The 72089-nt window shown below is 37.8% G+C and overlaps 4 protein-coding genes across 6 annotated transcripts; all 4 read left to right on the top strand.

Moving 5' to 3' along the window:
* Positions 1-15678: 15678 nt before the first annotated feature.
* On the top strand, positions 15679-25145 carry LOC148721214 (uncharacterized). Its single transcript, XM_088734763.1, has 10 exons — positions 15679-15829; positions 19139-19450; positions 19982-20131; positions 20458-20580; positions 20926-21048; positions 21510-21632; positions 22491-22619; positions 22792-22914; positions 23132-23254; positions 23673-25145. The coding sequence occupies exons 1-10, from the start codon at positions 15766-15768 to the stop codon at positions 23978-23980; spliced, it is 1578 nt and encodes a 525-aa protein (XP_088590889.1). The 5' UTR covers positions 15679-15765; the 3' UTR covers positions 23981-25145.
* Positions 25146-39385: 14240 nt separating this feature from the next.
* On the top strand, positions 39386-43614 carry LOC148721213 (uncharacterized). The gene is made up of 3 exons (XM_088734800.1): positions 39386-39506; positions 42255-42511; positions 43008-43614. The coding sequence occupies exons 1-3, from the start codon at positions 39443-39445 to the stop codon at positions 43149-43151; spliced, it is 465 nt and encodes a 154-aa protein (XP_088590926.1). The 5' UTR covers positions 39386-39442; the 3' UTR covers positions 43152-43614.
* Positions 43615-43682: 68 nt separating this feature from the next.
* On the top strand, positions 43683-48019 carry LOC148721212 (uncharacterized). Its single transcript, XM_088734797.1, has 2 exons — positions 43683-44468; positions 45257-48019. The coding sequence occupies exons 1-2, from the start codon at positions 44171-44173 to the stop codon at positions 45574-45576; spliced, it is 618 nt and encodes a 205-aa protein (XP_088590923.1). The 5' UTR covers positions 43683-44170; the 3' UTR covers positions 45577-48019.
* A 4004-nt stretch (positions 48020-52023) lies between these two features.
* On the top strand, positions 52024-65627 carry LOC148721211 (uncharacterized). 3 transcript variants are annotated; one of them, XM_088734775.1, is made up of 8 exons: positions 52024-52482; positions 61569-61825; positions 62312-62432; positions 62668-62790; positions 63198-63317; positions 63535-63657; positions 64159-64449; positions 64930-65627. In XM_088734775.1, exons 1-8 carry the CDS (start codon positions 52419-52421, stop codon positions 65043-65045), a joined length of 1215 nt encoding a protein of 404 aa, XP_088590901.1. In that variant the 5' UTR covers positions 52024-52418; the 3' UTR covers positions 65046-65627. The 3 variants fall into 3 exon arrangements, with proteins under 3 accessions (XP_088590901.1, XP_088590903.1, XP_088590900.1); XM_088734774.1 differs by lacking the exon at positions 52024-52482 and adding an exon at positions 58556-58709; XM_088734777.1 differs by lacking the exon at positions 52024-52482 and adding an exon at positions 58555-58709 and having other exon boundaries at positions 64159-65627.
* The last annotated feature ends 6462 nt before the right edge of the window (positions 65628-72089 follow it).

Below are 72089 nucleotides of genomic sequence, written 5' to 3'. Positions count from 1 at the left end.
AGGCTTATTCAGACGCATTTTTTAGCTTGTGGCTTAAATAATTCAAAAACTAACCCGGTGACCCCGTGTTTTTTTTCAGTGATTGCTTTTGGCACTTGAAAAGGAAAATGCACAAGGATTTTCAAAAAATTCTACGGAGCGGAATTTCAGAAAATCTAGAAAAAAGGCAGTTTCACACATCGCAAATTTCCTTCCGCAGAATTTTCTATTTTTTTTTTTTGATGATTCCTTTCGACGTTATTATCATATTGGAACAATAAAAAGAAGGGGTCACCGGACTTGTTTTCATGCCATAGCTTTCGTGCGTTTACCAATTTCCACGCGCGTTCTAGCGCATTTAAAAATCTGGATTCTATAAGATCGGCATTTGCTCATGATCTGTTATAGCTACGGCTGAAAATTGCGTGTGCTCGCGCGGGCGCCTACGATCTGATGTTTACATATTCGCCTTTACTGCTAAGAAATCATTAAACAGCTGTCAAAGACAGCCTCCCGGGCTCATCTTAAAAATCCTTCACACGACTTCTGGCTACATCATATTATTTTCCATGAAGTTTCAAAGTCTTCTTTCACTTAAGGTAGATTATCTTTCGCTTGAGTTGTTCTTTTTTCGCCGTCGCAAGATTTCAAATCGGTTGAATATTTCTTTTAGATATGAAGTGAAGCAACCTTTACTTCTCCAAAAATCGTCTTCTTTATCTTAGTTTCTTTCTCCTGCATCCACAGTGGCCACTCAACACATCAAATACACGCTCTTAGGTAAACTTCTCACAAAAGTAGAAAAAATTCCACACGCCGCCATCTTTGTTTTGAATTTTCATCTTTTGATCTCGCGCTTCTTTCGCACGTTTCTCTCTCGCGCGTCACGCAAGAGTGACCTGTTCCCCGCGCGAGGAAACTGGTATGAGCCACCTTAAACTAAAACGTAATGTTACGAGGCCGCGCGTGCAACTAAATTAAAGGTCGCGCGCTGCTCTATTGCGTCAGTTACAATCTCCACAGAATGCTTTATTTCCTATCGCCCGACAGACCAATTATTGAGAAAAGTGAAAAAAAAAAATCCATGGTTACTTTCTGTCCTCGGGCAAATTCGCAAAATCTGACTAAATTTACGTTCTTTTCATTGCCTAAACGACCGACTCGCTTTCATGAGAGGGGAGGAATAAGAAATTTTTACGAGGATTGTTTAAGCCGACTTTGATACTTAAAATACAATACAGAATTGTTTGCAGTAGTGTGTTCGTTCCTCAAAATATATCTTATTGAATTGTTATCTCCTTCAGTCTTTGAATGTGTAGTTTTTCAAAATTAAAGCGTATTGTTACCTCTTTAATTTATTTCAAGCAGGACTTTATCGAAAACCACATTACCTTGGTACCTTGGATAACACCGCAAATACAGCACTTGACGAATAAACGTTTTAAAATGCTTAAAATGGCACAACGTCTGGGTAATCCAAATCTGTGGGCTGAGTATCGGGAGTTGCAGAATAGAGTGACAAGGGAAGTGAGGCTATCTAAGAGCAGACACTACTTGGAATTGTTCAATGAAGTGAAGGATTGTAAATCCTAGTGGAGACTGGTAAAAAATGCGACAAACGGCAAATCCATTGCCCCGATATTAGGAATAAGGAATGCGGATGGAAAAGTTGTCACTTCTGATCTGGACAAAGCGAACATACTTAATGAGCATTTCTCAACTATAGGTGAGAAACTGGCCAACGAATTTCCGAATACCAACTTGACTCAAAGTAACGTTCATGTATCTACCGTAGCGCCTTGTGTTATGAACATAAATTTATCGCATGAGGTTATTGTTAGTTCGACGGCCAAGTTGAGAGCCGATAAAGGCTCTGGGCCCGACAGAGTTGCTCCAAAACTTTTAAAGTTTGCTGGTGACTCAATTATTCCATCTTTGTTCTCTGTTTTTATCAAATAAGCGCCACCTGCAACAGTGTTCCGGCTACTTGGAGGGCTGCAAACATCTCAGCTCTCTATAAAAGTGACGATGAAACTGTCAAGCATAATTATAGGACTATTTCGCTATTAAGTGTACCAGGAAAACTGATGGAGTCTATAGTGGCGTCAACTATTACCATGTATGTCACTGAACAAGGACTTGGGAACCCTCACCAATGGGCGTATAAAAAAGGTCATTCCACCGAGCTGTTGTTAGTGAAGATAACGGATGACTGGAGCCAAGCGATCAACAAGAAACATGTTGTAGGCGTGGCTTTTGTAGACTATCGTAAGGCGTTTGACGCGATTCCCCAGTCCATTCTGCTCCGAAACTTCAAAGTCTTGGTGTAGCTGGGGACGTATGGTGTTGGATAAGGGATTACCTCTCTGGAAGAACGTAAGTAACGACGATTAATGGGCGTCAATCTCAAGCTATGCAAGTTACTTTTGGTGTACCTCAAGGGTCGGTGCTGGGCCCTACCCTGTTTTCCATCTTTTGTAATGATCTGCCCAATATCACTGAGGGAATAGATGGTGACCAATACTCATGGTCTTAAAATAAGTGAGGAGAATTGGCTACCTTTCTATACCAAGAGACTGTGAGGTGCTCACCTCATAGTCTCTTGCCTATACTCAAGAAAGGGATAGATATTCTAGTCTTCTCGGATAAGGAGGAATAAACCGTAGGCCCCGTCTCCTGCAGGGGGGGTAGGAGACGTTAATTTCCCACGCACGAGGTTACTGTGTGGTGGATGTCCTCCCCTGGGTGGGATGGGTGGGTCTTGGCCCTGAAAAGCCCCTATGGGGAGTGGTCAATTAACCTATGTATGATACAATAAAATATATGAAGTTCATATATTTTGAACTGCGGTATTAGATACGTATGATGCACGATCCTCGTAGTAGATAGCGCTATTTAAGCAATAGCGAAAATCAGACCTGAAAAAAATCAGGCCTGTACGGGACTCGAACCACTGAACTTAACGGCCTGCTCCCAGTTGGCTTGTTAGCTCAATTGGTAGAGCGCTGCACTAGTATCGCAGAGGTCAGTGGTTCGAGTCCCGTACAGGCCTGATTTTTTTCTGGTCTGATTTTCGCTATTGCTTAAATAGCGCTATCTACTGCGAGGATCGTGCATCATACGTAACCTATGTATGTATGTATGTATGTATGTATGTATGTGATCCACAGCTTCACATGTACGCAGACGACACCACCGTCTATGTCTAGGCACCGACCTATGATCTGATAGCTTTCAAGTTGAATGAAGTCCCAGCAAGGCTATATACATGGTATTGCGAGAACTGTCTCACTCCACATCCCACCAAGACGGAATACATGCTGCTTGGTGGACGCGGAAAATTAACTGGGCCAAACAAGCTATTAAGATGGAGGATTATGTTATCGAGGAGGTTGTTTCTACAAGATGCCTAGGTGTTCAGATAGACAATGCTCTTAAATGGGATCATCATGTATCGGAATTAGCGACGTCATTTACGCAGAAGTTGAATTTACTTAAATCCTTGTATTTCCTGCCTAAACAGGCGAGAACTGATTTTTATTTTAAGGTTATTTTGCCGTTTGTGACATTTGGTATGTTAGTTTGGGGCTCCTGTAGTCGAGTGTTTTTCTCAACCTTTGAATCTATACATGTTAGAACGGAGAAAATAATATTGGATTGGTGTACACCAAGCAAGGAGGTTCTTGCCACAGTAAAATGGAATACCTTAGAGATTATGTACTAGAAACGATTATTAATCTGAGCGCATCAGGCTTATTATCAACTTTTACCTTGTCCTATGAACTGTCGTTTTGAAAAGTATGTAAGTAGTTACGACCTCAGGAGGAAAATGACATTTAAGTTACCTAGACCTAAGACCGATATGGTCAAGAAATCATGCTCATACAAGTCTATTACTCGGTGGAACGCTCTGGAAAATCAAATGGGATCAATTTAAGACGTTGACGCTTTTAAAAAGTCACTCAATTTTTAAGCCACCTATATTATAATGATTTACTATGAAGAATTTTTATTGTTGTAAATATGTAGAAATCTTGCATTAGTCTTCTTGTAATTAGTTAGGAATTTAGTCTTATTGTTTGTACACGACCACATCAGCTTTTGCTGAATTTTGTATCGTGTTTAAATAAACGCTGTTGTTGTTGTTGTTGTTGTTGATATTTGTGATGGACTTCCTGTTAAAATATTTTCATTATTGAAACTAAGACTTTGACAGCTGTTTTCACGAGTTACCACAAGATCAGAGAAAAAATTTTCTAAAAGAAGCAAAAAAACAGTTATGAACGTTTTTCTGTGGAACGATAATCGGTACGAGCGGTCGATTAAAATTGAGCAATATTTAAACATCGCGAATCAACATGTATTAAAATTCGCTTCAGTTTTCAGTTTGTTCTTTCTCTTTTCTTCAACCTGTTCATAGTTCTAAAAATACAAAGATAAGCAGCTCAATGTTAGCTGCATAATTTATGAATCAATACCGTGGTTGTTTTCAACTTTCGAGGAGCTACATAGTATATTTTGGAGCCTGAGATCTTGAAAAAGAAAAAACCAAGAAAAAGTATATGAAGTGAAGGGAAATAATATTTTCTGTTAGAAAAATACCGTGTGCCCTTCAGGGAAGCCTTTGGATACACTAAAGCATGACTGGCACTTGAAGGTTTTTAAAATGCGTGTAAGGGACAGGAAGATTGATTAAACATTAAAGTACTGAAGGTCAAGTATTCCAGAAACATTTCTAGAACTTTCTCGTGACCTTTAAATAGAGAGGAATAATGAACACGTTATTGGGGAATAATCAGCCTAAATCTTACAGTGAGTCTCTAACTGATATAGCTCTGGTGGTAACTACTTGAACCTAAATACAAATGAATAAATACATAATTGATTTTCCCCGAAGGAGCCTTCTCGAAGAAAACAGTCTACAATGATTAACTATCAACTACTAATTACGATACACGATCTAGAACCATAATATTTAAAATACGCTCAATCAAAACGCTCTTTAGATTCAGAATAGTTCCTTATAATGCGACACGGAGGCTAGAATCATGGATGACTATGTGCTTATGAGGTTCTTTCATCCTCAGTTTATAATCTCAAGAGAAAACGTAACTGACTCCGACGAAACTCCAGACGGCCCCCTGGGGTGTGAAATACAGAGTGGCTGAATGATGCACAAAAAGTTTATCCTAGACACAATTTCAAGTTCAGCTGGCTGTTGGTGGACTGCGCTTAAAAAGAGATCCTCACAAATTTGCAGAGGGCCACGTAAAGTCAGTTCAACAAACACCCTACTCCACCAGGTATGCTTATATGCTCAAACCGCTAGCCGTGAACATTTACAAACTATAACCGATATAGAAGCTAACCACAAAATTTACCTATTCACCATATTTCACTCTGGAAGTGTCATAATTTAGACTGTTATGTGTCTTATCTTGTGGCTAATGCGGGAAACACTGAGAATATACTCCATATCGACCAAAAAGCAGCCGAGACTAGCTATGCTATTTGTGGGTAGTGGTTGATTATGTTAAGTTAAGTTTAACGCCATTAGAATAAACATCATAAACATCATTAACATCAAGCAGCAGCAATCTGAAATTACCTTTGTTGCTTGACTTTGATGGTAAAATATGGCTCTTAAGGAAACGTGGTAAGAAACTTCACAGAAATCTCAAAATGATGACCTCTCAGCTAACTTGCAGAAGAGTAACTCCCTCATGTTTAGCGGATAAGGCAGCAAAAAAAGAAAATAGGCCTCTTTTTCTTAATTGTTAGTTCACTTATATTTATATACAAGCTTTTATATTTAACTTTTTCTTCAGTTTAGTGGATTACAAGTAGCTCATTCAAGAAGTTGATACATTTTGCAACCAATTTTTTTTGGCAATAAGATTGCAAACGGTTTAAATTTTAGCCTAAATGAAAGTTTGCTCCAAAAAATAGGCATGTCTACAATGCTTTCCATGCAAGTTTTCTTTCACTGCAAAGCAGCTGTCCATGAACACTGTCGACTTTTCGATGCCTCACAATGAACAAGACGACTATTGGTAGAGCTTTGTATATACAAAAAAGTCGAGAGGCTTATTGGAACTCAATTGAAATAGCTCTGCTTGACAAAACTTTTCTGCAGTTTCGCAATAAAATGTTTAATACTCGTGGGCAACTATAAAGCCAGCAGGTCTCTAAACTTTGAGCTGAAACATCATAAAACTTAGCCGTTTGAAACAATTTGGCTGTGAATTTGTTCAAATTTCACAAAATCTAAATAGCAAAAATGGTGGATTCCGAGTTTAATTAACACAAAGTATTCACAATAGTTAATATTCTTTTAAATCTATGCTTCCTTCAAGGTATGAGTCGTCTGAGCTCTTTTCACCCTGACGTTTCCTACGCGCGCTCATTATGTCTTGATGTGTAATTGATTTGGACGAAGAACATTTCGTTTTATCTAGTGAATAATTACTAACATTACCAGTTTTGTTAACTTTGTGTCGATGTTTTTATTAAGATACGTATGACAAGGCATTGACTACTTTCATAAATGGCTGCCTGATTGATATTCTTTTGTTTAAATTTAAATTAGCCTTTCTGGCCTCGTTCTCCAGTTCAAAATTCAAAAGAAGGCATTATCTCAAGCGAGGCTAGTGAGGCTAATTTGAATTTAAACAAAAGAATATCAATCCGGCAGCCATTTATGAAAGTGGTGTATAGCTTTGAGTTTTTATGTCTTTGCTCAAGGTGATAAACTAATTTTACCGCAAGACATGAAGAAGAAAGAACAGAACGAAAAAAAAAAAGCAACTACTCCAAAATTTATTTTATCCCTTATTTAAGACGGACTAATGGACATTTAACTAAGGGTGATGTCGGTAAGTCTTATGCGTTAAGTTGTTTTAATTTGGCACCACTGAAGAGATCACGTGCAAGTTATTAAAAACTGTCCTGTTTAATTTGCCGCATAAGTGGTTTGTTTTCAAGCTACTAATTGAGCCCTGAAAGAAGGATTGAACTCACTCTGATAAAAAACACTCTGTAGAGGTATTTATCTTATACGCTATGTGGTTCTTCAAGTTAGTCTTTGTAAGGTTGGATGTATTAGTTTTTTGAAAAAAGAATATGAGTCGCAAAGGGTATTAGTAGCTTTTTTCTTTCCACTATGAAAAGTTTTCATAACAAAAGGCGATCTGGTGGTCAGTCAGTATCCTGATTACGAAAACTGTCTGATTAAGAAAAACGCTTGAGGTTATTAATCAAACAACTGGAAAAATTTATTTAGGAAAAACAGACAGGAGCCCAGAAAATTCTATGAGCAGATTATTATTATTTTTTTATTTATTTACTTAATGATTCACCCGAAGGTGGGTGTAAATACAATAGGACTCTAAGTCCCCTCCAAGATATTTACGCCCTTAATCCCAACCCCTAAATTAGATTTAAAATCCCAACCCAACGCATTAAGAAAAAGAACAAACATATAGTACATAATTTACAACTGACTGCGGAATTAACAAGGACAAACTGTAAAAGCATTAACTTTACGACATTTAGGACAAATCAACTTAAAGGTACGAACATTATCTCCATTTGATTTAACCTAAGAAAATAGAGAGATTTGAGCTTAGTTTTAAAACAAGACAACGAAGTTTCAGCTTTGACATGATCGGGAACAGCATTCCAAATATTAGAAAGTCTTACAAAAAATGAATCCCTAAAAAGTGAATTTCGAAAGTATGGTGTTGCTAGGTAAATTCCCGATGCACCACGGCGTGATTTGCTATTACAAAATTTAACATAGTTTTCTATGTTAAGTCTAACGATCCCTAGTTAACAAATGGTAAACACCACAGCGTACACTATTGAGTTATGGATACACGCGGGAGGTTGCTAAGCACGAAAGAAACGTAAGAGTCGCTCGAGGCGATAGCCGAGAGCGACTCTAGCTTCTTGAGTGCTTAGCAAACCTCCCAAGTGCATCCATAACTCAATAGTGTACGGTGTGGTGTTTACCATTTGTTTTATAACATAACATTGATACATTGTAGCTAAAGAGTTCCCTTTTATTTAACAAATCTTACGTGACCAGAAAAAACAAGCGCGCGCGGAAAAATAGTCTTTGCATTTGCTCACGTCAGCAGCGTACACCCATGGGCAAATGGGGGACGTTAAATTGACCAGTCAGAGCGCGCGCCTTACTTTGGTTATGTTATAATTTACATTTAAGAAAGAAAAGCAGGTCTAAATATTCAAGCCAATAGTTAATGGGCAGTAAATTAAGATCAATTAGACGGTGTTGATAGCTCATGTTCTTGTTTTTGCAAATTAATTTAGTAGCTCGTCTTTGAGTTCTTTCAATTAATAGAAGGTTCTTAATTACAGACTGTGGGGCCCAAACCTGTGAAGCGAATCTAAAATGCGATCTTATCAAAGAAGAGTATAATAAAGTTAAAGTTTTTTCATTTTGAATTGTATGACAATGTCTCTTGATAAATCCCAAAAGTTTGTTAGCTTTAGAGACAGTCTGAATTATATGTTCGTTCCATGTGAGGTGCTTAGTGACTGTAAGCCCAAGGTCCCATTCTTTGGTGACAAGCTTTAGCTCGGTATTGTTTAGGTTATATATACGTTGTAAGCTAGTTTTCTTTCGGCTTATTCTCAGATTGTGACACTGTATAGGCTGGAAGTACAGTTCGCTTAAGGATGACCAGTTGCACAGGAGGTTTAAATCATCTTGGAAGTCACAGATATCAGATGCAGCTTTGTTGGTTTTGAAACATTTCGAGTCATCAGCATACATGGCTAGAGACGAGGACTTTAGAACATTCGGCATGTCATTTACAAACATCAAAAATAGTACGGGGCCTAAAATTGAGCCCTGTGGAACTCTAGACTTAACTATACTCCAGGTTGAAAAACTGCCATTTACGACAACACGCTGTTGTCGCCCGGTGAGATAACTCGAAAACCAGTCCAGCAGTGAACCGTCAATTCCAAACTTGCGAAGCTTTGACAAAAGTTTCGCATGACACACGGAGTCAGAGGCTTTAGAAAAATCTATTTCAACTTTAAATCTTTCAAATCTATTTCAACTTTCATAAAAGGCGTTGTCCAAACAATGATTAGAATAAGGAAAACCGACTATTTAGACGTTGTTTCACCTTAAAGGTGTTTAGATTACGTCCAGGCACCGACTAGAGAACAAAAGCAAGTTAGATCCCCAGACATGTAACACCCTAACACTCTGTTTACTAAACTACTACGCTAGGAACACTTAAAAGAGTACACCTATCGACGTAATATGCCGCGTCGAGAAATTTGGCGTCGTGGGGCTCGATAAACCTTTAAGAGGAGTACGATCAAAAACTGGAAGCTGTTACATGCGACAAACATTTGGCCAATTCTAACTTTAACTATACAAAGCTCTGTTTTTCTGTTTTATGGCAGTTTGAAATCATTTGTGGGAATAAATTAATTTAACGCCGAGCGATCTCTCTCAATACTAATTCTCTGTCTTGAAGAAATGCCATTGCAAACCAAAAAGAGGTATGCCTTTTAAACTGTGAATCTTTAAAACAACTCAAAAACCTGAAAGGGCTGAAAACAGACTCGTTATTCAGTGCACAACTGCCAACTCCACAAGTTTTCTCAGTTTTGAGATTAATTCTTGCGTTTTTGACAATTCCCAAATGAAGTAAGCCATGAGCCTGACTTTTCGAAACTCTTTATTTCAAAACCTACATAGAGCGTCGCTCAAATTAATCACGCAGAAGCTAATATGGTAAAGACTGTATACTAGCTCTTCTTTCGCTCAAAGAATGCGAAGAGAATTCAATTCTACTGACAGCAAAGAAATGTGATTGGAATCGACTAACCTAAGACACTATGCCGTTCGTAAAAAAGACAACATCATCAAAAACAGTTTCCTTGAAGAGATTGACTTTGTTTCGAAAACTCTCCTATTACTCGCGCATGAACGGGGGAGAAGTTTATCCACTGAGATGTACTTCATTAGCATCAAGAATTAAAGGCAATATGGTAAAGAAATGACAGAAAAATTTTCCATTTGGTTCCTATTTCGCTATTCATTGTTTCTCTCAACAAAAGCGCCACAAATTTTGCTGCGAAATGGGTTGCTGGCGGCATCTCTACTTAATCAATTTTTCGTCCGCTCCTTCATCCAAAACTTTTCAGACCTTTAAATTTTCCAAATTCTAGCTCATAACTTCCCAAAACTCTGCTCAAATTCTATCACTGTGCTTTTCCTTGCGCCCCATTTCACAAATTTCGAGTGAAAATTTCTTTTCACTAACACAGAACTGCAAGTAAACTGAGATAATTTTCTTCATTACGCATTTTCTTCATTGTTTATCTTGAAGGCTGCATGACAATTTTTTTTTGTTTTGTTTTTTTTCTGCGTTGTCTTTTAAAAAGGAGGATTACAGAACAAGGGAGGGGGGTAGTTCTGTTGCTCTAATTATCCACTGTTCTTAGTCAGCCCTTATATAAAAGCTCGTTAATTGATGCCGTAATATCCAGACCCAGCTATGATTATCGTTTTTAAGCTAGGAACAATGCAGTGGATATTTCGTTATTTTCTTGTCTGTGTTTCGTTCACCAACCTTGTGACTCCTGAGGATCAATGCAAGACAGAAATTAACATTCGTAGCATGGCTCTCAGAGGTTTCGTTTTGAAGAGAATGGCGGTGGCAGCCCCTCATAGCTGTGATATTTTTATGTGAAAGGGAAATTACCTGCCAAAGCTATAATTTCAACAGAAAAGAAAAGATGCGTGAATTAAACAACCGCACAAAGGAAGCAAGACCTGAGAATTTCCGCTCAGACCCAGCTTGGTTTTATATTCGCCGCTTGAACGGAAGAGACAAGTGCTCGGCCAATAACATTAAATAATAATTATCAATCGAGTTGTAAGAACACTGTTCTCTCGATAAGTTTAGAGACAAATCGAAGATTTGAGACCGGACGAAAGTTATTAAAGGTTCAGTATCAGCATTAGGTTTCTTGCGGCGAAGTCTGATCATAGCTGACTTGAGATCTTTGGGCATCTTACTAGACGTGAGTGACAAATTGACAATATTCTTTAAAATAGGAACTAGTATATTACTAAATTTCTCTGAGCATGTAATCTCTATTTGTAAAAAATCCAGCCAGAGAATTGGTGTTTTAATGAGACTACGTAATTTAATTCCTATGAAATCTAAGTTAATATTATTCAAAAGCGCGATATTACCATTCCTCACGTACTGTCACCTAGTGTGGCATTTTTGTAAAGCGAGTGACACTCGAAAGCTTGAAAGACTACAAGAAAGAGGACTTAGAGCGGTTTTCAAGGATAAAAATTCTAGTTATGAACAACTATTAGAGAAGGCAGATCTGCCAACACTACTAACTAGTCGCTTACAGGATCTGTGCATACTTATGTATAAAGCAAGGCATAAACTGTGCCCTGCATATATAAGTAACATCTTTAAAAAACCAAATAGTAATTACAATCTGCGGCAAGTAGATTTCTCTATACCTAGGTATGAGACAGTCACCTATGGCAAGCACTCTATTAGATATTTAGGGCCTAAGCTATGGACAAAACTACCCAAGAGTATCAGGGACGTCACAACCCTAACGTCGTTTAAAAGCAAGATACGCCAACTCAATATAAGTGAACTTTTAGATGATGGCTGCGCAGGCTGTAGCCTTTGTTCATTTTGACTTCTGTGTGTTTTTACTATAAATCTCTTAATAAGTTAACTATAGATATTTTATCTACTACTGTATTTAGTTTGTATATTCTCCCCTAACTGGTGTCCCCAAATTAGTAGGGGATTTGTTCCCTGGCTAGACGGTTTTTGACACTTCTAATAAAGTTTCTACTACTACTATATGGAAGCATTTTCGCATAATTTTTTCCGGTAGAGGATCTAGAGAGCAGGACTTTATAGTGCTCTTCTTGATCAAATCCAAGATGCTATTGTCATCTACTTGCTCAAATGAAGACAGTCTTGTGGAGTACTGTATGCTTACCTCATGAGCTAGAGATGTTGGTGAAATCATTTCCTGATGTTGATCTGCAATTTGCGAGTGAATACGCTCAATCTTTGACTTAAAAAAGTCTGATACTGTGTAACCGGATTAAGTTTATGTTTCCCGTTTGCTTTCCCGGCCGATGAACTAGTGTTCACTTTAATTTAGCACAGCTTAACCATGTTTGGTTTTTCCACAAACTGACAGGTTTCAAAAAACAGGATAATCGTGCAATTTAGAAAGCTTTTCGTTAATTTTTTTTGGGGACACTTCTAAGATGCTTTTATAAATTTGTGAGTGAATCGTTCGTCGAAGTTCTAATATTGCGTTTTATTTCCCCTACATGCTCGAGCAAGTCTTGCTCGTGTTGTTGTCTGTTTGTTTAATTTTTGTCTTCTACTTTGTTGAGTTGAGGTCAAAATAAAAACTGCCAAGGAAATGCTGTACTTTTCTGAATATTTTGACCACTATCAGCGGTTACTTAAGTAAAACATCATTCGATGATACTCTTTTTGTTGGCACCGAAATCGGCGAACAGTCTTAGGATTCACGGACTAAATGAGGAAAATAGATGGAACGACGCCAAGGTTACGATTAAAAGCTGTCAGTTGTAAGATTCAAGCAAGAATTTCTGATAAATAGAAAAGGACCCAATTGATGTTCTTTTGTAATTGTCAGTAAACCGAGTCCTTTAGTTAAATTACTGACTAAACAGTTTATTTGTGCCTTAATATCACTACTACATCACTTGCACCCGTGTTACTGCTAATCGGTAATTTTCGCGCTGATTCAGCTCGTCCAGAAAACAAATGCACTATTTTTAGCTGTTATTTTTGCTGAGTCGGTGCCTGACAGGTTACTGACTTAACGATAATTCGCTTTAGCTGAGTTCAGACACGTAACTCTTGGAACTTTATTTCGAAACTTTGTCACACGTATTCATTACTGCATTGTAACCAGCAAAATAATGTTCGAAAAGAGACACGCGTTTGCGCAACAGTTTAAGTGGTTTTCGAATTGAAGGTAGTCAGTTTTTGTTCTATTATATCGACAGGCGCAGCTACTAGTTTATAAACTAGATTTGATTTAAAGTTGATTTCAAGCTAAGGATTAGCACAGTTACCTATCGTTTAGTAAGTCTTTTATGAGAGTTCTTACAAATTAACAGAGGTGAAAACGATTACCATAGGCCAGGGCCTTTCGTTGTGAAAATTTGAAAGAGCGCCAGATTTTTCCCAAAGATTTGGATCCTGCATCCTCGAACCTTTTTTCTTTGTACGATTCCGTGAGCTAAAGCAAGCCCATAGAGTTGTTGGTTTGCATGCACAGTTTGAGCACAGCCGAAGCTAGTCGGTAGTCAGTGGAGACAATTTCCAGCGGAAAAGAAGTGATAACTCTTTCGCAATAAAAGATTTTCATTTTCATTGAAAAGTTCTGAATGAAGATGTGAAGAAAAGCCTGAACGGGTCATTTCATATAACAAAATTAATATTCAATTTCTCTTTGGATAATGTAAATTTGTTTGTCCGGTTTTTTTTTATCTGCTGATAACGAGTGATAGCTTGTGAATCATCTTGTACTTCCTTCACTCTCTTATTATTCAGAAACGGAAGCTGAAAGGGTGCTGAGGTGAATGGTGAGGGGGGAGGGGGGGGGGGCGTTAGTCACGCCCTGATGTACGAATGACACTAACCCACATCATTGAAAATTTGGCCTCACCAAACAATCAAGAATATCTCTGATAATTTCCTCGCTAGAAACAACACCAAAAACTCGGAACATCGACGTGTTTTGGTAGAAACGGTCATCTTAATTTTACGCTCAGGTGAAGGCGAACGAGGAGTGTGTAAATAGATGGTAAAAAGTGTTATTAATTGCCTCATATTTAGCTCTCGGACGGACATGATGGTGCCAGAATATAAAAAAAGCACATGTATTTTGTTTCTTCGTTAATTGAAATCAGTCGAAGGTCATTAATATACACTGCAGAAGTACGATCGAGTTTCACCAACCAACTAGTTCCCAGAGAAACTAATTAACTTGTGACAACGAATGAGCACTTCATAATTATACAGGAAGTGGTGTATTTGAACAAAAATTAAACTTCAGCTGTCTCGTGTGCAAATTTGAAAAAACTCATACTGATAGCTGTTCGCTAGAATTATAACGAGCGTTATTCCTGAGAACATGCTCTGTGTATTTTACTGCTTCGTTCTCGCCGTTTTGGCTTCCCTGATACCAAAAGGACAAGGCGAGATTTTCCTATCGTTATATATGTCTTATCAGATCGGTCTAGGAAGTCTTTCGAGTTTACTAAACATCAAGTTGCTTTTTAATTTCCTTTTTCGACGTAACCAAGTCTTGAAAGTCATTTTGCAACACATTTTTTTGAAAATGAAAAGATTTCAAACAAACAAAATTTTCGGGAACATGATTTTTGGAGAAGCCAACATTAGAAGAAAAAAAACTGACTCCACGAGGAAGTCCGTAAACCGAGTTTTAATTTCGACTTTTCGATTACGCATAATATATGAAATGACTTCTGGCAGACTGTCTTCGCATTTAGAAAAAAATTTGAGAGGTTTACTTGAGCCCAACTGAAATGGTTCGGCAGGATGAAATTAAAAATTTACACAGCAGCGAAAATCGTCAAGCGACGCAATTTAGTCTTTATTTATCACAAAAAGAGAAATAACGTACGTTTCGTTATCTGATGTAAGAAAGCCTGTTTGTTCGAGGACTTTGTGTATTTTTGTGAGCTGGTAGATGAAAGGAATTGTCATTAAAGATCTACCACAGAAAGAATTTTTCAAATTAGCTAGAGGGACACTTTCACTTCAATCAACCTAAAAAGGTGATTTTCGACAGAAACATTTGTTGATAAAGAGTTTTGTGTAATCATGACGGAGGCTGATGACAATATAATAGAGTCAATGAGCCCTTTAGGGTGTTTTATAGTGCGCGGCCAAGTTTCACACTGCACGTGATCCCTGAGATCACGTGACTTACAACCCACTTATCATAACACAAACAGAAGCCTTGTAGTTTTAGAAATTTGAATTGATTTTACCTATCGTTTAGTAGGTCTTTTACGAGAGTTCTTACAAATTCAATTTTTTATCTGCTGATACTGAGTGTTAGCTTGCGAATCACCTCCCACCCCCCTTTACGCTCCCATGAATTAAAAAACGGAAACTGAAAGGGTGCTGAGGGTGAGGGGGGAGGGGGGAGGGGGAGGGCGTTAGTCACGCATGTACGAATGACACTAACCCACATAAACATTTGGCCTCACCAAACAATCAAGGATATCTTTGATAATTTCCTCGTTAGAATCAATGCCAAAAATTCGAAACATCAACGTGTTTTGGTTAAAGCGGTCATCTTAATTTTACACTCAAGTGAGGGTGGACGAGGAGCGTGTAAACAGTTGATAAAATTAAAATTGCCTCATACGTTGCTCTCGGACAGACACGATGGAGCCAGAATAGAAAAAATGCATCTATTATCTTCCTTCATTAATTGAAATTGAAGGCCGTTAATGTGCACTACATAAGTACGATCGAGTTTCACCAACCAACTAGTTCCCAGAGAAACGAATTAACTTGTGACAACGAATGAGCACGTCATAATTAAACAGGAGGTGGCGTATTTAAACAAAAATTCAACTTCAGCTGTCTCGTGTGCAAAGTTGAAAAAACTCACAATAGACAGTTCGCTAAAATTATAAAGAGCGTTATTTCTGGCAACATGCTCTTTGTATTCTACTGCTTCGTTCTCACGGTTTTGGCTTCCCTGATACCAGAAGGACAAGGTGAGATTTTCCTATCTTTATATATGTCTTAACAGATAGTCTAAGAAGTCTTTCAAAGTTTACTAAACATCGAATTACTTTTTAATGTCCTTTTTCGTCATAAACAAGTCTTGAAAGTCATTTTGCAACACACTTTTTGAAAATGAAGCAAGTACAAACACAAAATGTTTTGGGAACATGATTTTTGGAGTAGCCAACAGTAGAAGGAAAAAACTGACTCTACGAAGAAGTCCGTGAACCGAGTTTTAATTTCGACTCATCGATCACGCATAATATATGCGATGACTTCTGGCAGACTGTCTTGGCACTGAAAAATTTTTGAGAGGTTTACGTGAGCCCAACTGAAATGGTTCGGCAGGACCAAATTAAAAATTTACACAGCAGCGAAAATCGTCAAGCAACGCAATTTAGTCTTTTTATTCATCACAAAAAGAGAAATAACGTACGTTTCGTTATCTAATGTAAGAAAGCCCGGCTGTTTGGCGCAATTTAACGTTAAGTTGATCTAAAGGCTGATAAAGCACAGATCGAGGACTTTCTGTATTTTTGTGAGCTGGTAGATGAAAGGAATTGGTCATTAAAGATCTTAGCCTACCACAGAAAGAATTTTTCAAATTAGCTAGAGGGACACTTTCACTTTACTCAACCTAAACAGGTGATTTTCGACAAAAAAGTTTGTTGATTAAGAGTTTTGTGTCATCATATCGGAGACTCATGACAATAGAGTCAATGAGCCCCTTAGGTGTTTTATAGTGCGCGGCCCAGTACGATTGTGTGATAATGAAGATATTTCCCCAAACTCGCAACAAATTAAACGAATGACCGCCTTTGTATTCCAAGGTAAGATCGAAAATTTTTAAACAGTTGCGTCGGAACATCTTGTTCATCTTAAAATATCTCATATTTGGAACTTAAATATGATCTTCACATATAGGATTTTCATATGTTCTCAAATATTGATTTTCAACTTAGATGGAAATAAAATATATTTGATTATACTCCAGAACACAAGTTGATGGTTTTGTAGGCAAAAATCTTTAAACAGGTGGACTCTAGATTTATCAAAAACGATTATTGTTCAGTTTACCTAGTTTAAGCTTGTAACAGGAATATTTGTCGGTATTAGAATTAGAGTGGACAATTTTTATGATAATCAGAAAAGATTATGGCGTCATGCGATATGATTTACAACATAAGTTCCAAATAGGTTCTTGAGGAAGGAAAGAAAGCTTGGTGAAAATTCTGTTTGATGGAAAACCATGGACATATTCACCACTGAGGATGAGTTTTTGAAAAGGAATTAATCATTAATTGATGCAGACATGCTTTTTTGTCTGCGAACTCCACAATCAACACTTAACTTTGAGTCCGCGTTTTCACTTAGTGAGTAAATTTGACAAAAAAGCAAACTTGTTGTTACAGCTCAGCCTGCCATCAACATCGATCAGGATATTTTAGTGATCCATCAAAAAATTAAATTTTGGTAAACAGAAGTTGAAGAGCATAGTGTGAAAATGCCAACTTTACCCTTTGCTCGGTAAAAGAATATTATATCCTAAAAATAGATAAACTTAAGTGACCTTTAGGGGCATAAAATAAATTTTACATTTCTTTTGGGAATTTTTGGATTTTTTGACCAGAATGCCCCCTTAAGATACGTATGACAAGGCATAGCTCTGGCTTTTTATGTCTTTGCTCAAAGTGAAAAACTGATTTTACCACAAGAAAGACAAAAGAAAACACAACAGAACAAAAAATGCAACTACTCCAAAATATATTTTATCCCTTGTTTAAAACGGACCAATGGACATTTGCCTGAGGGTGATGGCAGCAAGTCTCATGCGTTCAGTAGTTTTAACTTGGCACCACTGAAGAGATCACATGCCAGTTATTACAAACGATCATGTATAACTTCCCGCATAAATGGTTCGTTTTCTATCTACTAAGTAAGGATTATTTACCAACGTGATCTTTAATTGAGCCGACAGTAGGAATGAATTCACTTTGCAAAAAAACACCATGTAGGGATGATTATCTTCCACGCTATTCAATTCTCTAGTCTTTGTTAGGTTGGGTGCATCAGTTTTTGAAAAACGAATATGGGTCGCAGGGGGCATTAATTAGCTTTTTTCGCTCCACAAAAACATTTTTCATAACAAAAGGCAATCTTGTAGATAGTTATTATTACGAAAAATGTCTGATTGAGAAAAACGCTTGAGGTTATCAATCAAACAGCTGAAAAAATGTTTATTTAGGAAAAACATGTCCTCAATTTAGCACATACAGAAGCCCACAATATTCTTTGAGCAGATTATTTCAGCTTTCACAAAAGCCGTTGTCCAAGCAATGTTTAAAATATGAAAACTGACTATTTAAACGTTGTTTCACCTTAAAGATGGTTAGATTACGTCCAAACACCGACTAGAGAAGACTAGCGAGTTAGACCCCTTCATAGGTAACACCCTCACACTCTGTTTACCAGACTACTACGCCAGAAACACTGAAAGGAGTACACCCATCGACGTAATATACCGCCTCGACAAATTCGGCGTCCTAGGGATCGATAAAACCTTTTAAGAGGAAAACTGGAAGCCGTTACATGCGACGGACTTTTTGCCAACTCCAAACTTTAACTATTATTACAAAACTCTGTTGTTCTATTTTAAGGTAGGTTGAATCATTTATGGGAATAAATTAATTCAACGCTCAGTGATCTTACTCGATACTAATTCTCTGTCTTGAAGTAATGCCATTGCGAACCAAAAAAGAGGGATGCTTTTGAAACTGTGGGCCTTTAAAACAACGCCAAAACCTGAAAAGGTTAAAAACAGACTCAGTGCACAGACGCAAACTACGCAAGTTTTCTTTTTATGATTAATTCTTACGTTTTTAATGTTTCCCAAATCAAGTTGGCCATAAGTTTGACTTTCCAGACCTTTAAAAGCAGCATAAATTTGCCAAATTCTAGCTCATAATTTCTCAAAACTCTTTTCATCCTATCACGGTGCTTTTCCCTGCGCCCCATTTCACAAATTTCGAATGTAAATTTCTTTTCACTGACACAGAACTGCCAGTAAAATGAGATAATTTTCTTCATAATTTATCTTGAAGGCTGATTGAAAAAAAATTTTTCCTTTGTTTCTTTGTTTGTTTTTTTTAGTTATGTATTTTAAAAAAGAGGATTACAGAAGGGTAGGCAGGGGGAGATCCTGTTACTCTAACTATCCATTGTTCTTAGTCAGTCTTAATATAAAAGTTCGTATATTGATGTCGTAATACCAAGATCAACCAATGATTTTCGTTTTTCAGGAAAAATGCGGTGGATATCTCGCTATTTTCTTGTCTGTGTTTCGTTCACCAACCTTGTAATCGCTAAGGATCAATGCAGGACAGAAATTAACATTCATGGCATGGCTCTCAGAGGTTTCGTTTTCAAGAGAATGGTGGTGGCAGCTCCTCATATCTGTGATATTTTATGTGAAAGGGAGATTACTTGCCAAGGCTATAATTTCAACAGAAAAGAACAGATCTGTGAATTAAACAACCGCACAAAGGAAGCAAGACCTGAGAATTTCCAGTCAGACCCAGCATGGTTTTATATTCGCCGCTTAAACGGAAGAGGTAAGTACTCGGCCAAGAACATTAATTACATGTAAACAATAATCATCAATACTTTGTACATATTCTCGACTCTGCAAACAGCCCGCGTCTTTTAATCTCCCGCGCTCAGCGATATTAATTTCGGTATCATCTCTTAATCATAATGATGAAATGATCTACTTCTTTGCCTTTTTCTTCGTAGTTTAACTTTTAGTTAACTTCTTACACAAAACAGCTTTGATGCATATGTAAAATTTTTCCAATAATTATTGATAGATTTATTTATTTAAAATGTCACAGGAAGCTCAGGGTCAGGGAAGATGAAAACAAAAACAACTGAAAGCTCTAAACAGAGTGAAAAAAGTGAGGAGGTCCTGCCTCTCAAGAGAAGGGTGCTTCACAAAGCGTTTGATTGAATACGATCAAATGGAGAAATTTAAGTGAAGAAATTCAAATAAATGGGTCGCACTCTAGTTATCTCGTGCTTTTAACTCTCCCTTTTCGACTTGTGCACCATTTGTACAACATTTTTGAAACTTTTACCCATACCAGCTCCCTTGGGTTCGATTCCTGAGTTACCGGCACGTTCATGCCAGGAAATAAAAGCAAGCGAAGGGAAAGCCATTGCAAGCAACAAATACTGGCTGGATCTATCTGGCACTGGGAAGGCAGTTCTGGTTTACTGTGATATGTATTTGGAAGGTAAAGTATAACTAAATTGTCTATTCTTGTCCTTGGTTGCTTCAAAATATAAAATCGCACCAGCCCTTAAAACAAAGCATTATGCAGTTTTGTTTCTGTATCCAAAAAAATACCCAAATGGGCAAAAATACACACAAAAAGACAAACGTTGACCAAACCACATTTTGATCTAACTTTTAAGGTAAGCATTGTGTATTTTGTTTAGAAACAATAGAATCCTGTTATGTTATATGGCAGTGATTGTCAATTTAGCCGTACAAGATAAGGTTATTTCTCTACTAAAGTAAATGTATATGAGATTTTTTTCTGTTTCACTCAACAACTAGACCATGATGAATGCATCAGTGGAAACAATATTTGTGACGCCAATGCATATTGTACCAACACCGTGGGTTCCTATTTCTGTACTTGCAAGGAGGGACGCACTGGCAATGGACGATCGTGTTCAGGTATATCGCCATTGACTTAGACCAAGTTCCTACAAATATCATCATGGCTTATGGTGTTACGTTGGCTTTTTGAGAGAGCAGTCAACTGAATTTTTAAACTGAGTTACATTTATTCGCTGAGAGAGGAGGGGAGAGGTGTCCATTGGTACAAATGAGCAGAAGTGGTGCAATTATTCGTGAAGCAATCCAGGAAATGCAGGTTCAAAAAATGTCCTCATTCGCAGGTAAAGCTGGGGGGAGAACGCGGTGGTTCCCATGTGGGAAATTTATTCCTACTCAAGTGTAAGTAAGATTTGACATATAAATAAGGTATCATATAATATTGATTCTTGTCTGTCGATTCAGATACCGACGAATGTACTCACGGAAATCACGACTGTGATGTAAATGCTGAATGTAACAATACCCTGGGATCTTACAACTGCACGTGTAAAGATGGATTTCATGGAAATGGAACACACTGTACAGGTTAGTAGTTGTTGTCGCGTTCTCAGCGCAGTGTTCAACCAAACACGAAGACTATGCAAATCAATGTGTTTATTTATCTTCGGTGTCGAATGGTGAAACTACATGGAAATAAAATACAGAAAACGATGAAACGGAAATAGAAGACAGAAAATACGATAAGGGAAAACAATAAGATAACAGAAAGATAAAAACTTACATGCATGGTGCTGCGATGAGTCATAAACTGACAAATAATGAGGTAGTAAAGTAAACTCTGCCGAAACTAAAGACGCAACACACGAGCTCTGAACCGAACGGGCCTGAGAAAGTAAACTGACCGAGTGGGTTCCAGGGCTCACTGACAAAAAAGGGGCAAAACTTGTGACAGTTGTAGTATATTGAAACTGTGTCCTTCACATTTATTACCTGAGAGGGCTTCAAAAATGTTTCTCTTTTACATGTTATTCTTTTTCGTTTTCAAGATACCGACGAGTGTATTGATGGAACACACGACTGTGATGTTAATGCTGAGTGTAACAATACCTTTGGATCTTACAACTGCTCGTGCAAAGATGGATTTCAAGGAAATGGAACGATCTGCACAGGTGACTTTTTTATATTTTTATTATCTGAGGGGACTCAAAAAGGTCTCATCTACATGATATTCTTTTTCGTGTTATAGACACCAACTAATATCATAGGAAAATGCATTAACTGTCTCGTGAATTCCGTTAAATTGCACACGACAACCGATATCCCACGAACCAAAGCGGTATCGGTTTTCAGGTGGAATTTCACGCGGAATTCACGAGACAGTTAATGAGTTTTCCTTGAATAGCATAATGGAATGAAATAGAAAAAAAACAGCAATAACATTGTTTGTTTTTACCGTAAGAAAGAAACAGGAGATGCGAAACAATATCATTTGGCCCCGTTTTCAACTCGTAATTCCACGCTCAATTCCTCGCTTCGTCAATGAATCAGAATGAATTGCTAACAAGAACAAATGAATTTTATACTTCATGAGCTGAAATTTGCCTGAAGAACGTGCAAAAATGAATAACAACAATTTTAGCCCGCCAAAATTAAACAGGTTCTTATTAAAAGCAATTTGGGTTTACAGACAGAGATTATCAGTGTTTGTGCGTTCCTAGATCTGGATTTGAAGGTCATGATTGTGATGAAGGTAAGGAATTCTGTTAGTCAGTAATTCAACGAATGTATGACAAACTACTTATTTTCGAAGCTGGATTCGTAACTTTGGCTTAGTTCAGTTGTTTTATCTCGCCTTCCTTAGCTTCTTGGCCTCTCCAGCCATTCTTACGTCTTTCGTCCATGACTACACCAACGAACTTTTATACTAAAAATTTAGGCGTAAGTAAGCAAGAGATTACGCAGGGCATGACACCACTTTCTCTAAGGAACTACATTATTATGATATCCATAATTTCTTTGGTCTTCAGATATAGATGAGTGTACGAGGAACACGGGGAAGCATAGCTCTGAGGGCAACACGACATGCAACAACACGAATGGATCGTATGCATGCAGCTGTAAGCATGGATATCGTGGAAATGGGACAAACTGTACTGGTAAGTATTCTTATCTGGCAACAGGAAACGTGGCAACAGTTTACAATATGGGAAAAATATTTACGACAAGATTATTTCAAAATCATTTTAAAGATAATAATAATATATATCAGATAATAAAAATATAAGACGGAGTATTTTAGAAACTGTGATATGAACTTTGTCGTTTTAGACATGGACGAATGTGCTAACAGAATGCACAGCTGTGATGTGAATGCTGAGTGTAACAATACTCTGGGATCTTACAGCTGCACGTGTAAAGGTGGGTTTCATGGAAATGGAACTAACTGCAATGGTAAGTATTTCTCAGATTTACTATGTTAATGTTTTCTTAAAATTTTAAGATCAATACGTTAGACAGATCTGGAGAGGAGCAGATTTCACTCAAAACCTGAAAACGTACATTGATGAATAGATACAGATCAGTATGAAAGTGCCTCACACGGCTGTGAAATACACTTGGGGCAAGAAGGAAGCTTTTCGAAGTAATATTTCACACTTTGTTGCTTTAGATATAGACGAATGTGCTAGCGGAACACACATCTGTGATGTAAATGCTGAGTGTAATAACACCTTAGGTTCTTACAACTGCACATGTAAATATGGATTTGATGGAAATGGAACTAACTGCAATGGTAAGTATTTCTTAGGTATACAATGTTCATTTTTTTCTGAACGTTCCAAGATCAAAAAGTTTCAAGTGTTTAGACTAAGAGGAGACGATTTCACACGAAACTTGAGAACGTATTCTGAAAAATACGGATGCAGACAAGTGTGAAGTGTAGCACACGGCCAACCATCTAAGGACGGTTTCTATGGAAACGACAGAAATCTTTGTGGTATCGACTGGAAAAGTTTTTTTATCATTTCCATGATCGAATGTCTCGTTTTATATTGAATGTAAGGTTAGCAAATACTAACGAGAAACAACTAAACGTGAAAACATTGGTGGAACAAATAATACTTTCTGTGCTAAAGAGCGGCTGAGAATTCCTAGATTGCTTCTTGAAGATATTATTCTTTACGGTGTCTTCTTTGTCTTCTTTGTTGCAGTGAAAGTGTGGCCAATTATCATTTGTGAACACAATAGTGGCCAAATCAGGTGTGAAAACGAGAGAAAGATCGACATAGTGTATGCGAATTACGGAAGATTGGACCGAAGCACATGCATCGATGCAGCAATGTCGAACACAGCCTGTCGCTCTAAGAACTCTCTTTCAATCGTGCAGACAAAATGCAACGGAAACGTCACCTGTCAGCTGGTTGCGACAAGTTTCGAGTTTGGTGGCGACCCATGTCCCGGAACAGTTAAATATCTGGAAGTCAAATACAAGTGCGTGTTAAGTAAGTTGGAAACATAAATTATCAGTATACTGCGTGCAAGGAAGAAAGGCAAATTTCACTCAAAGTAGGGAACAAAATAGATGTGGGATACTGATACAGAGCTGCATACAAGAACAAATGAATTTTATACTTCATGGATTGAAATTTGCCTGAAGAACGTGCAAAAACGAATAACAACAATTTTAGTTTTATTTCTTACGACTATGGCTATTTTAGCGACAAATTGGTTTTGCTTGTAGGCCAGCTTAAATTAAATACTGCGTCACAGCTGATTAGACTTTGGCTAAAAAATATCACCTATTGATATCTGGCGAGAAATTAGGACTAACAGGTATTTTATTAGGAAACTATCGTGAAATCAGTTTAAATTCTAGCGTATTTCGAACATTACATATCTAAGAGTGCTTTTCAATTGACAGTGATGGTTCATCACGCAACTCTTTGTTTTGTTTATTTTATTTATTTTTTTTTTTTCATCAGCTCAAAAGAAAGATCGATTTACAGATTTCAAACGGCCAGTTAGACCCCATGTCTTTGTTTTTCCGGCATTCGGGCCGACTATATGTTCTCGCGTATTTTTGGGGTCATTGGCGTAAGTTGAAAATTATCCCCGAAATTTAAAAGATTATTTTATTTTCGATTCGCATGGTGTCCTTCGCTTACTATTATCAGAGTCCGCCGTTTGTGAATATTTTTGCTTTTGTTTCACGATTTCCAGTCGATTGGAAAGTGTTCGGCTTCACCTCTAGCGGTATCCTGAGAAAATGGAACACTGGCCAGGGATAGATACCAACTTGTAGAAGTGGCCACTGTTTGGTGTTTTTTTCCCATTTTGAGACTAAGTCGGTTCTGTTTCTAACTCCATCATTCAGGGTACAAGAGCGGTTATATATGCCAAGGTGATGGCACGTTCAAGTTTACGCAAAACTTTATTTACTTACTAGATTCTTATATTTCTGTCAACTTCTAGAATAATTTTCAGGAGGGTCTCGTGCGTTTTGACTTGAAATGCCGAAGAACGCTGTAATCATCATATAGGAAGAACGTTTATCCCTGATAACAACGAGAAACTAATGCATGTAAACTTAAAAAGAACTGATACTTGCTTATAATTTTAATTATGGTAACATGCTGCAAACTACGGTTTGTTAAAATCAATAAAGTAGCTCTTAGTTCTTGAGAGTTGTTGGTTGTTGTTGTTGTTTTCCTTTGTGTCAGAGCTCTGAATATAACAGATGGTGGAGGACCGAGCTAAGACTGTCACTGACGTCATCGACAGTCGAAACTGGAAGTTTAGATCTAACTTCAAACAACAGCCACCATCGAACATTAGAATTTAAGAAGGAGAAAAACGTAATATATACACTTGATTTGTTCCCGAGAATCCCAAACTGTAGGGTACATACATGTCTAAGACGTTTTAGTAGTTTGTCTACAATTTGCCATGAGATTTGCGATCAGCTGAAAATTTTCCAACACCATCAAAACAGCACCATACTTCACAGAGGGTCCTTAGAGAGTGATGAGGACCCAACTTCAGGTTTGAATTATTGGCGATTTGAAATATGAGCGGGATTAACAAAGCTGTGTGTAAAACAGTAGACAACAAACCCTCTTGGAAATAAAAACAGAAAATCGCAAAATAAGCACTTCGCAGTTTATTACACAATACTTGTAGTCGGCGTCCGCAACTATGCTAAAGCTCGATCTCTAACAAAAAATTATTTCCACCTACTCCAGCTTATTACCCATAATAGGAATGTCTTGATAATACCTGTTCGCTAAGGTCTATTTTTTTTTACCCATCTTTATTGCTGCAGTGATCACAACGTTCACAAACTGATGTTCGTAAAATTGATTCAACTTCTTTAACCATGAACACTTTGCTAAACGAACACCGTGAGAACTAAAATTAAAGTACAAACAAATTACAAATGAGAAATAAAATAACGATTTACAATTAACGGTACAACGATTTAGTAAGCAACTTTCGCTTAACTTAATATTTTAAGTTTAAACTTACTTCACAAAAGCGATAATTCACAATCAGAGAAAGAAGGATACAAATTGCTTAATCAAATAAACTAAAAAAGCGAAAAAATATTTACCTTAGTGCCGCTATCATTAAAACAATGAAAAGGTTTTAAGCACGGCGGCTAAAACTTTGCTTTCAGTTGAAAGATCTTGCGTTAACTGGTATGACAAGAAAAACAACTTAACCGCTTTTACAGCTTGCAGGCTGTCGCAGCGCTTTCTTGAATGAGCGCTTGTGATACGGTAGAACTTTCTAGAAACGAAAGTAGCACTCGCGTATTAGCAAATTCACAAACAGAAGACTTAATTTAAAGTAAATAAACGTCTCTGCGATAGTTCTAATAAAAGATAATAATTTCCTTATTAAGGTGGCTCGTACCAGTTTTCATCATTTTGATGGTTTGTAACTTTGAAAGAATACAACAAAAAGACTGACCAATGCCAGTTGAACACTTTTATAGGGTTGAATTAGATAATCATTGGTTATTCAAAAATAGGTGTCATTTCGTCACTAGCAGTTTCCATGGAAACGCTTTCATAGGCTTATTCAGACGCATTTTTTAGCTTGTGGCTTAAATAATTCAAAAACTAACCCGGTGACCCCGTGTTTTTTTTTTTCAGTGATTGCTTTTGGCACTTGAAAAGGAAAATGCACAAGGAATTTCAAAAAATTCTACAGAGCGGAATTTCAGAAAATCTAGAAAAAAGGCAGTTTCACACATCGCAAATTTCCTTCCGCAGAATTTTCTATTTTTTTTTTTTTAATGATTCCTTTCGACGTTATTATCATATTGGAACAATAAAAAGAAGGGGTCACCGGACTTGTTTTCATGCAATAGCTTTCGTGAGTTTACCAATTTCCACGCGTGTTCTAGCGCATTTAAAAATCTGGATTCTATAAGATCGGCATTTGCTCATGATCTGTTTTAGCTACGGCTGAAAATTGCGTGTGCTCGCGCGGGCGCCTACGATCTGATGTTTACATACGTAAATTCGCCTTTACTGCTAAGAAATCATTAAACAGCTGTCAAAGACAGCCTCCCGGGCTCATCTTAAAAATCCTTCACACGACTTCTGGCCACATGATATTATTTTCCATGAAGTTTCAAAGTCTTCTTTCACTTAAGGTAGATTATCCTTCGCTTGAGTTGTTCTTTTTTCGCCGTCGCAAGATTTCAAATCGGTTGAATATTTCTTTTAGATATGAAGTGAAGCAACCTTTACTTCTCCAAAAATCGTCTTCTTTATCTTAGTTTCTTTCTCCTGCATTCACAGTGGCCACTCAACACATCAAATACACGCTCTTAGGTAAACTTCTCACAAAAGTAGAAAAAATTCCACACGCCGCCATCTTTGTTTTGAATTTTCATCTTTTGATCTCGCGCTTCTTTCGCACGTTTCTCTCTCGCGCGTCACGCAAGAGTGACCTGTTCCCCGCGCGAGGAAACTGGTACGAGCCACCTTAAACTAAAACGTAATGTTACGAGGCCGCGCGTGCAACTAAATTAAAGGTCGCGCGCTGCTCTATTGCGTCAGTTGCAATCTCCACAGAATGATTTATTTCCTATCGCCCGACAGACCAATTATTGAGAAAAGTGAAAAAAAAAAATCCATGGTTACTTTCTGTCCTCGGGCAAATTCGCAAAATCTGACTAAATTTACGTTCTTTTCATTGCCTAAACGACCGACTCGCTTTCATGAGAGGGGAGGAATAAGAAATTTTTACGAGGATTGTTTAAGCCGACTTTGATACTTAAAATACAATACAGAATTGTTTGCAGTAGTGTGTTCGTTCCTCAAAATATATCTTATTGAATTTTTATCTCCTTCAGTCTCTGAATGTGTAGTTTTTCAAAATTAAAGCGTATTGTTACCTCTTTAATTTATTTCAAGCAGGACTTTATCGAAAACCACATTACCTTGGTACCTTGGATAACACCGCAAATACAGCACTTGACGAATAAACGTTTTAAAATGCTTAAAATGGCACAACGTCTGGGTAATTCAAATCTGTGGGCTGAGTATCGGGAGTTGCAGAAGAGTGACAAGGGAAGTGAGGCTATCTAAGAGCAGACACTACTTGGAATTGTTCAATGAAGTGAAGGATTGTAAATCCTTGTGGAGACTGGTAAAAAATGCGACAAACGGCAAATCCATTGCCCCGATATTAGGAATCAGGAATGCGGATGGAAAAGTTGTCACCTCCGATCTGGACAAAGCGAACATACTTAATGAGCATTTCTCAACTATAGGTGAGAAACTGGCCAACGAATTTCCGAATGCCAACTTGACTCAAAGTAACGTTCATGTATCTACCGTAGCGCCTTGTGTTATGAACATAAATTTATCGCATGAGGTTATTGTTAGTTCGACGGCTAAGTTGAGAGCCGATAAAGGCTCTGGGCCCGACAGAGTTGCTCCAAAACTTTTAAAGTTTGCTGGTGACTCAATTATTCCATCTTTGTTCTCTGTTTTTATCAAATAAGCGCCACCTGCAACAGTGTTCCGGCTACTTGGAAGGCTGCAAACATCTCAGCTCTCTATAAAAGTGACGATGAAACTGTCAAGCATAATTATAGGCCTATTTCGCTATTAAGTGTACCAGGAAAACTGATGGAGTCTATAGTGGCGGCAACTATTACCATGTATGTCACTGAACAAGGACTTGGGAACCCTCACCAATGGGCGTATAAAAAAGGTCATTCCACCGAGCTGTTGTTAGTGAAGATAACGGATGACTGGAGCCAAGCGACCGACAAGAAACATGTTGTAGGCGTGGCTTTTGTAGACTATCGTAAGGCGTTTGACGCGATTCCCCAGTCCATTCTGCTCCGAAACTTCAAAGTCTTGGTGTAGCTGGGGAACGTATGGTGTTTGATAAGGGATTACCTCTCTGGAAGAACGTAAGTAACGACGATTAATGGGTGTCAATCTCAAGCTATGCAAGTTACTTTTGGTGTACCTCAAGGGTCGGTGCTGGGCCCTACCCTGTTTTCCATCTTTTGTAATGATCTGCCCAATATCACTGAGGGAATAGATGGTAACCAATACTCATGGTCTTAAAATAGGTGAAGAGAATTAGCTACCTTTCTATACCAAGAGACTGTGAGGTGTTCACCTCATAGTCTCTTGCCTATACTCAAGAAATGGATAGATATTCTAGTCTTCTCGGATAAGGAGGAATAAACCGTAGGCCCCATCTCCTGCAGGGTTAGGGGTAGGAGACGTTAATTTCCCACGCATGAGATTACTGTATGGTGGATGTCTTCCCCTGGGTGGGATGGGTGGGTGTTGGCCCTGAAAAGCCCCAATGGGGAGTGGTCAATCAACCTATGTATGTATGTATGTGATCCACAGCTTCACATGTACGCAGACGACACCACCGTCTATGTCTAGGCTCCGGCCTATGATCTGGTGGCTTTCGAGTTGAATGAGGTCCCAGCAATGCTATATATATGGTTTGCGAGAACTGTCTCACTTCACATCCCACCAAGACGGAATACATGCTGCTTGGTGGACGCGGAAAATTGATTGGGCCAAAACAAGCTATTAAGATGGAGGATTATGTTATCGAGGAGGTTGTTTCTACAAGATGCCTAGGTGTTCAGATAGACAATGCTCTTAAATGGGATCATCATGTATCGGAATTAGCGAAGTCATTTACGCAGAAGTTGAATTTACTTAAATCCTTGTATTTCCTGCCTAAACAGGCGAGAACAAATTTTTATTTTAAGGTTATTTTGCCTTTTGTGACATTTGGTATGTTAGTTTGGGGCTCCTGTAATCGAGTGTTTTTCTCAACCTTAAAATCTATACATGTTAGAGCGGAGAAAATAATATTGGATTGGTGTACGCCAAGCAAGGAGGTTCTTGCCACAGTAAAATGGAATACCTTAGAGATTATGTATGAGAAACGATCATTAATCTTAGTGCATCAGGCTTATTATCAACTTTTACCTTGTCCTATAAACTGTCGTTTTGAAAAGTATGTAAGTAGTTACGACCTCAGGAGGAAAATGACATTTAAGTTACCTAGACCTAAGACCGATATGGTCAAGAAATCATGTTCATACAAGTCTATTACTCGGTGGAACGCTCTGGAAAATCAAATGAGATCAATTCAAGACGTTGACGCTTTTAAAAAGTCACTCAATTTTTATGCCACCTATATTATAATGATTTACTATGTAGAACTTTTATTGTTGTAAATATGTAGAAATCTTGCATTAGTCTTCTTGTAATTAGTTAGGAATTTAGTCTTATTGTTTGTACACGACCACATCAGATTTTGCTGAATTTTGTATCGTGTTTAAATAAACGCTGTTGTTGTTGTTGTTGTTGTTGTTATTAGTGATGGACTTCTTGTTAAAATATTTTCATTATTGAAACTAAGACTTTGACAGCTGTTTTCACGAGTTACCACAAGATCAAAGAAAAAATTTTCTTACAGAAGCAAGAAAACAATTACAAACGTTTTTCTGTGGAACAATAATCGGTACGAGCGGTCGATTAAAATTGAGCAATATTTAAACATCGCGAATCAACATGTGTTAAAATTCGCTTCAGTTTTCAGTTTTTTCTTTCTCTTTTCTTCAACCTGTTCATAGTTCTAAAAATACAAAGATAAGCAGCTCAATGTTAGCTGCATAATTTATGAATCAATACCGTCGTTGTTTTCAACTTTCGAGGAGCTACATAGTATATTTTGGAGCCTGAGATCTTAAAAAAGAAAAAACCAAGAAAAAGTATATGAAGTGAAGGGAAATAATATTTTCTGTTAGAAAAATACCGTGTGCCCTTCAGGGAAGCCTTTGGATACACTAAAGCATGACTGGCACTTGAAGGTTTTTAAAATGCGTGTAAGGGACAGGAAGATTGATTAAACATTAAAGTACTGAAGGTCAATATTCCAGAAACATTTCTAGAACTTTCTCGTGACCTTTAAATAGAGAGGAATAATGAACACGTTATTGGGGAATAATCAGCCTAAATCTTACAGTGAGTCTCTAACTGATATAGCTCTGGTGGTAACTACTTGAACCTAAATACAAATGAATAAATACATAATTGATTTTCCCCGAAGGAGCCTTCTCGAAGAAAACGGTCTACAATGATTAACTATCAACTACTAATTACGATACACGATCTAGAACCATAATATTTAAAATACGCTCAATCAAAACGCTCTTTAGATTCAGAATAGTTCCTTATAATGCGACACGGAGGCTAGAATCATGGATGACTATGTGCTTATGAGGTTCTTTCATCCTCAGTCTATAATCTCAAGAGAAAACGTAACTGACTCCGACGAAACTCTAGACGGCCCCCTGGGGTGTGAAATACAGAGTGGCTGAATGATGCAGAAAAAGTTTATCCTAGACACAATTTCAAGTTCAGCTGGCTGTTGGTGGACTGCGCTTAAAAACAGATCCTCACAAATTTGCAGAGGGCCACGTAAAGTCAGTTCAACAAACATCCTACTCCACCAGGTATGCCTATAGGCTTAAACCGCTAGCCGTGAACATTTACAAACTATAACCGATATAGAAGCTAACCACAAAATTTACCTATTCACCATATGTCACTTTGGAAGTGTCATAATTTAGACTGCTATGTGTCTTATCTTGTGGCTAATGCGGGAAACACTGAGAAAATACTCCATATCGACCAAAAAGCAGCCGAGACTAGCTATGCTATTTGTGGGTAGTGGTTGATTATGTTAAGTTAAGTTTAACGCCATTAGAATAAAGATCAGAAACATCATTAACATCAAGCAGCAGCAATCTGAAATTACCTTTGTTGCTTCACTTTGATGGTAAAATATGGCTCTTAAGGAAACGTGGTTAGAAACTTCACAGAAATCTCAAAATGATGACCTCTCAGCTAAGTTGCAGAAGAGTAACTCCCTCATGTTTAGCGGATAAGGCAGCAAAAAAAGAAAATAGGCCTCTTTTTCTTAATTGTTAGTTCACTTATATTTATATACAAGCTTTTATATTTAACTTTTTCTTCAGTTTAGTGGGTTACAAGTAGCTCATTCAAGAAGTTCATACATTTTGCAACCAATTTTTTTTGCAATAAGAGTGCAAACGGTTTAAATTTTAGCCTAAATGAAAGTTTGCTCCAAAAAATAGTCATGTCTACAATGCTTTCCATGCAAGTTTTCTGTCACTGCAAAGCAGCTGTCCATGAACATTGTCGACTTTTCGATGCCTCACAATGAACAAGACGACTATTGGTAGACCTTTGTATATTCAAAAAAGGCGAGAGGCTTATTGGAACTCAACTGAAATAGCTCTGCTTGACAAAACTTTTCTGCAGTTTCGCAATAAAATGTTTAATACTCGTGGGCAACTATAAAGCCAGCAGGTCTTTAAACTTTGAGCTGAAACATCATAAAACTTAGCCGTTTGAAACAATTTGGCTGTGAATTTGTTCAAATTCCACAAACTCTAAATAGCAAAAATCGTGGATTCCCAGTTTAATTAACACAAAGTATTCACAATAGTTAATATTCTTTTAAATCTATGCTTCCTTCAAGGTATGAGTCGTCTGAGCTCTTTTCACCCTGACGTTTCCTACGCGCGCTCATTATGTCTTGATGTGTAATTGATTTAGACGAAGAACATTTCGTTTTATCTAGTGAATAATTACTAACATTACCAGTTTTGTTAAATTCGTGTCGATGTTTTTATTAAGATAGGTATGACAAGGCATAGCTTTGAGTTTTTATGTCTTTGTTCAAGGTGATAAACTAATTTTACCGCAAGACATGAAGAAAAAAGAACAGAACGAAAAAAAAAGCAACTACTCCAAAATATATTTTATCCCTTATTTAAGACGGACTAATGGACATTTAACTAAGGGTGATGTCGGTAAGTCTTATGCGTTAAGTTGTTTTAATTTGGCACCACTGAAGAGATCACGTGCAAGTTATTAAAAACTGTCATATTTAATTTGCCGCATAAGAGGTTTGTTTTCTAGCTAATAATTGAGCCCTGAAAGAAGGATTGAACTCACTCTGATAAAAAACACCCTGTAGAGGTATTTATCTTCTACGCTATGTGGTTCTTCAAGTTAGTCTTTGTAAGGTTGGATGTATTAGTTTTTTGAAAAAAGAATATGAGTCGCAAAGGGTATTATTAGCTTTTTTCTTTCCACTATGAAAAGTTTTCATAACAAAAGGCGATCTGGTGGTCAGTCAGTACCATGATTACGAAAACTGTCTGATTAATAAAAACGCTTGAGGTTATTAATCAAATAACTGGAAAAATTTATTTAGGAAAAACAGACAGGAGCCCAGAAAATTCTATGAGCAGATTATTATTTTTTTTTTTATCTATTTACTTAATGATTCACCCGAAGGTGGGTGTAAATACAATAGGACTCTAAGTCCCCTCCAAGATATTTACGCCCTTAATCCCAACCCCTAAATTAGATTTAAAATCCCAACCCAACCCATTAAGAAAAAGAACAAACATATAGTACATATTTTACAACTGACTGCGGAATTAACAAGAACAAACTGTAAAAGCATTAACTTTACGACATTTAGGACAAATTAACTTAAAGGTACGAACATTATCTCCGTTTGATTTAACCTAAGAAAATAGAAAGATTTGAGCTTAGTTTTAAAACAAGACAACGAAGTTTCAGCTTTGATATGATCGGGAACAGCATTCCAAATATTAGAAAGTCTTACAAAAAATGAATCCCTAAAAAGTGAAGTTCGAAAGTAAGGTGTTGCTAGGTAAATTCCCGATGCACCACGACGTGATTTGCTATTATAAAATTTAACATAGTTTTCTATGTTAAGTCTAACGATCCCTAGTTAACAAATGGTAAACACCACAGCGTACACTATTGAGTTATGGATACACGCGGGAGATTGCTAAGCACGAAAGAAGCGTAAGAGTCGCTCGAGGCGATAGCCGAGAGCGACTCTAGCTTCTTGAGTGCTTAGCAAACCTCCCAAGTGCATCCATAACTCAATAGTGTACGGTGTGGTGTTTACCATTTGTTTTATAACATAACATTGATACATTGTAGCTAAAGAGTTCCCTTTTATTTAACAAATCTTACGTGACCAGAAAAAACAAGCGCGCGCGGAAAAATAGTCTTTGCATTTGCTCACGTCAGCAGCGTACACCCATGGGCAAATGGGGGACGCTAAATTGACCAATCAGAGCGCGCGCTTTACTTTGGTTATGTTATAATTTACATTTAAGAAAGAAAAGCAGGTCTAAATATTCAAGCCAATAATTAATGGGCAGTAAATTAAGATCAATTAGACGGTGTTGATAGCTCATGTTCTTGTTTTTGCAAATTAATTTTAGTAGCTCGTCTTTGAGTCCTTTCAATTAATAGAAGGTTTTTAATTACAGACTGTGGGGCCCAAACCTGTGAAGCGGATCTAAAATGCGATCTTATCAAAGAAGAGTATAATAAAGTTAAAGTTTTTTCATTTTGAATTGTATGACAATGTCTCTTGATAAATCCCAAAAGTTTGTTAGCTTTAGAGACAGTCTGAATTATGTTTGTTCCATGTGAGGTCCTTAGTGACTGTAAGCCCAAGGTCCCATTCTTTGGTGACAAGCTTTAGCTCGGTATTGTTTAGGTTATATATATGTTGTAAGCTAGTTTTCTTTCGGCTTATTCTCAGATTGTGACACTGTATAGGCTGGAGGTACAGTTCGCTTAAGGATGACCAGTTGGAGAGGAGGTTTAAATCATCTTGGAAGTCACAGATATCAGATGCAGCTTTGTTGGTTTTGAAACATTTCGAGTCATCAGCATACATGGCTGGAGACGAGGACTTTAGAACATTCGGCATGTCATTTACAAACATCAAAAATAGTACGGGGCCCAAAATTGAGCCCTGTGGAACTCCAGACTTAACTATACTCCAGGTTGAAAAGCTGCCATTTACGACAACACGCTGTTGTCGCCCGGTGAGATAACTCGAAAACCAGTCCAGCAGTGAACTGTGAATTCCAAACTTGCGAAGCTTTGACAAAAGTTTCGCATGACACACGGAGTCAGAGGCTTTAGAAAAATCTATTTCAACTGTAAATCTTTCAAATCTATTTCAACTTTCATAAAAGGCGTTGTCCAAACAATGATTAGAATAAGGAAAACCGACTATTTAGAAGTTGTTTCACCTTAAAGGTGTTTAGATTGCGTCCAGGCACCGACTAGAGAACAATAGCAAGTTAGATCCCCACACATGTAACACCCTCACACTCTGTTTACTAAACTACTACGCTAGGAACACTTAAAAGAGTACACCTATCGACGTAATATGCCGCGTCGAGAAATTTGGCGTCCTGGGGCTCGATAAACCTTTAAGAGGGGTACGATCAAAAACCGGAAGCTGTTACATGCGACAAACATTTGGCCAATTCCAACTTTAACTATACAAAGCTCTGTTGTTCTGTTTTATGGCAGTTTGATATCATTTGTGGGAATAAATTAATTTAACGCCGAGCGATCTCTCTCAATACTAATTCTCTGTCTTGAAGAAATGCCATTGCAAACCAAAAAGAGGTATGCCTTTTAAACTGTGAATCTTTAAAACAACGCAAAAACCTGAAAGGGCTGAAAACAGACTCTTTATTCAGTGCACAACTGCCAACTCCACAAGTTTTCTCAGTTTTGAGATTAATTCTTGCGTTTTTGACATTTCCCAAAAAAAGGAAGCCATGAGCCTGACTTTTCGAAACTCTTTATTTCAAAACCTACATAGAGCGTCGCTCAAATTAATCACACAGAAGCTAATATGGTAATACTGTATACTAGCTCTTCTTTCGCTCAAAGAATGCGAAGATAATTCAATTCTACTGACAGCAAAAAAATGTGATTGGAATCGACTAACCTAAGACACTATGCCGTTCGTACAAAAGACAACATCATCAAAAACAGTTTCCTTGAAGAGATTGGCTTTGTTTCGAAAACTCTCCTATTACTCGCGCATGAACGGGGGAGAAGTTTATCCACTGAGATGTACTTCATTAGCATCAAGAATTAAAGGCCATATGGTAAAGCAATGACAGAAACATTTTCCATTTGGTTCCTATTTCGCTATTCATTGTTTCTCTCAACAAAAGCGCCACAAATTTTGCTGCGAAATGGGTTGCTGGCGGCATCTCTACTTGATCAATTTTTCGTCCGCTCCTTTATGCAAAACTTTTCAGACCTTTAAATTTTCCAAATTCTAGCTCATAACTTCCCAAAACTCTGCTCAAATTCTATCACGGTGCTTTTCCTTGCGCCTCATTTCACAAATTTCGAGTGAAAATTTCTTTTCACCAAAACAGAACTGCAAGTAAAATGAGATAATTTTCTTCATTACACATTTTCTTCATAGTTTATCTTGAAGGCTGCATGACAATTTTTTTTTGTTTTGTTTTTTTTCTGCGTTGTCTTTTAAAAAGGAGGATTACAGAACAGGGGAGGGGGGTAGTTATGTTGCTCTAATTATCCACTGTTCTTAGTCAGCCCTTATATAAAAGCTCGTTAATTGATGCCGTAATATCCAGACCCAGCTATGATTATCGTTTTTTAGCTAGGAACAATGTGGTGGATATTTCGTTATTTTCTTGTCTGTGTTTCGATCACCAACCTTGTGACTCCTGAGGATCAATGCAAGACAGAAATTAACATTGGTAGCATGGCTCTCAGAGCTTTCGTTTTTAAGAGAATGGCGGTGGCAGCCCCTCATAGCTGTGATATTTTTATGTGAAAGGGAAATTACCTGCCAAAGCTATAATTCAACAGAAAAGAAAAGATGCGTGAATTAAACAACCGCACAAAGGAAGCAAGACCTGAGAATTTCCGCTCAGACCCAGCTTGGTTTTATATTCGCCGCTTGAACGGAAGAGACAAGTACTCGGCCAATAACATTAAATAATAATTATCAATCAAGTTGTAAGAACACTGTTCTCTCGATAAGTTTAGAGACAAATCGAAGATTTGAGACCGGACGAAAGTTATTAAAGGTTCAGTATCAGCATTAGGTTTCTTGCGGCGAAGTCTGATCATAGCTTACTTGAGATCTTTGGGCAACTTACCAGACGTGAGTGACAAATTGACAATATTCTTTAAAATAGGAACTAGTATATGGAAGCATTTTCGCATAATTTTTTCCGGTAGAGGATCTAGAGAGCAGGACTTTATAGTGCTCTTCTTGATCAAATCCAAGATGCTGTTGTCATCTAGTTGCTCAAATGAAGACAGTCTTGTGGAGTACTGTATGCTTACCTTATGAGCTAGAGATGTTGGTGAAATCATTTCCTGATGTTGATCTGCAATTTGCGAGTGAATACGCTCAATCTTTGACTTAAAAAAGTCTGATACTGTGTAACCGGATTAAGTTTATGTTTCCCGTTTGCTTTCCCGGCCGATTAACTAGTGTTCACTTTAATTTAGCACAGCTTAACCATGTTCGGTTTTTCCACAGACTGAGAGGTTTCAAAAAACAGGATAATCGTGCAATTTAGAAACCTTTTCATTAATTTTTTTTGGGGACACTTCTAAGATGCTTTTATAAATTTGTGAGTGAATTGTTCGTCGAGGTTCTAATATTGCGTTTTATTTCCCCTACATGCTCGAGCAAGTCTTGCTCGTGTTGTTGTCTCTTTGTTTAATTTTTGTCTTCTACTTTGTTGAGTTGAGGTCAAAATAAAAACTGCCAAGGAAATGCTGTACTTTTCTGAATATTTTGACCACTATCGGCGGTTACTTAAGTAAAACATCATTCGATGATACTCTTTTTGTTGGCACCGAAATCGGCGAACAGTCTTAGGATTCACGGACTAAATGAGGAAAATAGATGGAACGACGCCAAGGTTACGATTAAAAGCTGTCAGTTGTAAGATTTAAGCAAGAATTTCTGATAAATAGAAAAGGACCCAATTGATGTTCTTTTGTAATTGTCAATAAACCGAGTCCTTTAGTTAAATTACTGACTAAACAGTTTATTTGTGCCTTAATATCACTACTACATCACTTGCACCCGTGTTACTGCTAATCTGTAATTTTCGCGCTGATTCAGCTCGTCCAGAAAACAAATGCACTATTTTTAGCTGTTATTTTTGCTGAGTCGGTGCCTGACAGGTTACTGACTTCACGATAATTCGCTCTAGCTGAGTTCAGACACGTAACTATTGGAACTTTATTTCGAAACTTGTCACACGTATTCATTACTGCATTGTAACCAGCAAAATAATGTTCGAAAAGAGACACGCTTTTACGCAACAGTTAAAGTGGTTTTCGAATTGAAGGTAGTCAGTTTTTGTTCTCTTATATCGACAGACGCAGCTACTAGTTTATAAACTAGATTTGATTTAAAGTTGATTTCAAGCTAAGGATTAGCACAGTTATCTATCGTTTAGTAAGTCTTTTATGAGAGCTCTTACAAATTAATGGAGGTGAAAACGATTACCATAGGCCAGGGCCTTTCGTTGTGAAAATTTGAAAGAGCGCCAGATTTTTCCCAAAGATTTGGATCCTGCATCCTCCAACCTTTTTTCTTTGTACGTTTCCGTGAGTTAAAGCAAGCCTATAGAGTTGTTGGTTTGCATGCACAGTTTGAGCACAGCCGAAGCGAGTCAGTAGTCAGTGGAGACAATTTCCAGCGGAAAAGAAGTGATAACTCTTTCGCAATAAAAGATTTTCATTTTCATTGAAAAGTTCTGAATGAAGATGTGAAGAAAAGCCTGAACGGGTCATTTCATATAACAAAATTAATATTCAATTTCTCTTTGGATAATCTAAATTTGTTTGTCCGGTTTTTTTTTATCTGCTGATAACGAGTGATAGCTTGTGAATCATCTTGTACTTCCTTCACTCTCTTATAATTCAGAAACGGAAGCTGAAAGGGTGCTGAGGTGAATGGTGAGGGGGGAGGGGGGGGGGGGCGTTAGTCACGCCCTGATGTACGAATGACACTAACCCACATCATTGAAAATTTGGCCTCACCAAACAATCAAGAATACCTCTGATAATTTCCTCGCTAGAAACAACGCCAAAAACTCGGAACATCGACGTGTTTTGGTAAAAACGGTCATCTTAATTTTACGCCCAAGTGAGGGCGGACGAGGAGTGTGTAAATAGATGGTAAAAAGTGTTATTAATTGCCTTATATTTTGCTCTCGGACGGACATGATGGAGCCAGAATATAAAAAAATACATGTATTTTCTTCCTTCGTTAATTGAAATCAGTCGAAGGTCATTAATATACACTGCAGAAGTACGATCAAGTTTCACCAACCAACTAGTTCCCAGAGAAACTAATTAACTTGTGACAACGAATGAGCACTTCATAATTAAACAGGAGGTGGTGTATTTGAACAAAAATTAAACTTCAGCTGTCTCGTGTGCAAAGTTGAAAAAACTCACACTGATAGCTGTTCGCTAGAATTATAACGAGCGTTATTTCTGAGAACATGCTCTGTGTATTCTACCGCTTCGTTTTCGCCGTTTTGGCTTCCCTGATACCAAAAGGACAAGGTGAGATTTTCCTATCGTTATATATGTCTTATCAGATCAGTCTAGGAAGTCTTTCGAGTTTACTAAACATCAAGTTACTTTTTAATTTCCTTTTTCGACGTAACCAAGTCTTGAAAGTCATTTTGCAACACACTTTTTGAAAATGAAGCGAGTACAAACACAAAAGTTTTTGCGAACATGATTTTTGGAGTAGCCAACAGTAGAAGGAAAAAACTGACTCTACGAAGAAGTCCGTGAACCGAGTTTTAATTTCGACTTTTCGATCCCGCATAATAAATGCGATGACTTCTGGCAGACTGTCTTCGCACTGAAAAATTTTTGAGAGGTTTACTTGAGCCCAACTGAAATGGTTCGGCAGGACCAAATTAAAAATTTACACAGCAGCGAAAATCGTCAAGCGACGCAATTTAGTCTTTTTATTCATCACAAAAAGAGAAATAACGTACGTTTCGTTATCTAATGTAAGAAAGTCCGGCTGTTTGGCGCAATTTAACGTTAAGTTAATCTAAAGGCTGATAAAGCACAGATCGAGGACTTTGTGTATTTTTGTGAGCTGGTAGATGAAAGGAATTGGTCATTAAAGATCTTAGCCTACCACAGAAATAATTTTTCAATTTAGCTAGAGGGACACTTTCACTTCACTCAACCTAAAAAGGTGATTTTCGACAAAAAAGTTTGTTGATTAAGAGTTTTGTGTCATCATATCGGAGACTCATGACAAAATAGTCAATGAGCCCCTTAGGTGTTTTATAGTGCGCGGCCCAGTACGATTGTGTGATAATGAAGATATTTCCCCAAACTCGCAACAAATTAAACGAATGACCGCCTTTGTATTCCAATGTAAGATCGAAAATTTTTAAGCAGTTGCGTCGGAACATCTTGTTCATTTTAAAATATCTCATATTTGGAACTTAAATATGATCTTCACATATAGGATTTTCATATGTTCACAAATATTGATTTTCAACTTAGATGGAAATAAAATATATTTGATTATACTCCAGAACACAAGTTGATGGTTTTGTAGGCAAAAATCTTTAAACATGTGGACTCTAGATTTATCAAAAACGATTATTGTTCAGTTTACCTAGTTTAAGCTGGTAACAGGAATATTTGTCGGTATTAGTATTAGAGTGGACAAGTTTTATGATAATCAGAAAAGATTATGGCGTCATGCGATATGATTTACAACATAAGTTCCAAATAGGTTCTTGAGGAAGGAAAGAAAGCTTGGTGAAAATTCTGTTTGATGGAAAACCATGGACATATTCACCACTGAGGATGAGTTTTTGAAAAGGAATTAATCATTAATTGATGCAGACATGCTTTTTAGGCTGCGAACTCCACAATCAACACTTAACTTTGAGTCCGCGTTTTCACTTAGTGAGTAAATTTGACAAAAAAAGCAAACTTGTTGTTACAGCTCAGCCTGCCATCAACACGGATCAGGATATTTTAGTGATCCATCAAATAATTAATTTTTGGTAAACAGAAGTTGAAGAGGATAGTGTGAAAATGCCAACTTTACCCTTTGGCGTAAACGAAAAGGAAATTTTTAGGAAAAGTAATTAACTCTTCGAAAACAGTGACGCCAGTACTCGTTATCCTATTTTCCATATTTTTTCAAAGTTCTAATGTCAGTTGCTACTTCGGTGTCAGAACTTAGAAAGTATGTTTCATTTCATCAGATCTCTTTTTCATTCGACCATATTTTGACATTTTTAGGGTTTGTTGTTCCTATTGAACTCAATTACGCCCTTATAATGTGCAAGCTCGAGGCTAACTTTCAGCGTTTCGCACCTGTTAATTCTTAATGCATACTATGGATGGAAACTTTATTTTTTGTAGGTAAAAACCTCGAACCTGGCGTTAAAAGAAGTTAGTAAAAAAGTCATTGACCTTCCTAGCATTTCATAAAGTTGATAAAACCGTCAGCATCACTGACACGCAGTGAGCTCAAAATCTGAACTCACGCGACATCACTAACAACACATTCCTTTCCATGCTTTCAGCTTTGAATTAATGCCAAACAAAAACTCCGGGAAAACTTTCTAAACGAACTAATTAACATTCTTGGCATGACGACGATTATAAGGTGATAAACACGAGTCGATGTACATGTCAATATCAGTAGTTCTTGAACTTCGGCACTTATCGATCGATAAGGATAGCTGACCAAAGCGAACGTTGAGTTAAAAATTTCAGTAATCAGCTAGTGGAGAGATTGACATAGATTGGTGGTAATCCAAAGGTCAAAAACCAAACCTAAACTAAAGCGGTATGGACCTTGAGCAGTCAGGGCGGCAACGCCAAGGAAGAAGTGGATTAAAAAATCAATTTCTACTTTGAATTAGAATTTCCAAAATGGCTGCATGTGTTCATCGTCTCATACGGCGCCACACCTCAACCTCAACATTATGTATAAAAGTAGCGTTGAGTTCCAAATGGAAATTAAATTAATTTGCTGTCCCGGTTTCGGTTCGCAGACGACGCAAATGTTGGTGATTTCATGTTGTTGTTTTGAAAAGAACGGTTAAGAAATGTACTAAGTTTTAAACGCACGTGCTGAGCTGTTGTTCTGCCAATTAGATCTTTTGTTTTTCCACGTCCTCGGTGCCGTCGCCGTTGTGGTTTGCTTAAGGTCCCTAATAACTCATCATCAGTCACACTGTTCCACAATACCAGTTTCCATTGAAGTGCTCAGCGTTAAAAAGCAACTTTTTTTAACTCAACGTTATCGTTTTCCAGGTAATTGTCGCAATTTGGAGTTTACCAGTTTTCCTAAACCTGGCTACCGGCTGGAGAATCACACGGTTCGCACTGTTGAAGTATTTGACGAGGATATCTGCATGTTGGAATGCTACCTGGAACCCAACTGCGTCAGTTATAACTTCCATGAGTTAAAAAAGGAGTCTAATACTTACACCTGTGACCTGAATAACTCTACTGCTGAACATGATAAGGAACTTGTAGAGAGCAAAAACCATACCTATCGCGGAGCTGAGGTAAGAATGAAGTGTGTAAGTTAAGAGTTCGAAAACTTTTGCTCATTGAAGGTTTTTCACGAGACAGTGAATCCCTCAGCCTCTGTCACCCATCTAAATTGCCCTTCCAAGAGCAAAAATTAAGCGTCTGACCATTGCGCGTTCTTTAAGGAAATTTCAAATAAGGGAATGCTGGAGGCTCACATTTTCTAACTCTTAATGGCTACCTCTATGGCTGTTCTGATACTTTGTAACAAATCGCGCAAATTTTCCTCTCACGCGCGAGCAGCGCCACGCGTGAAACGCTAAAAAATGTGTTCAACGCAAACATTTGCTTCAGTAACCAAGAAGAGTGCGTAGAACTCAGGTACATGATGAAAAATGCGAGTACCTGCGAGGGCAGACACGAAGATCTGATAGAACTGAATAGTATGCAGAACGTATAAACACGAACAGGCGCGCGCGCTGGACTCTTCAAGCTTGCTGAGTTACTGGCCCTCTTCTTTTTCTCGTTAAGAATGCTTGCGCGAAAAATCCCTGCAAGAATAACGCAACATGCCAAGCTGGGTTTGCAGACAGAGATTATCAGTGTTTGTGTGTTCCTAAATCTGGATTTGAAGGCCATGATTGTGATGAAGGTAAGGAAATCTGTTTATTGTAGTCAGTAATGTGACGAATGTGTGACTCATTTTCGAGGCACGAATGTGCTAACAGAATGCACAACTATGATGTGAATACTGAGTGTAAGAATATCCTGGGATCTTACAAAAATTAACGAATATCGAGATATCGGATATTGTCACCGAGATCTCGATATTTCTCATATGGACTTAAGCCATTTTTCTATGATGAAGTCTGAAGACTTCGGTTTTTTATCTTGATCGGTAATTACCAAGCCAAAATTTGAATATCGAAGGCGGAAACAGAAGCAGACGAATAAGACAATTAGTATGGAATTCTATTCCCATGAGGGTAAATAGTTTGATGGCACGACGTGAGAAGAAAGGAAAAACATGGCGGACGAAAGTGAGAAAATTCCCGTCTAGCTTCTGTTCAATGAAAATTATCAATTTGCGCGGCGGGAAACACTGCAAGAAAAAAATTTTTCACGAGCGCGAAAAAGATGGATAAAAATCGAGAAATTAAGTTCCTTCGCTGCTTGTTTTTGTTTTTGTTTTTATAAGTATTCATTAATAACCTGGTCGCATAGTTTGTTTATCTTCTGTCAAGGATTTTTCATCTTATTTCTGTCTTTGACGTTTACCCAGATGTTATCACGGATAACTGTCGAACATCTTTCTGCCATTAAAACTATTTCCCAAAGTGTTTTTCCTTTGCTTTGCACTGTCAACCTGGCCCCACCCCTAAGCATGGCGATATTGGCAATAGTAAAGGACAATTCTGACAATTTCTCACTAGTGCGATAACTGATAGTATTATTGTGTCTATTACGCAGGATTTACAGCTGTGTTTACAACCCTTGGTGCGAGTGGACATCAGGGTCCAGACTCAATCGGTAATACCTACTCAGGTCAGTACCATGACGGACAAGTTACATTGTCCAGCGGTATTCAACTGTGGACTGTGCCACACACTGGTCACTACAGAATTGAAGCAATAGGAGCCTCAGGGGGGTACGGCGAGGACAGTGTCATCAAGAACGGAGGAAGAGGGGCAAAGATGATTGGAAACTTTATTTTTACCAAAGATGATATCATTCGTATACTTGTTGGTCAAAAAGGGAAAAGAGGGAATGCCAACCCAAAAACTGCCGGAGGTGGTGGTGGTACATTTGTGGTGAGAGGAAGCAACACGCCTTTGATCATAGCTGGAGGTGGAGGAGGGATTAAAAAAATGACAGAACAACATCCAGGATGTGATGCGTCCATGAACACAACAGGGAATGCAGGATACAACTCGCCATTGGAGTCAGGAGGAACAGACGGAAATGGAGGAAATATCAGTGGTCAATATTCAGGTAAGAAGGGAAAGAAGGAAAATCAATCTGTATTTTCAATTAAGAGCAAACAGTCAGTATGTATATAAGCATAACTTCATTTCATCTTCTCTTACATAGTATGACATCCGAATGGTTAAAAAGGCTTCCCATTGGCTAATTGCGAGTTTGGATTAAACAGAACAACTAAACAGAACGACTAGACAGATGGTAAAACGCACTTTTAAAACTGACTTGGCCATACAAACCTTTACTATTACTCAAAATATCCAATAGTATTTTGAAGAAAATTCCAAAAATCAATAATCAAATTAATTGAAAAATATTGTGAGTCGTTGTTCAACCGCTTTTAACCCTTTACCTCCTCAGACTGACTAGCATTTGAGGAACCAGTCATTATTTATTACCTGGGGGTGAGGGGTGGAGGATTGTGGGAGATCACATGATTTTCAGGGAGAGGGAACAGTCCTTGTCAACAGAGTATAAAAGAGGGGTGGGGGGGGAATAATAAGAATGTTACTGAACCTTAGAGGGGCGGATCAGGGAAATTATATCATGACACAACCAAAATACTCCAGCCCCCCTCCCTCCCGACTCTTTTAGGTGAAAAATAATGACTGGGCCCTGAATTCTCCTTGCAATATCACCACAAAGTTACACATTGAGGTTACGAGAATAAAGAAAATGATCACCAACTTAATCAAGAATATGTTGACCAATGTTACGGTGTAAAGGGTTAAGTTAATGATAAAAAATATGATATTTATAGTCTTTATAAGAAATCACTGATCACGTTTTTATTTTGGCAGGCGGTGGTGGCGGCGGCTTCTTCAGTGATGGACAAAATGAAACGACACCTGGAGTTGGTGGAGGTAAAGGAGGTAAAGGATATATTCAGAGGGGAGTGGGTGGAGTTGGCCGGGGTGGGTTCGGAGGTGGCGGTGGTTTACTTGGAGACAACAAGGGAGCTGGCGGTGGGGGAGGTTACTCTGGGGGGAGTGGCGGGGCTAATGCAGAGTTTTCTTGTGGGGGAGGGGGTGGATCTTTCAACAATGGAACAAATCAGCAAAATGAATGTTGTTATAATGGCGATGATCATGGTCGGGTAAACATCACATTTATCCAATGAAGTGAACACGCCTGCACATTGTTGAAGCGTGTTGGTAATTCTGTTTTAAAGGCTGGTCAAGCAATCATTTGGTCATTCTTTAGATTTTTGTTGGTCAGAAGTTTAAGGTGTAGTTTTACCAAAGCAATCTGTGGTACTTAAGTCAGTTTTTTCCTTTAGTTCAGAGTTTATAGAAACAGTATTCGTAAATGTAGACTTATTTGGGACGTTCTCCAACATAAATAATTTGACCCCGGCCTGCTTCATTCTTTGCCTGACTCTTTCCGGAGCAGTTCATCAGACGTTGTGTTTGAGTGTTTTTACAGCACAGATGGTCTGTGTTCATCTCTTTAGGTCAGTGAACACAATCACTGATGTAGTTATTACAAGCTTTTTTAAATTTCCATCTGTTTACCAAGGTTTAGAGCGTATTTTATACATCTCACGCTTTACAAAACTATCAAACTAATTTAGTAGCTATGGACAAAGCTGTTTATCTGATGATACAGTTTCGAAGTTCAAAGCAAGAACCCGTTACAAACGGAAAGCGGTTTCTCCTAACTCAAGGGACGACAGAGCAAACTTGGAACAACACCAGATAGAGTGCAGATATTTGAGTGAAATTACAGCATGATGTACATGGTAGTTTAACGCTTAGTGTTCATAGAGATTCAGTTTTAGAAAAAGATGAAATCGACTTAACTTTTTAAAGCTTTTGGTAACAACTAAGCGGGAAAGGATCCAGAGAATTGTGGAAGAGTGGGGTCGAGAGAACAGAGCCCCAATCTATGTAATAAGTCCAAGGTTACAAAAGACAAAACAACCGCCAGAAAAGGGGTGGAAGTGCACAGTCATAAGCGGTGTTTATTTGAATACGCCCCGTGATGTTTTGTACCTGTTTTAACTTGTCTGAATGTCATAGGACTTTGAAGGCTGTGTGATTTTACTGATAAAGCTTATCTCTGACTCGATCTTATTGCACTAGATGAGAGTGAAGTAAGACCACGAAAAAATATTGTGTAATTCCAAAGGCAAGGGGGGCTTTTTCAACGCTACGTCATTAAGTGAAGTAAACGAATAATGACTCGCTCATCTAATGAATGTATGTAATGAACTTTCACGTTATTTATCACTTTTAGTAGATTTTGACTAAAAGGGCTCCCAGTCCGATCGCAGAAGACGGCTCACAGATCTGTTTAGTGGTCGTTACCGTAGCTAGAAGTTCAATTGACTATTTGTGTTTGTGTTCTGTTAAAAATATATTCCACCGGACGGCATGTTAAGAGTAGCTGATCAAAATATGGTTTATAAAAAAGTAGGTAAAGATCCTGCTCTGTTATCATTTTGGTTTTGTTTCTTACAGCTAGGGCCATTTTAGCCACAAATTTGTTTTGCTTCTAGGCCAGCTTAATGTAAATACAGCTTCCTAGATTATTAGACTTTGGCTAAAAAATATCTGTTGATATCGTGCGAGAAATTAGGACTAGTAGGTATTTTATGAGGAAACTATCGTGGAGACAGTTCCTTACATTCTCGCATATTTCAATCATTACATATCTAAGAATGCATTTCAATTGACAGTGATGGTTCATCATGCATCTCTTGGTCTTTTTTTTTATTATTTTTTTTTTTACAGCTCAAACCAAAGATCGATTTACAGATTTCAAACGGCCAGTGAGACCCCATGTCTTTGTTTTTCCACCGTTCGAGCCGACTTTTTATGTTCCCGCGAACTTTTGATGTCATTGGCGTCAGTTGAAAATTTTCCCCGAAACTATCATTTCATTTTTCGATTCGCATGGTGTCCTCCGCTTACTATCAGCAGAGTCCGCCGTTTGTGAATATTTTTGTTTTGGTTTCACGATTTTCAGTCGATTGAAGAGTGTTCGGCTTCACCTCTAGCGGTATCCTGGGAAAATGGAACACTGGCGAGGGATAAATACCAACTTGTAGAAGTGGCCACTGTTTGGTGCTTTTTTTTTTTTTCGATTTTTGTACGGGGGAGTGGTGAAGTGAAGGCCTGAGAGTTTTAAAATGAGACTCAGTCATTTCGGTTCTGTTTCTAAATGAACTCTATCATTCAGGGTACAAGAGCGGTTATATATGTCAAGGTGATGGCACGTTCAAGTTTAGGCAAAACTTTATTTACCTGTTAGATTGTTATATTTCTGTCAATTTCTAGAATAATTTTCTGGAGGCTCTCGTGCGTTTTTACTTGAAATGCAGAAGAACCCTGCAATTAGCATATAGAAAGAACGTTTATGCTTGTTAACAACGCGAAATTAAATATCTTGGAAACGTTCTTAGCCTCTCAATGCATGTAAACTTAAAATGTACGCTTTATAGGAGCCGTAACTTTTAGTGTTGACAAACTGATACTTGCTCCGGCATAATGTTAATTATGGTAACATGTTGCAAACTACAGTTTGTTAAAATCAATAAATTAGTTCTTAGTTCTTGAGAACTGTCTGTTGTTGTTCTTGTTGTTGTTTTCCTTTTTTTCAGAGCTCTGATCATGAGTAACTGATGGTGGGGTGTTAGGACTTGCCGGCACGTCCCAACAAAATTCCATAGAAATTGTCAGTTTTCAAAAGGACGCTAGAGCTGGCAAGGAGGATGGGATCGGGGAGTGCAGATTTTGTCTTGGAAAGCATGTCAAATTGCAAAGGCTTTATTTTTTAGTCCCAAATAATTGTTGCAGGAATAAGGTATTCAGTGTTTCCACACCATCTTAGGTTCTCTTGACTAACGTGGTTGGATCCCTGGACCGAGCTCAGTAATGATTCTCACTGACGTCATCGACAGTCAAAATGGAAGTTTATATTTAACTTCAAAGATCGGCCACCATCGACCACTAGAATTTAAGAGGGGGAAAAGTGTAATATACACCCCTGATTGGTTCCCGAGATCCCCAAACTGTAGGGGATGTACATGTCTAAGACTTCAGTAGTTTGTCTACAATTGGCCCTGGGATTTACGATCAACCGAAATTTTCCAACACCATCAAAACAGTACCATACTTTACAGAGGGTCCTTACAGAGTGATGAGGACCCAACTTCAGGTTTGATTTATAAGCAATTTGTACTATGTGTGAAGATTAAAACAAAACTGTATGTAAAACCGAAGACAAAAAATCCTCTTGGAAATAAAAACAGAAAATAGCGATGCGAATGGGCCAACGATTTCCAACAGAAACGGAAGGACTAAAAAATAAAAATAAACTCAAGCAACTAAAAGTGGTTGAATTTATTTCAGCATACCAGTGCCTAATGTGTAATGCTTGTCTTGTGTATTCTCACCGTTGTGAATTGAACAGCGCTGCAGATGTAATTTTACGTTTGGTCGATTTGTTCAAACGTTATTCTTTATTTATAGAGGTTTTGCACAGCGGCCATGTTGGATGGCAGGAACAATAGATTATTTTACCCGTGGGAAAAAATTTTCTTTCTTATGCAAAATATTTTCATTGTTCCTGCCATCCAACATGGCTGCTGTGCAAAACCTCTATTTATAGTTTTCCTTGCTGCAGGAATTGGTCGGCTTGATGTTTAATTCATTGACTTATTCAGTTGCAATTAGTAACTCTTAATTTTTAAAACTAGAAAAAGGCGAGGTTTAGCATCAATGTTTTTGAGATACTTTCAACGGCCAGAGGTTGGGTATTATTTTCCTTCGAAGAAGTTTATGTTCGCTATGCCATTTGGTTAAAAATGCCAAAATAATCACTTTGCAGTTTATTACACGATACTCGTAGTCGACTTTCGCATCTATGCTAAAGCTCGATCCCTGACAAAGAATTATTTCCTTCTACTTCAGCTTATTACCCATAAGGGGACAGCATATTGATAATAACTTTTTTTTTTAGCCATACCAATAAAATGATTCATTTCCTATCGCCGAACAGACCAATTATTGAGAAAAGTAATAAAAAAAATCCATAGATGCTTTTTGCACAAAATTTGACTTTAAAATTTAAATTCTCTTCTTTGAGTAAACGATCGACTCGCTTTCACGAGAAGGAAAGTAGTAGGAAGAGGACATTTTTTCGAGGATTGTTTTAGCGGAACTTCCATACTTAAATACAATACAGATTTGTCTGGAGTTTTCGGTCTTATGAAATTTTAACAACTTGTTAAATTTTTATCTTCCTCAGTCTTTGAATATGTAATTTTCACTATTCCAGCATTTTTACTATGTCTTTAATTCATTTAATTCAGGGCCTTAATGAAAACCACTTAAATTTGTGATATGCCGAAATATCTTCATTATTAAACAAAAGGCTTTGAAAGCTGTTTTCACAAGTTACCACATTGTGAAAGATTACGATTTTCATACTTTTGATAATAGGTCATAAAGCCGTAAAAACGAACAATAAAATCCGACGTTTCGGAGTAGTCATGATTCCATTATGAAGGAAAATATGAACGATCATGCAAATTGCAGCATATAAAGCGTTTTTGGCGCGAAGAATTAACATTTATAGAAATACTTTCGCACGAATGGAGTCTGATTGCACGTTAAGATTTGGCTTTAACGCTGTTATAAAAAGAATTTCGTACACTGGGACACGATTATGTAAATGTCCGCGTGTGTAACCTATACATAACCCGCATCACACAGGTCACATTGAAAACCGTAAACAGCACACTGCTGATTTACAATCGGCGGCTTTGGTTCCTTCACACTCAATTCTTGTTCAATTTTTCGGCTCACAAACACAGGCTGGATGGTGGTGTGTACTTTTAGGCTTAGATCCTTAAGTTGTTTCCTCATAAGATCTTCAGAGATTTGATCTTTAAATGGTAAAACCACTCAAATCGTGTCGTCTGTCTCTTGAGATGGTGATAAAGGCCGCTGTTGGTCGCAAATCTTGGAGTCAACGAAGCTTTCGATGGTAGAATTAACAAGATGTTTGGCATACTTCAACCGAGAGAATACTGATTTCAAAAGGTCACGTTTTATTTCCCCTACATGCCTTAGCAAGTCTTGCTCGTGTTGTTTGTCTTTCCACTTGATTACGAACGGGGGAGGCACTCCACATAATTTTCTGACGTAGTATTTACCTTTGTTTAATTCTTGTCTTCTACTTTGTTGAGTTGAGGTTAAAATAAAAACTGTCAAGGAAATTCTGTACTTTTCTGAATATTTTGACCACTATCAGCGGTTACTTAAGAAAACATTATTAGATGAAGTTCTTTCAGTTGGTACCGAAATCGGCGGACAGTCTTAGGACCTCTTACGATTCACGGATTAAATGAGGAAAATAGATGTAACGACGCCAAGATTACGATTAAACGCTGTCAGTTGTAAGATTCAAGTAAGAATTTCTGTTAAAGAAAAAAGAATACAACTGATGTTCTTTTGTAATTGTCAATTTACCGAGTCGTTCAATTAAATTGCTGACTAAAAAGTTTATTTGTGCCTCAAAATCACTACTACATCACTCGCATCCACGTTACTGCTGATGGGCAATTTTCGCGCTGATTCAGCTCGTCCAGAAAACAAATGCATTATTTTTAGTTGTTATTTTTGCTGAGTCGGTGCCTCACAGGTTACTGACTGCTAATTCGCTTTAGAGGAGTTCAGAGGCTCTTGGAACTTAATTTCGAAACTTTGACACACGTATTCATTATTGCATTGAAAGCAGCAAAATAATTTTCGAGATGAGACACGCGTTTACGCAACACTTTAAGTCATTTTCGAATTGAAGGCAGTCAGTTTTACCTCTCTTATATCGGCAGACTCAATTACTCGTTTATAACAGATTCGATTTACAGTTGACTTCAAGCTAATTAAGGATTAACACAGCTATTTATCGTTTAGTAAGTCTTTTACGAGAGTTCATACAAATTAACGGAGGTGAAAACGATTACCAGAAGCTTTAAGCCTTAGCCTTTTGCTGTGAAAATTTGAAAGAGCACCAGATTTATCCCAAAGATTTGAATCCGGCTGCACCCTCGAATCTTTTTTCTTTGCACTTTTCCGTGAGCTAAACCCCAACCACATAGGGTTGTTGGTTTGCATGGACAGTTTGAGCACAGCCGAAACGAGTCAGATGGAGACAATTTCCAGCAGAAAGGAAGTGATAACTGTTTCTCAATAAAAGATTCTCATTTTCATTGAAAAGTTCTGAAAGAAAACGCGAAGAAAAGCCTGGACGGGTCATTTCATATAACAAAATTGACATTCGATTTCTCTCAGTTTAGATAGTCTTAATTTGTTTGACAGTTTTTTTTATATATACTGATACTGAGTGTTAGCTTGTGAATCACCTCCTACCCCCCTTCACTCTCCCTTTATTTAAAAACGGAAACTGAAAGGGTACTGAGGTGAAGGGGGGGGCGAGAGGAAGGTGCTAGTCACGCATGTGCAAAGGACACTAACCCACATGAAAATTTGGCCTCACCAAACAATCAAGGATATCTTTGACAATTTCTTCGTTAGAACCAACGCCAAAATTCGAAACATCAACGTGTTTTGGTAAAAACGGTCATCTTAATTTTACGCTCAAGTGAGGGCTGACGAGGAGTGTGTAAACAGTTGGTAAAAAGTGTTGTTAATTGCCTCATCCGTTGCTCTCAGACGGACATAATGGAGCCAGAAACACATAAATATTATCGTCCTTCATTTCTTCAGTGACATTGAAGGTCATTAATATACACTACATAGTACGATCGAGTTTCACCAACCAACTGGTTCCCAAAGACACTAATTAAGTCGTGACAACGAATGAGAACTTCATAATCAAGCATAGGGTGGTGTATTTGAACAAAAATGAAACTTCAGCTGTGTCATGCGCAAAGTTGAAAAACCATACTGATAGCTGTTCCCTACAATTATAACGAGCGTTATTTCTGGGAACATGCTCTTTGAATTCTACTGCTTCGTTCTCACGGTTTTGGCTTCCCTGATACCAGAAGGACAAGGTGAGATTTTCCTACCATTATGTCTTAACAGATTGTCTTAGAACTCTTTCAACGTTTATTAAACACTGTATTACTTTTTAATTTCCTTTTTCAACATAACCAAGTTTTGAAAGTCATTTCATAAATTTTCGGGAACATGATTTTTTGGAGTAGCCAAAAGTAGAAGAAAAAAACAGTTACTGACTCTACGATGAAGTCCGTGAGCCGAGTATTAGTTTCGACTTTTCGATCCCGCATAATGTACGAGATGACTTCAGGCAGACTTCGTATTTTTTGAGAGGTTTATTTGAGCCCAACTGAAGTGGTTCGTCCGGATCAAATGAAAAATTTACACAGCAGCGAAAATCGTCAAGCGATGTAATTCAGTCTTTTAATTCGTCACAAAGAGAGAAATGACTTACGTTTCGTTATTTAATGCAAGAAAGCCTGGCTGTTTGGCACAATTCAACTTCAAGTTGATATAAAGGCTGATAAAGCACGGATCGAGGACTTTGTGTATTTTTGTGAGCCGGTAGATGAAAGGAATCACTCATTAAAGATCTACCACGTACAGAAGGAATTTTTTAAATTAGCTAGAGGGACACTTTCACTTCATTCAACCTAAACAGGGGATTTTTGACAGAAAAATTTGTTGATAAACAGTTTTGCGTAATGATAGCGAGACTGATGACAATAGAGTCAAAGAGCTTCTTAGGATGTTTCATAATGCACGGCCCAGCACGATTGTGTAATGATGAAGATATTTCCCCAAACTCAAAACAAATTAAACGAATGACCGCCTTTGTATTCCAAGGTGAGATCCAAAATTTTCAAACAGTTGTGTAAGAAAATCTTGCTGATCTTAAGATATCCCATACTTTCAACTCAGATGGAAGTAAAATATTTTATTTATTACACTTCAGAACACAAGTTAATGGTTTTGCAGGCGAAAATAATGAAACATCTGGTCTCTAGACTTATCAAAAACGATTATTGTTTACCCAGTTTAAGGAGGTCAAAGGAATATTTGTCGACATGAGAATTAGAGCCGACAAGTTTTTATGATGATCAGAAAAAATTATGGCGTCATGTAATATGATTTTTAACCTAACCCTAACCCTAAAAAACACAAGTTCAAAATTGGTCTTGAGGAAGAAAAGGAAGCCTGGTCAAAATTCCGTTTGATGGAAAACCGTGGACATTTCACTATTGAGGATGAATTTTTGAAAAGGAATTAATCATGAATTGATGCAAACATGCTGTTTTGTCTGCGAACTCAACAATCAACACTTAACTTTGAGTCTGCGTTTTCACTTAGTGAGTAAATTTGACAAAAAAGCAAACTTAGCTTGTTGTTATAGTTCAGCCTACCATGAACGCCGATCAGGATATTTTAGTGATCCATAGAAAATTTACATTTTCGTAAACAGGCGTTGAAGAGCATAGTGTGAAAATGCCAACTTTACCCTTTGGCGTTAACGAAAAAAAATTCTTAGGAAAAGCAATTAACTCTTCGAAAACTGTGACGTCAGTACTCGTTATCCTATTTTCCATACTTTTTTAAAGTGTTAATGTCAGTTGCCACTTCGGTATAAGAACTTAGAAAGCATGTTTCACTTCATCAGATCTCTTTTTCACACGACCATAATTTAACATTTTTAGGGTTTGTTGTTCCTATTGAACTCGATTACGCCCTTATAATGTGCAAGCTCGAGGCTAACTTTCAGCGTTTCGCCACCTGTTAATTTAAATGCATACTATGGATGGAAAATTATTTTTTAGCGGTAAAAACCTCGGACCTGAGGCCCGTTTCTCGAAGTCCCGGTAACTTAACAGGCCCGAAGCCATGTTTTAAAATCAAAATTTAAAGGATAGGGAAGCAGGTTCTGGCACCCAAAACAAGTCCTTTTTGTTTCTTTAGGTGATATTTTTATTGCATCATTTTCAAAACTTTTGAAATCCCCATCTTAAAAGAAAACATAACAGCTTCACGGGTCCGTTAAGTTACCGGGACCTTCGAGAAACGGGCCCCTGGCGTTAAGTTTCCAGGAAGGGTGAACGCTGCCTCGACGTATTTTGTTCAAAATGAATCAGCTGATCAACTATTTTGATTTTTTTTGTCTTTCCACTTGATTACGACCGGGGGAGGCACTCCACATAATTTTCTGCCGTAGTATTTACCCAACATCTACCCAAAAGAGAATTGAAATTCTTTTCAAAGACTGTCGCATGAGGTCACTGCAAAGATGAAAAGACCCAGTCAGTGATAAGATAAGTTGTAGATCTTACATTTTTGGTTTTCGTATCTCTTTGTATCAATATCTTATGATGAGCTACTGCCCCCCCCCCCCTTTCTTCCCCCTCTTCTCATCTTCCTGTTTACAACACTCTTCGAAAAGGAACCGGAAGTGGTGGGGGCCAGCCTGGACACGGGTTTGATCCACACGGCTCTATTTTAAGATCAATTGATGAAACTTGTGAACTTCGAGAAAAATTTCTCCCGTCATTCTAAGCTGATTTGGTGACTGATACTGTGTAACCGGATTAAGTTTATGTTTCCCGTTTGCTTTCCCGGCCGATGAACTAGTGTTCACTTTAATTTAGCACAGCTTAACCATGTTTGGTTTTTCCACAGACTGACAGGTTTCAAAAAACAGGATAATCGTGCAATTTAGAAAGCTTTTCGTTAATTTTTTTGGGGATACTTCTAAGATGCTTTTATAAACTTGTGAGTGAATCGTTCGTCGAAGTTCTAATATTGCGTTTTATTTCCCCTACATGCTCGAGCAAGTCTTGCTCGTGTTGTTGTCTCTTTGTTTAATTTTTGTCTTCTACTTTGTTGAGTTGAGGTCAAAATAAAAACTGCCAAGGAAATGCTGTACTTTTCTGAATATTTTGACCACTATCAGCGTTTACTTAAGTAAAACATCATTCGATGATATTCTTTTTGTTGGCGCCGAAATCGGCGAACAGTCTTAGGATTCACGGACTAAATGAGGAAAATAGATGGAACGACGCCAAGGTTACGATTAAAAGCTGTCAGTTGTAAGATTCAAGCAAGAATTTCTGATAAATAAAAAAGGAACCAATTGATGTTCTTTTGTAATTGTCAATTAACCGAGTCCTTTAGTTAAATTACTGACTAAACAGTTTATTTGCGCCTTAATATCACTACTACATCACTCGCACCCGTGTTACTGCCAATCGGTAATTTTCGCGCTGATTCAGCTCGTCCAAAAAACAAATGCACTATTTTTAGCTGTTATTTTTGCTGAGTCGGTGCCTGACAGGTTACCGACTTAACGATAATTTGCTTTAGCTGAGTTCAGACACGTAACTCTTGGAACTTTATTTCGAAACTTTGTCGCATGTATTCATTACTGCATTGTAACCAGCAAAATAATGTTCGAGAAGAGACACGCGTTTGCGCAACAGTTTTAAGTGGTTTTCGAATTGAAGGTAGTCACTTTTTGTTCTCTTATATCGACAGACGCAGCTACTAGTTTATAAACTAGATTTGATTTAAAGTTGATTTCAAGCTAAGGATTAGCACAGTTATCTATCGTTTAGTAGGTCTTTTATGAGAGTTCTTACAAATTAACGGAGGTGAGAACGATTACCATAGGCCAGGCCTTTTTGTTGTGAAAATTTGAAAGAGCGCCAGATTTTTCCCAAAGATTTGGATCCTGCATCCTCGAACCTTTTTTCTTTGTACGTTTCCGTGAGCTAAAGCAAGCCTTAGAGTTGTTGGTTTGCATGCACAGTTTGAGCACAGCCGAAGCGAGTCAGTAGTCAGTGGAGACAATTTCCAGCGAAAAAGAAGTGATAACTCTTTCGCAATAAAAGATTTTCATTTTCATTGAAAAGTTCTGAATGAAGATGTGAAGAAAAGCCTGAACGGGTCATTTCATATAACAAAATTAATATTCAATTTCTCTATTTATATTCAATTTGTCCGGTTTTTTTTTTTATATGCTGATAACGAGTGATAGCATGTGAATCATCTTGTACTTCCTTCACTCTCTTATTATTAAAAAACGGAAGCTGAAAGGGTGCTGAGGTGAATGGTGAGGGGGCAGGGGGGGGGGGGGGGCGTTAGTCACGCCCTGATGTACGAATGACACTAACCCACATCATTGAAAATTTGGCCTCACCAAACAATCAAGAATATCTCTGATAATTTCCTCGCTAGAAACAACGCCAAAAACTCGGAACATCGACGTGTTTTGGTAAAAACGGTCATCTTAATTTTACGCCCAAGTGAGGGCGGACGAGGAGTGTGTAAATAGATGGTAAAAAGTGTTATTAATTGCCTTATATTTTGCTCTCGGACGGACATGATGGAGCCAGAATATAAAAAAAATACATGTATTTTCTTCCTTCGTTAATTGAAATCAGTCGAAGGTCATTAATATACACTGCAGAAGTACGATCGAGTTTCACCAACCAACTAGTTCCCAGAGAAACTAATTAACTTGTGACAACGAATGAGCACTTCATAATTAAACAGGAGGTGGTGTATTTGAACAAAAATTAAACTTCAGCTGTCTCGTGTGCAAAGTTGAAAAAACTCACACTGATAGCTGTTCGCTAGAATTATAACGAGCGTTATTTCTGAGAACATGCTCTGTGTATTCTACTGCTTCGTTCTCGCCGTTTTTGCTTCCCTGATACCAAAAGGACAAGGCGAGATTTTCCTATCGTTATATATGTCTTATCAGATCAGTCTAGCAAGTCTTTCGAGTTTACTAAACATCAAGTTACTTTTTAATTTCCTTTTTCGACGTAACCAAGTCTTGAAAGTCATTTTGCAACATATTTTTTGAAAATGAAAAGATTACAAACAAACAAAATTTTCGGGAACATGATTTTTGGAGTAGCCAACATTAGAAGAAAAAAAACTGACTCTACGAAGAAGTCCGTAAACCGAGTTTTAATTTCTACTTTTCGATTACGCATAATATATGAAATGACTTCTGGCAGACTGTCTTCGCATTTAAAAAAAATTTTGAGAGGTTTTACTTGAGCCCAACTGAAATGGTTCGGCAGGATGAAATTAAAAATTTACACAGCAGCGAAAATCGTCAAGCGACGCAATTTAGTCTTTATTTGTCACAAAAAGAGAAATAACGTACGTTTCGTTATCTGATGTAAGAAAGCCGGTTTGTTCGAGGACTTTGTGTATTTTTGTGAGCTGGTAGATGAAAGGAATTGTCATTAAAGATCTACCACAGAAAGAATTTTTCAAATTAGCTAGAGGGACACTTTCACTTCAATCAACCTAAAAAGGTGATTTTCGACAGAAACATTTGTTGATAAAGAGTTTTGTGTAATCATGACGGAGACTGATGACAATATAATAGAGTCAATGAGCCCCTTAGGGTGTTTTAAAGTGTGCGGCCAAGTTTCACACTGCACGTGATCCCTGAGATCACGTGACTTACAACCCACTTATCATAACACAAACAGAAGCCTTGTAGTTTTAGAAATTGAATTGATTTTACCTATCGTTTTTAGTAGGTCTTTTACGAGAGTTCTTACAAATTCAATTTTTTATCTGCTGATACTGAGTGTTAGCTTGTGAATCACCTCCCACCCCCCTTTCCGCTCCCATGAATTAAAAAACGGAAACTGAAAGGGTGCTGAGGGTGAGGGGGGAGGGGGAGGGGGAGGGCGTTAGTCACGCATGTACGAATGACACTAACCCACAAGAACATTTGGCCTCACCAAACAATCAAGGATATCTTTGATAATTTCCTCTTTAGAATCAATGCCAAAAATTCGGAACATCAACGTGTTTTGGTTAAGACGGTCATCTTAATTTTACACTCAAGTGAGGGTGGACGAGGAGCGTGTAAACAGTTGATAAAATTAAAATTGCCTCATACGTTGCTCTCGGACGGACACGATGGAGCCAGAATAGAAAAAATGCATCTATTATCTTCCTTCATTAATTGAAATTGAAGGCCGTTAATGTGCACTACATAATTACGATCGAGTGTAACCAACCAACTTGTTCCCAGAGAAACGAATTAACTTGTGACAACGAATGAGCACGTCAGAATTAAACAGGAGGTGGTGCATTTAAACAAAAATTCAACTTCAGCTGTCTCGTGTGCAAAGTTGAAAAAACTCACACTGATAGCTGTTCGCTAGAATTATAACGAGCGTTATTTCTGAGAACATGCTCTTTGTATTCTACTGCTTCGTTCTCACGGTTTTGGCTTCCCTGATACCAGAAGGACAAGGTGAGATTTTCCTATTTGAAAATGAAGCGAGTACGAACACAAAATTTTTTGGGAACATGATTTTTGGAGTAGCCAACAGTAGAAGGAAAAAACTGACTCTACGAAGATGTCCGTGAACCGAGTTTTAATTTCGACTCATCGATCACGCAAAATCTATGCGTTGACTTCTGGCAGACTGTCTTCGCACTGAAAAATTTTTGAGAGGTTTACTTGAGCCCGACTGAAATGGTTCGGCAGGACCAAATTAAAAATTTACACAGCAGCGAAAATCGTCAAGCGACGCAATTTAGTCTTTTTATTCATCACAAAAAGAGAAATAACGTACGCTTCGTTATCTAATGTAAGAAAGCCCGGCTGTTTGGCGCAATTTAACGTTAAGTTGATCTAAAGGCTGATAGAGCACAGATCGAGGACTTTCTGTATTTTTGTGAGCTGGTAGATGAAAGGAATTGGTCATTAAAGATCTTAGCCTACCACAGAAAGAATTTTTCAAATTAGCTAGACGGACACTTTCACTTCACTCCACCAAAACAGGTGATTTTCGACAAAAAAGTTTGTTGATTAAGAGTTTTGTGTGATCATATCGGAGACTCATGACAATAGAGTCAATGAGCCCCTTAGGTGTTTTATAGTGCGCGGCCCAGTACGATTGTGTGATAATGAAGATATTTCCCCAAACTCGCAACAAATTAAACGAATGACCGCCTTTGTATTCCAAGGTAAGATCGAAAATTTTTAAACAGTTGCGTCGGAACATCTTGTTCATCTTAAAATATCTCATATTTGGAACTTAAATATGATCATCACATATAGGATTTTCATATGTTCACAAATATTGATTTTCAACTTAGATGGAAATAAAATATATTTGATTATACTCCAGAACACAAGTTGATGGTTTTGTAGGCAAAAATCTTTAAACATGTGGACTCTAGATTTATCAAAAACGATCATTGTTCAGTTTACCTAGTTTAAGCTGGTAACAGGAATATTTTTCGGTATTAAAATTAGAGTGGACAAGTTTTATGATAATCAGAAAAGATTATGGCGTCATGCGATATGATTTACAACATAAGTTCCAAATAGGTTCTTGAGGAAGGAAAGAAAGCTTGGTGAAAATTCTGTTTGATGGAAAACCATGGACGTATTCACCACTGAGGATGAGTTTTTGAAAAGGAATTAATCATTAATTGATGCAGACATGCTTTTTTGTCTGCGAACTCCACAATCAACACTTAACTTTGAGACCGCGTTTTCACTTAGTGAGTAAATTTGACAAAAAAGCAAACTTGTTGTTACAGCTCAGCCTGCCATCAACATCGATCAGAATATTTTAGTGATCCATCAAAAAATTAAATTTTGGTAAACAGAAGTTGAAGAGGATAGTGTGAAAATGCCAACTTTACCCTTTGGCGTAAACGGAAAGAAAATTTTTAGGAAAAGTAATTAACTCTTCGAAAACAGTGACATCAGTACTCGTTATCCTATTTTCCATATTTTTTAAAAGTTTTAATGTCAGTTGCTACTTAGGTATCAGAACTTAGAAAGCATGTTTCATTTCAACAGATCCCTTTTTCACTCGACCATAATTTGACATTTTTAGGATTTGTTGTTCCTATTGAACTCAACTATGCCCTGACAATGTACATGCCCGAGGCTAACTTTCAGCGTTTCGCCACCTGTTAATTTTTAATGCATACTATGGATGGAAAGTTAATTTTTAGCGGTAAAAACCTCGGACCAAGGGCCCGTTTCTCGAAAGTCCCGGTAACTTTACGGACCCGTAACTATGTTTTGAAATCAAAATTTAAAGGATAGGAAAGCAGGTTCTGGCACCCGAACCAGTCCCTTTTGTTTCTTTAGCTGATACTTTTATCACATCATTTTCAAAGCTTTTGAAATCCCTATCTTGAATGAAAACAGAACAGCTTTACGGGCCCATTAAGTTACCGGGACTTTCCAGAAATGGACCCCTGGCGTTGAAAGAAGTTAGTAAAGAAGTTATTAACCTTCCTAGCATTTCATAAAGTTGATAAAACCGTCAGCATCACTGACACGCAGTGAGCTCAAAATCTGAAGTCACTCGACATCAGTAACAACACATCCTTTCCATGAATTCAGCTTTGAATTAATAGCAAAAAAAAACTCCGAGAAAACTTTCTAAACGAACTAATTAATATTCTCGGCATGACGACGATTATAAGGTGATAAACACGAGTCGATGTACATATCAATACCAGTTGTTCTTGAACTTCGGCACCGATCGATCGATAAGGATAGCTGACCAAAGCCAACGTAGAGTTAAAAATTTCAGTAATCAGTTACTAAAGAGATTGACATAGATTGGTGTTAATCCAGGGGTCAAAATTCAAGCCTAAACTAAAGCGATATCTACCTTAAGCAGTCAGGGCGGCAACGCCAAGGAAGACGTCGATTAAAAAATGAATTTCTACTTTGAATTAGAATTTCCAAAATGGCTGCATGTGTTCATCGTCTCATACGGCGCCACACCTCAACCTCAACATTATGTATAAAAGTAGCGTTGAGTTCCAAATGGAAATTAAAATAATTTGCCGTCGCGGTTTCGGTTCCCAGACGACGCAAATTTTGGTAATTTCACGTTGTTGTTTTGCAAAGGACGGCTAAGAAATGTACTTAGTTTTAAAACGCACGTGCTGAGTTATTGCTCTGCCAATTAGATCTTTTGTTTTTCCCCGAGTCTTCGGTGCTGTCGCCGTTGTGGTTTGCTTAAGGTCCCTAATAACTCATCATCAGTCACACTGTTCCATAATTCCAGTTTCCATTGAAGTGCTGAGCGTTAAAAAGCAACTTTTCTAACTCAACGTTATCATTTTCCAGGTAACTGTCGCAATTTGGAGTTTACCAGTTTTCCTAAACCTGGCTACCGGATGGACAATCACACAGTTCGAACTGTTGAGGTATTCGACGAGGATATCTGCATGTTGGAATGCTACCTGGAACCCAACTGCGTCAGTTATAACTTCCATGAGTTAAAAAAGGAATCTAATACTCACACTTGTGACCTGAATAACGCTACTGCTGAACACGATGAGAAACTTGTAGAGAGCAAAAACTATACCTATCGCGGAGCTGAGGTGAGAATGAAATGTGTAAGCCAAGAGTACGAAACCTTTTGCTCGTTGAAGGTTTGTCACGAGACAGTGGATCCCTCAGGCTCCGTCATCCATCTGAATTCCCCTTCCAAGAGCAAACATTTAGTGTATGAGCATTGCACGCTCTTTTAACAGATTTGAAATACGGGAATGCTGGAGGCCTATATTTTCTATTTTTTAATGACTACCTCTAGGGCTGTTCTGATACTTTGTAACAAGTCACGCAGATTTTGCTCTCGCGCACGAGCAGAACGCGAAGAAATGTGTTCAACGCAAATATTTGCGCCAATAACCAGGAAGTGTGCGTGAAACTCCGGTAAATGATGAAAAATGAGAGTACATGCGAAGGCAGACAGAAGATCTGATAGAACTGAATAGTATACAGAACGCACGAACACGAACACACGTACGCGTGCAGGAATCAAGCTTGCTGAGCTATCTAAGTGGCCCTATTCTTTTTCTTTTAAGAACGCTTGCGTGAAAAATCCCTGCAAGAATAACGCAACATGCCAGGCTGGGTTTACAGACAGAGATTATCGGTGTTTGTGTGTTCCTAGATCTGGATTTAAAGGCCATAATTGTGATGAGGGTAAGGAAACCTTTACATTTACGATTAGTAGAAATATGACGAATGTATAACAAAGTGCTCATTTTCGAAGCTGGATTCGTAACTTTGGTTAGATTTTGTTTTTCTTCTTCTCGCCATCCTTAACTTTCTAAGTCGGTGAGAAACTGTGCAGGGCACGAATATTACGTCAAGATGACACCATTAATTTTTTTAGGAGCTACATTACAATGATATTCATAATTTCCTTCGTCTTTAGATATAGTCGAATGTGACACGGAGGAGCACGGCTGTGAGGGCAACACGGCATGCAGCAACACGAATGGATCGTACACATGTAGGTGTAAACATGGATACCAAGGAAATGGGACAAATTGTACAGGTAAGTATTCTTATCTGACAACAGGAAGCGTTCACATTAGCTTACATTACGGGGAAAGTATTTGCGGCAAGATTATTTCAAACTCATTTTTAAAACTTTGATTTAAACTTTGTCGCTTCAGACATAGACGAATGCGCTAACGTTGTTATCTGAGGCGACTTAACAAAAAGATCTCACTTACAAGATATTCCTCTTCGTGTTCTAGATATAGACGAATGCACTGACGGAACACACGAATGTCGGATGTAAATGCTGAGTGTAACAATATCCAGGAATCTTACAAAAATGAATTTAATGGGAATGGAACTAACCGCACAGGCAACTTAACATCCCATTTTCTGTGATGACTTCTATCAAAAGCAGAAATAACAGAACTGATTCACTTGCTCTTCTTTTTCTTTTTCTAGACATAGATGAGTGTGCAGAAAGACACCATTGTGATGTAAACGCTGACTGTAACAATACCCTGGGATCTTACAAATGTACGTGTAAAGATGGGTTTCATGGAAATGGAACTAACTGCACTGGTAAGTATTTCTCAGATTTACTATGTTAATGTTTTCTTAAAATTTTAAGATCAATACGTTAGACAGATCTAGAGAGGAGCAGATTTCATTCAAAACCTGAAAACGTACATTGATGAATAGATACAGATCAGTATGAAAATGCCTCACACGGCTGTGAAACACACTTGGGGCAAGAAGGAAGCTTTTCAAAGTAATATTTCACACTTTGTTGCTTTAGATATAGACGAATGTGCTAGCGGAACACACATCTGTGATGTAAATGCTGAGTGTAATAACACCTTAGGTTTTTACAACTGCACATGTAAATATGGATTTGATGGAAATGGAACTAACTGCAATGGTAAGTATTTCTTAGGTATACAATGTTCATTTTTTTCTGAACGTTCCAAGATCAAAAAGTTTCAAGTGTTTAGACTAAGAGGAGACGATTTCATACGAAACTTGAGAACGTATTCTGAAAAATACGGATGCAGACAGGTGTGAAGTGTAGCACACGGCCAACCATCTAAGGACGGTTTCTATGGAAACGACACAAATCTTTGTGGCATCGACTGGAAAATTTTTAACATCATTTCCAGTATAAAACGGGAACCTTACATTTCAATATAACATCATTTCCAGTATAAAACGGGAACCTTACATTTCAATATAAAACGGGACATTTCGAATGTCCCGTTTTATATTGAATGTAAGGTTAGCAAATACTAACGCGAAACAACTAAACGTGAAAACATTGGTGGAACAAATAATACTTTCTGTGCTCAAGAGCGGCTGAGAATTCCTAGATTGCTTCTTGAAGATATTATTCTTTACGGTGTCTTCTTTGTCTTCTTTGTTGCAGTGAAAGTGTGGCCAATTATCATTTGTGAAAGCAATAGTGGCCGAATCAGGTGTGAAAACGAGAGAAAGATGGACATAGTGTATGCGAATTACGGAAGATTGAACCGAGACACATGCGTCCATGCATTAATGTCGAACACAGCATGTCGCTCTAAGAACTCTCTTTCAATCGTGCAGACAAAATGCAACGGAAAAGGCAGCTGTCAGCTGGTTGCGACAAATTCAGACTTTGATGGCGACCCATGTGTCGGAACATATAAATATCTGGAAGTCAAATACAAGTGCGTGTTAAGTAAGTTGGAAACATAAATTATCAGTATACTGCGTGCAAGGAAGAAAGGCAAATTTCACTCAAAGTAGGGAACAAAATAGATGTGGGATACTGATACAGAGCTACTTACAAGAACAAATGAATTTTATACTTCATGGGTTGAAATTTTCCTGAAGAACGTGCAAAAACGAATAACAACAATTTTAGTTTTATTTCTTACGACTATGGCTATTATAGCGAGAAATTGGTTTTGTTTGTAGGCCAGCTTAATGTAAATACTGCGTCACAGCTGATTAGACTTTGGCTAAAAAATATCACCTATTGATATCTGGCGAGAAATTAGGACTAGCAGGTATTTATATGAGGAAACAATCGTGAAAGCAGTTTACATTCTAGCGTATTTCGATTATTACATGTCTAAGAGTGCTTTTCAATTGACAGTGATGGTTCATCATGCAACTCTTTGTTTTGTTTATTTTATTTAATTTTTTTTTTCATCAGCTCAAAAGAAAGATCGATTTACAGATTTCAAACGGCCAGTTAGACCCCATGTCTTTGTTTTTCCGGAATTCGGGCCGACTATATGTTCTCGCGTATTTTTGGTGTCAATGGCGTAAGTTGAAAATTATTCCCGAAATTTAAAAGATTATTTTATTTTCGATTCGCATGGTGTCCTTCGCTTACTATTATCAGAGTCCGCCGTTTGTGAATATTTTTGTTTTTGTTTCACGATTTCCAGTCGATTGGAAAGTGTTCGGCTTCACCTCTAGCGGTATCCTGAGAAAATGGAACACTGGCCAAGAATAGATACCAACTTGTAGAAGTGGCCACTGTTTGGTGTTTTTTTCCCATTTTGAGACTCAGTCGGTTCTGTTTCTAACTCCATCATTCAGGGTACAAGAGCGGTTATATATGCCAAGGTGATGGCACGTTCAAGTTTACGCAAAACTTTATTTACTTGCTAGATTCTAATATTTCTGTCAACTTCTAGAATAATTTTCAGGAGGGTCTCGTGCGTTTTGACTTGAAATGCCGTAGAACGCTGTAATCATCATCTAGGAAGAACGTTCATCCCTGATAACAACGAGAAATTAATGCATGTAAACTTAAAAAGAACTGATACTTGCTTATAATTTTAATTATGGTAACATGTTGCAAACTAAAGTTTGTTAAAATCAATAAATTAGCTCTTAGTTCTTGAGAGTTGTTGGTTGTTGTTGTTGTTTTCCTTTGTGTCAGAGTTCTGATTATAACAGATGGTGGAGGACCGAGCTAAGACTGTCACTGACGTCATCGACAGTCGAAACTCGAAGTTTAGATCTAACTTCAAACAACAGCCACCATTGACCATTAGAATTTAAGAAGGAGAAAAACGTAATATATACCCCTGATTTGTTCCCGAGAATCCCAAACTGTAGGGTACATACATGTCTAAGACGTGTTAGTAGTTTGTCTACAATTTGCCATGAGATTTGCGATCAGCTGAAAATTTTCCAACACCATCAAAACAGCACCATACTTCACAGAGGGTCCTTAGAGAGCGATGAGGACCCAACTTCAGGTTTGAATTATTGGCGATTTGAAATATGAGCGGGGATTAACAAAGCTGTGTGTAAAACAGTAAAAAACAAAACCTCTTGGGAATAAAAACAGAAAATCGCAAAATAAGCACTTCGCAGTTTATTACACAATACTTGTAGTCGACGTTCGCAACTATGCTAAAGCTCGATCTCTAACAAAAAATTATTTCTACCTACTCCAGCTTATTACCCATAATAGGAATGTCTTGATAATACCTGTTCGCTAAGGTCTATTTTTTTTACCCATCTTTATTGCTGTAGTGATCACAACGTTCACAAACTGATGTTCGTAAAATTGATTCAACTTCTTTAACCATGAACACTTTGCTAAACGAACACCGTGAGAACTAAAATAAAAGTACAAACAAATTACAAATGAGAAATAAAATAACGATTTACAATTAACGGTACAACGATTTAGTAAGCAACGTTCGCTTAACTTAATATTTTAAGTTTAAACTTACTTCACAAAAGCGATAAATCACAATCAGAGAAAGAAGGATACAAATTGCCTAATCAAATAAACTAAAAAAGCGTAAAAATATTTACCTTAGTGCCGCTATAATTAAAACAATGAAAAGGTTTTAAGCACGGCGGCTAAAACTTCGCTTTCAGTTGAAAGATCTTGCGTTAACTGGTATGACAAAAAAAACAACTTAACCGCTTTTACAGCTTGCAGGCTGTCGCAGCGCTTTCTTGACTGAGCGCTTGTGATACGGTAGAACTTTCTAGAAACGAAAGTAGCACTCGCGTATTAGCAAATTCACAAACAGAAGACTTAATTTAAAGTAAATAAACGTCTCTGCGATAGTTCTAATAAAAGATAATAATTTCCTTATAAAGGTGGATGGTACCAGTTTTCATCATTTTGATGGTTTGTAACTTTGAAAGAATACAACAAAAGGACTGACCAATGCCAGTTGAACACTTTTATAGGGTTGAATTAGATAATCATTGGTTATTCAAAAATAGGTGTCATTTCGTCACTAGCAGTTTCCATGGAAACGCTTTCATAGGCTTATTCAGACGCATTTTTTAGCTTGTGGCTTAAATAATTCAAAAACTAGCCCGGTGACCCCGTGTTTCTTTTCAGTGATTGCTTTTGGCACTTGAAAAGGAAAATGCACAAGGATTTTCAAAAAATTCTACGGAGCGGAATTTCAGAAAATCTAGAAAAAAGGCAGTTTCACACATCGCAAATTTCCTTCCGCAGAATTTTTTATTTTTTTTTGATGATTCCTTTCGACGTTATTATCATATTGGAACAATAAAAAGAAGGGGTCACCGGACTTGTTTTCATGCAATAGCTTTCGTGAGTTTACCAATTTCCACGCGCGTTCTAGCGCATTTCAAAATCTGGATTCTATAAGATCGGCATTTGCTCATGATCTGTTATAGCTACGGCTGAAAGTTGCGTGTGCTCGCGCGGGCGCCTACGATCTGATGTTTACATACGTAAATTCGCCTTTACTGCTAAGAAATCATTAAACAGCTGTCAAAGACAGCCTCCCGGGCTCATCTTAAAAATCCTTCACACGACTTCTGGCTACATCATATTATTTTCCATGAAGTTTCAAAGTCTTCTTTCACTTAAGGTAGATTATCCTTCGCTTGAGTTGTTCTTTTTTCGCCGTCGCAAGATTTCAAATCGGTTGAATATTTCTTTTAGATATGAAGTGAAGGAACCTTTACTTCTCCAAAAATCGTCTTCTTTATCTTAGTTTCTTTCTCCTGCATTCACAGTGGCCACTCAACACATCAAATACACGCTCTTAGGTAAACTTCTCACAAAAGTAGAAAAAATTCCACACGCCGCCATCTTTGTTTTTAATTTTCATCTTTTGATCTCGCGCTTCTTTCGCACGTTTCTCTCTCACGCGTCACACAAGAGTGACCTGTTCCCCGCGCGAGGAAACTGGTACGAGCCACCTTAAACTAAAACGTAATGTTACGAGGCCGCGCGTGCAACTAAATTAAAGGTCGCTCTGCTCTATTGCGTCAGTTACAATCTCCACAGAATGATTTATTTCCTATCGCTCGAGAGACCAGTTATTGAGAAAAGTGAAAAAAAAAAATCCATGGTTACTTTCTGTCCTAGGGCAAATTCGCAAAATCTGACTAAATTTACGTTCTTTTCATTGCCTAAACGACCGACTCGCTTTCATGAGAGGGGAGGAATAAGAAATTTTTACGAGGATTGTTTAAGCCGACTTTGATACTTAAAATACAATACAGAATTGTTTGCAGTAGTGTGTTCGTTCCTCAAAATATATCTTATTGAATTCTTATCTCCTTCAGTCTTTGAATGTGTAGTTTTTCAAAATTAAAGCGTATTGTCACCTCTTTAATTTATTTCAAGCAGGACTTTATCGAAAACCACATTACCTTGGTACCTTGGATAACACCGCAAATACAGCACTTGACGAATAAACGTTTTAAAATGCTTAAAATGGCACAACGTCTGGGTAATCCAAATCTGTGGGCTGAGTATCGGGAATTGCAGAATAGAGTGACAAGGGAAGTGAGGCTATCTAAGAGCAGATACTACTTGGAATTGTTCAATGAAGTGAAGGATTGTAAATCCTATTGGAGACTGGTAAAAAATGCGACAAACGGCAAATCCATTGCCCCGATATTAGGAATCAGGAATGCGGATGGAAAAGTTGTCACCTCCGATCTGGACAAAGCGAACATACTTAATGAGCATTTCTCAACTATAGGTGAGAAACTGGCCAACGAATTGCCGAATGCTAACTTCACTCAAATAACGTTCATTTATCTACCGTAGCGCCTTGTGTTATGAACATAAATTTATCGCATGAGGTTATTGTTAGTTCGATGGCCAAGTTGAGAGCCGATAAAGGCTCTGGGCCCGACAGAGTTGCTCCAAAACTTTTAAAGTTTGCTGGTGACTCAATTATTCCATCTTTGTTCTCTGTTTTTATCAAATAAGCGCCACCTGCAACAATGTTCCGGCTACTTGGAAGGCTGCAAACATCTCAGCTCTCTATAAAAGTGACGATGAAACTGTCAAGCATAATTATAGGCCTATTTTGCTATTAAGTGTACCAGGAAAACTGATGGAGTCTATAGTGGCGTCAACTATTACCATGCATGTCACTGAACAAGGACTTGGGAACCCTCACCAATGGGCGTATAAAAAAGGTCATTCCACCGAGCTGTTGTTAGTGAAGATAACGGATGACTGGAGCCAAGCGATCGACAAGAAACATGTTGTAGGCGTGGCTTTTGTAGACTTTCGTAAGGCGTTTGACGCGATTCCCCAGTCCATTCTGCTCCAAAGTCTTGGTGTAGCTGGGGACGTATGGTGTTGGATAAGGGATTACCTCTCTGGAAGAACGTAAGTAACAACGATTAATGGGTGTCAATCTCAAGCTATGCAAGTTACTTTTGGTGTACCTCAAGGGTCGGTGCCGGGCCCTACCCTGTTTTCCATCTTTTGTAATGATCTGCCCAATATCACTGAGGGAATAGATGGTGACCAATACTCATGGTCTTAAAATAGGTGAAGATTTGCTACCTTTCTATACCAAGAGACTGTGAGGTGCTCACCGCATAGTCTCTTGCCTATACTCAAGAAATGGATAGATATTCTAGTCTTCTCGGATAAGGAGGAATAAACCGTAGGCCCCGTCTCCTGCAGGGTTAGGGGTAGGAGACGTTAATTTCCCACGCACGAGATTACTGTGTAGTGGATGTCCTCCCCTGGGTGGGATGGGTGGGTGTTGGCCCTGAAAAGCCCCTATGAGGAGTGGTCAATTAACCTATGTATGTATGTATGTGATCCACAGCTTCACATGTACGCAGACGACACCACCGTCTATGTCTAGGCTCCGACCTATGATCTGGTGGCTTTCAAGTTGAATGAGGTCCCAGCAAGGCTATATACATGGTATTGCGAGAACTGTCTCACTCCACATCCCACCAAGACGGAATACATGCTGCTTGGTGGACGCGGAAAATTGACTGGGCCAAAACAAGCTATTGAGATGGAGGATTATGTTATCGAGGAGGTTGTTTCTACAAGATGCCTAGGTGTTCAGATAGACAATGCTCTTAAATGGGATCATCATGTATCGAAATTAGCGAAGTCATTTACGCAGAAGTTGAATTTACTCAAATCCTTGTATTTCCTGCCTAAACAGGCGAGAACTGATTTTTATTTTAAGGTTATTTTGCCGTTTGTGACATTTGGTATGTTAGTTTGGGGCTCCTGTAGTGGAGTGTTTTTCTCAACCTTAAAATCTATACATGTTAGAGCGGAGAAAATAATATGGGATTGGTGTACGCCAAGCAAGGAGGTTCTTGCCACAGCAAAATGGAATACCTTAGAGATTATGTATGAGAAACGATCATTAATCTTAGCGCATCAGGCTTATTATCAACTTTTACCTTGTCCTATGAACTGTCGTTTTGAAAAGTATGTAAGTAGTTACGACCTCAGGAGGAAAATGACATTTAAGTTACCTAGACCTAAGACCGATATGTTCAAGAAATCATGCTCATACAAGTCTATTACTCGGTGGAACGCTCTGGGAAATCAAATGAGATCAATTCAAGACGTTGACGCTTTTAGAAAGTCACTCAGTTTTTAAGCCACCTATATTATAATGATTTACTATGTAGAATTTTTATTGTTGTAAATATGTAGAAATCTTGCATTAGTCTTCTTGTAATTAGTTAAGAATTTAGTCTTATTGTTTGTACACGACCACATCAGCTTTTGCTGAATTTTGTATCGCGTTTAAATAAACGCTGTTGTTGTTGTTGTTGTTATTTGTGATGGATTTCCTGTTAAAATATTTTCATTATTGAAACTAAGACTTTGACAGCTGTTTTCACGAGTTACCACAAGATCAGAGAAAAAATTTTCTTACAGAAGCAAGAAAACAATTACAAACGTTTTTCTGTGGAACAATAATCGGCACGAGCGGTCGATTAAAATTGAGCAATATTTAAACATCGCGAATCAACATGTGTTAAAATTCGCTTCAGTTTTCAGTTTTTTCTTTCTCTTTTCTTCAACATGTTCATAGTTCTAAAAATACAAAGATAAGCAGCTCAATGTTAGCTGCATAATTTATGAATCAATACCGTCGTTGTTTTCAACTTTCGAGGAGCTACATAGTATATTTTGGAGCCTGAGATCTTGAAAAAGAAAAAACCAAGAAAAAGTATATGAAGTGAAGGGAAATAATATTTTCTGTTAGAAAAATACCGTGTGCCCTTCAGGGAAGCCTTTGGATACACTAAAGCATGACTGGCACTTGAAGGCTTTTAAAATCCGTGTAAGGGACAGGAAGATTGATTAAACATTAAAGTACTGAAGGTCAAGTATTCCAGAAACAATCCTAGAACTTTCTCGTGACCTTTAAATAGAGAGGAATAATGAACACGTTATTGGGGAATAATCAGCCTAAATCTTACAGTGAGTCTCTAACTGATATAGCTCTGGTGGTAACTACTTGAACCTAAATACAAATGAATAAATACATAATTGATTTTCCCCGAAGGAGCCTTCTCGAAGAAAACGGTCTACAATGATTAACTATCAACCACTAATTACGATACACGATCTAGAACCATAATATTTAAAATACGCTCAATCAAAACGCTCTTTAGATTCAGAATAGTTCCTTATAATGCGACACGGAGGCTAGAATCATGGATGACTATGTGCTTATGAGGTTCTTTCATCCTCAGTTTATAATCTCAAGAGAAAACGTAAGTGACTCCGACGAAACTCCAAACGGCCCCCTGGGGTGTGAAATACAGAGTGGCTGAATGATGCACAAAAAATTTATCCTAGACACAATTTCAAGTTCAGCTGGCTGTTGATGGACTGCGCTTAAAAAAAGATCCTCACGAATTTGCAGAGGGCCACGTAAAGTCAGTTCAACAAACACCCTACTCCACCAGGTATGCTTATAGGCTTAAACCGCTAGCCGTGAACATTTACAAACTATAACCGATATAGAAGCTAACCACAAAATTTACCTATTCACCATATGTCACTCTGGAAGTGTCATAATTTAGACTGTTATGTATCTTATCTTGTGG

This window comes from Stylophora pistillata, chromosome 10, assembly GCF_964205215.1.
Source record: "Stylophora pistillata chromosome 10, jaStyPist1.2, whole genome shotgun sequence".
NCBI classification, from domain to species: Eukaryota; Metazoa; Cnidaria; class Anthozoa; order Scleractinia; family Pocilloporidae; genus Stylophora; species Stylophora pistillata.
This window is presented reverse-complemented; position numbering and strand designations above follow the sequence as displayed.

Bases quoted from the DNA above. Each gene is read 5' to 3' on its own strand.
- LOC148721214 (XM_088734763.1), top strand. From the start codon at position 15,766: ATGCTCTTTGTATTCTACTGCTTCGTTCTCACGGTTTTGGCTTCCCTG. The intron at 20,132-20,457 runs GTAAAGTATAAC...CTCAACAACTAG, and splicing joins CTGTGATATGTATTTGGAAG to ACCATGATGAATGCATCAGT. The intron at 21,633-22,490 runs GTGACTTTTTTA...TTTGGTCTTCAG, and splicing joins AAATGGAACGATCTGCACAG to ATATAGATGAGTGTACGAGG.
- LOC148721213 (XM_088734800.1), top strand. From the start codon at position 39,443: ATGCTCTGTGTATTCTACCGCTTCGTTTTCGCCGTTTTGGCTTCCCTG. The intron at 39,507-42,254 runs GTGAGATTTTCC...ATCGTTTTCCAG, and splicing joins CCTGATACCAAAAGGACAAG to GTAATTGTCGCAATTTGGAG. The intron at 42,512-43,007 runs GTAAGAATGAAG...TTTCTCGTTAAG, and splicing joins ATACCTATCGCGGAGCTGAG to AATGCTTGCGCGAAAAATCC.
- LOC148721212 (XM_088734797.1), top strand. From the start codon at position 44,171: ATGATTGGAAACTTTATTTTTACCAAAGATGATATCATTCGTATACTT. The intron at 44,469-45,256 runs GTAAGAAGGGAA...TTATTTTGGCAG, and splicing joins TATCAGTGGTCAATATTCAG to GCGGTGGTGGCGGCGGCTTC.
- LOC148721211 (XM_088734775.1), top strand. From the start codon at position 52,419: ATGCTCTTTGAATTCTACTGCTTCGTTCTCACGGTTTTGGCTTCCCTG. The intron at 63,318-63,534 runs GTAAGTATTTCT...TTGTTGCTTTAG, and splicing joins AAATGGAACTAACTGCACTG to ATATAGACGAATGTGCTAGC. The intron at 63,658-64,158 runs GTAAGTATTTCT...TCTTTGTTGCAG, and splicing joins AAATGGAACTAACTGCAATG to TGAAAGTGTGGCCAATTATC.